At 39.1% G+C, this 52,245-nt stretch overlaps 1 protein-coding gene across 1 annotated transcript; it reads right to left on the bottom strand.

Annotated features, from left to right (window-relative positions):
• Window positions 1-34,947: 34,947 nt before the first annotated feature.
• Window positions 34,948-51,688, bottom strand: ANAPC4 (anaphase promoting complex subunit 4). Its single transcript, XM_010072498.1, has 27 exons — window positions 51,587-51,688; window positions 50,388-50,520; window positions 49,081-49,155; window positions 48,912-48,938; window positions 48,770-48,814; window positions 46,967-47,051; window positions 46,464-46,574; window positions 45,802-45,885; window positions 45,459-45,545; window positions 44,685-44,749; window positions 44,549-44,591; window positions 44,362-44,438; window positions 43,821-43,921; window positions 43,690-43,741; window positions 43,332-43,387; window positions 42,085-42,131; window positions 41,150-41,206; window positions 40,932-40,988; window positions 40,292-40,385; window positions 39,251-39,348; window positions 38,682-38,743; window positions 38,560-38,598; window positions 38,374-38,475; window positions 37,621-37,698; window positions 36,672-36,842; window positions 35,688-35,811; window positions 34,948-35,289 (listed from the first exon to the last, which is right to left on the bottom strand). Exons 2-27 carry the CDS (start codon window positions 50,417-50,419, stop codon window positions 35,074-35,076), a joined length of 2,085 nt encoding a protein of 694 aa, XP_010070800.1. The 5' UTR covers window positions 50,420-50,520; window positions 51,587-51,688; the 3' UTR covers window positions 34,948-35,073.
• Between the last annotated feature and the right edge of the window lie 557 nt (window positions 51,689-52,245).

Here is a 52,245-nt window from a genome sequence, read left to right as displayed (position 1 = left end):
TCAACCCACAAGTCTCCTTACCTTTACTCGTCCAATTCTCTCTGCCATCCCCTGGCATGTGGGAGGGTGAGTGAGCCGCCGTGTGATGTTTGACCACCGGCTGGGTCTGAATCATGATGCTCTTTTACTGGCTTACTGATATTTCCTCTGGAAAGTCACTGCTTCTTGGTGTATTAGCCCCACCACTTTCTGATAGCTGTAGTATTTACTATGTGGGCAGATTCGGCTACTGGTTTTGCACTTTCAAGATTAAAGCAAACCATAAATGGTATTAATGCAAAGCCAGCACGATCTTTTCAGGAGACATATAGAACAGTTTCCAGTACCTTCAATGTATTCTGTAAACAACATACATAAGGCTAATTATGTCTGATAATAGTATAAAAGGGGAAGTATATCCCCCATTTTTAAAAAGGGAACTAAGGAAGACCTGGGGAACTAAAGACCAGTCAGACTCACCTCTGTGCCTGGCAAGATCATGGAGCTGATCCTCCTGGAAACCATGCTAAGGAACACGGGAAATAAGGAGGTGATTGGTGACAGCCAGCATGGCTTCACCAAGGGCAAATAGTGCCTGACAAATTTGGTGACCTTCTACAATTAAGTTACAGTGTCAGTGGATAAGGGAAGAGCAACTGACATCATCTACCAGGACTCATGTAAAGCATTTGACACTGTCCTGCACAACATTCTTGTCTCTAAATTGGAGAGACATGGATTTGGTGGATGGACCACTCAGTGGATAAGGAATTGGCTGGATCATAGAATCATGGAATCTTTAAGGTTGGAAAAGACCTCAAGGATCATCAAGTACAACTGTCAACCCAACACCACCTAACTCATTAAACCATGTCGCCAGGCAAGGGAGTAAAAGGATACATTCCTTGAACCCCTCCAGGGAGGGTGACTCCACCACTTCCCTGGGCAGCCTGTTCCCATGTTTGATCACGCTTTCAATGACGAAATTTTTTCTAATATCCACCATTCAGTGGGTAAGGAACCGGCTGGATGGTCACACTCAAAGAGTTGTGGTCAACGGCTCAATGTCCAAGTGGAGACCAGTGACGAGTGGCACTTGTCAGGGGCTGGTATTGGGACCAGTGTTGTTTAACATCTTTGTTGGAGACATGGACAGTGGGATCGAGTGCACCCTCAGCAATGATGATGCAATGACACCAAGCTGTGCGGCATGGTTGACATGCTGGAGCAAAGGGACGCCATCCAGAGGGACCTTGACAGGCTCAAGAGGTGGGCCAATGCCAACCTCATGAAGTTCAACAAGCCCAAGTGCAAGGTCCTGCACGTGGGTCTGGGCAAGCCCAAGCACAAATACAGGCTGGGTGGAGAATGGATAGAGAGCAGCCCTGAGGAGAAAAGCTTGGGGGTATTGGTTGATGAGAAGGTCAACATGAGCTGACAGTGTGCGCTTGCAGCCGACAAAGCCAACCATGTCCTGGGCTGCATCAAAAGAAGCATTAGCAGCAGGTCAAAGGAGGTGATTCTCCCCCTCTACTCTGCTCTCACAAGACCCCATCTGGAGTACTGCAACCAGCTCTGCAGTCCTCAGCCCAGAAAAGGCATGGGCCTGTTGTAGTGGGTCCAGAGGAGGGCCATAAAGATGATTAGAGGGCTGGACCGTGTCCCATATGAGGACAGGCTGAGAGAGTTGGGGTTGTTCAGCCTGGAGAAGAGAAGGCTCCAAGGAGACCTTATAGCAGCCTTCCAGTACCTGAAGGGGGCTACAGGAGAGATGGGGATGAACTTTTTACAAGGGAATGTAGTGACAAGACGAGGGGCAATGGCTTTAAACTGAAAGAGGTAGATATGGATTAGACATTAGGAAGAAAATTTTCACTGTGAGGGTGGTGCGGCACTGGAACAGGTTGCCCGGTGAAGCTGTTGGGGTTCATAGCTGGGAGAAGAGGAAGAGCTGGCAGGGCTGGGAATGGCAGAGCAGTGCTGCTGAGCCCCATAAACTGCAGGTCTGACAGCTTGGTTGTGGTTTGCCAGGACAGGCATGCACAGAGGGAGAGAAGGGGGATGAGGGCAGAGGTGTTCTCTGCATGGTTGCACTTGTTAATGTGCGAGCTGGTCCTCGCTCTCAGCCACCAGCAAGTCCAACTGTGCTGTAATTTGTTGCCACATTGAAACCTTCACCAGCTCTAACTCACACAGGGTGAGATGGGCAGATCTCCTCCTCCCTGAAGAGTTTACAACCAGACAGAAGAAAAGAAAGTTCACACACCTGGAGTTTCAAGGCATAACACGCTGATGCTTTGACTGGTCCACAGATTCCAGTGATACAGTAGAACTGTTCACAGATAAGAAAATGCATAGGGTTTTGTGGGCTTGGGATTACAGGGATTTTAAGACATGTTTGCAAGATACAGGTCCACCTTTTCTTTATTTTTTCTGTTCTAAATTTGGGTGCTAATGTCATTTCTGCAACAATATTCACTCTGGCAGATGGAACAAGCCCCACTAAAGGAATTTTAGCCTTGACTTGAGATTCAAGAAGTTTAAATGTGATGTTAGAGCTACAGTGGAGTTTCTAGTGTTGGAAGATTCTTCAGTGCTACAGAAGAACAGGGAGCCAGAATTGGCTGGATAAGCTACCCTCCCTAGACTTATGCCTACAGCTAATGCAATCAACAGTTAACTGCTAATATTCATGCCATCCACCCATTTTGAATTTTACATATATTAGACTGATTTCTAGCATTGCAACTATATAACATTGCAACATTTAACAAATCCACTTACCTAAAGCCCATCATGGAGTAGATCCTCCCTGTGCTAGGTGTATAAGCAAACACAACTTACCTGCTATTTAAAGACAAAACACAGACCTGTCATTTCCACACCTAGAAAAATGTTCTATGGAGGATTTGTTCTGTTTTGCACTCGTGAGCCTTTCAAGGCTCTAGGCTTTTGAACGTAGTATCATTTATTAAAATTCTTTTTTTTTTTCAGGTGGATCTTGGAGGTGAGAACAGCCTCATAGAGCTTGTCATTGCCTCAGATGCTGTTACATCAAATAATAACATACAAGAGCACACTGTGTCTAGGACTGCATGTGCAGCATGGGAACTCACTGGAAACCCTTATTCATCAAACGCAATTGCATAGAAGCAGTGTGTCAAAAATGCCCCAGAAACAAAATGGGGGATGCTTTTAGTTATTACGGTAAATACTTTCCTACGAGACAGCAGAAAAAAATTTATTTAGTGCGTCATACAAAGCAGCTGGCATAGCCTTCATCTGGTGCAGCCTTCATCTGGTGCCAAGTCACACAGCTCATGCATCTGAAAGGTACCTGCTGAGTTCAAGACTACTGCTAACAGCCAAAGACACAACAAACAGAGCCAGCTCAGGATGGCTGCTAAACTTTCAGTGGTGGGTCTCCTATGCCCACCCAGAGATGAAAAGGCCAGGACAGAGGAAGGCTCTGGAGAGGAGGAAACCACTCCATAGCCCTTAAGTACAAACCCAGAAGGTGGAAAAGCTCACAGGAAATTCTTCCCACCTTCCCTGGGAACTTGGTCAGGCTTGCCAGCGCAATTTGAGCCTTGCCCAATACAGAAACCACTGAGCAGGAGAACCAGAACTGGTCTCAGGGACCCTGGAGAAGGAGGCCACTCTACCACCCTCCAGCTTTAAACTATTTCAATTACCTTTAGTTTTCTTACATTTGATTCAAAACTGTTTGTATAATTTATTACTTATATTTTGTAGAAGGACAGCACAATAAACATGGGCTTGCATTCAACAACAGTGCACAAAGGGGTAATCAGGAACTTGGAACTGAAGTTAGATAAATCAAGCCACTCCTTGCAGCTCGATGGAACAACATAATACTCCAGTGTGTCACTGGCTGTATATTCAGGTTTTTATCACTTGAGCGCTTCAAGCTGCCTTTCTGAAGCATTGCCTAAAACCGCAAGGAGTCAGGAAAGGTTAGATTGGTGGTGTTTGGGACCTTCCACCTCTGGGGAATGCTGAGTTGTCAAAACTCTTTGTGATTCATACATTTTTTAATGATAAAACCGCTGAAGGAAAGGTTTCTTGCACTGAGAACTGGACTGTTGTTCAAACAAGAGGAAAGGTTTGTGGGATGTGGGCCCAGAAAGTCTAGTTCATGAGTAACTCCCAGTAAGGCTTGACTGTACATCCTCTTCCAACCACAGGTATGCAAACACCTGTGGACAGGGTCATTTGAATAGCAATTCCTGGGGTCAAGAGCTACCTGAGCTCATTTTCACTTGAAAAGATTGGGAGTTGATAGCTGGAGCAACTCAGCAGAGCTGGCTTTGGAGCAGAGGCAGCCATCTGGCAGGGGCAGGAAGACACACCTCAGTAGCTAATGCAGTGGCCCTTCATACAATGAGAAGTTACCAAAATTTTCAATAGATATCCGCATATCAAATTTTGTATGTTTAACACCAAGTACCCGATGTCCGTTAAGTAAGACATAAGGAAACATAAGATTACAGATGTGTATCTTACATTACCTAGTGGTCAGAAAACAGAGAAAATAACCACCTTTTTGTTGTTGCTCATTGAATGCAAAAAGAATTCAGAGCCCATGCGTGGAAATAATTTTGCATCCTAATAATAGCAAGTCACAGCAAAGCTCAGAAAATTAAAAAAAAAAATTATAGGCAAAAAAACCCATAAAGATCATAATAAATTAAAGTTTAAATTTTAGAAGTTCAAAGAAGGGAAGGAAGAAAGAAATAAGATAATGGTCATAGACAATAATTACAGTACCATGTGAAGAATGCAGTTAAATACAAAACTGCACCAAAACGCTTTAAAAAAAACCAAACCAAACCAAAACAAACATATGTACAAAGCAGAGTTTACAGTTTTGGTCATTTCCTTAAACATGTCTCTTCTACTGACTCATAGGAGTAATTTGAGGACAACACTTTTAAGAGTTGCTCCCATGGAAACACCTCCCTCATGCTATTGCTTGACATATATTCCAGATATGTAGGCAAACTAAAAGATAATTCCACCTTTCTTTGATCATTAATTCATGTTAAAATTCCCTTTTCCCAACACTGATGCTTTTACATTTGATTCAGATGTTTAAATCTGATTAGATCTAACAGTGACTGTTTATAAGAATACCAAGGAACTGCCAAGAAGAGGTAAAAAGTACTTTCGGATGTGATGAGTATCATCAAAGAACTCAGAGAACTGCAGAGTTTAATGACATTATTACAAGCTGGCATTTCTAGTGACATAGACTAACAAGAAAGTACATGACCTTTCTAGTGCTGATTTTAACTTCCTCTGTATAGAAAAATGAAGCTTCTCTGTAAATCCTTTATTCCCACTGGAGTAGGAGAAAAAGGTCTTTCTAAGTCCAGTATTCATCCAAATGCTAGGCAATAAGTCATAGTAAAATCAGTTCTTGAAAATTTGAAAAATACTGAGCTGAAGAGAGAAAGAGGGCAAGCTTTCAGCCAGTCCTTTCAATACTGGAAATTGCCTTGCATTAGCTCTCACTCCATAGAATAGAAATAAAGGACATTGTTCATTTTACATGGAAACACATGTTGAATATACACTTTAAAACTAGGATTGTAATTGTAAGATGTATCTACTAATCTGTAGCTACTTCCATAATTTCAGCTTGCAGTCTTTGTTTGAAGAGGACCTAACTACAGAGGTTGTAAATTACATTCTTGTACTTCTCTTGAGCTGCTTCCCTGTTCTCATCCTTTCCCTCATCCTCCCAAATGTAAAGACCACCCGGCTACTGGAGCAACAGAAACATTGAGCTTCCTTTCCAGCCACTGGAAAAACACTGATACTTCCAAAAGCTGTTTCGTTCCCTTACATAATTCTTTACCTAAAACAGATTGATCTGCTTTCTGCTAATTGTAGGCAGCTTGGACTACCTCTGTTCTCTTCAGGGACTAAGGTCAGTGAAATGAATACTAGCATAGGAGTCACTGTCTTGTCATAGTCTAAAAAAAACATCCTTACAAACTCCTGACATCTGTATTTCACTAACTTCCACATGAGGCCTCTCCTTTTCAACCTATGAAAAGAAAGCTATAAAAGCACTAAGAAATACACAGAGACACTGGAAGCAGTTCATCTGCATCAGCCTGGCATCAGGCTGGGCCAGTCTACCTTCAGGTACTGGTATTAGGCCAGTTCTTTATACAGCTTTATGTTCAATGTGCTCAGGCCAAAACAATTACAGGTTTCTCATCGTGTAGAGTTTGTTCTGACAATGTATACCTTCACTGCAGAAAGTTTTGGGGGTAATTTGGAAGTTACAGCAGATAGAAAGGCACAGTAAGAATATTTGCCATCCAGAAAGAAGAGAGAAGCAACTAGAATTGCAGAAGAGCACACAGCTGCATGCTTGTGTTAAATGATTATCAGTCAAATGATGTAGAAAACCTGAGAACTGGTAACCAAGAAAGGCACTGAGATAGCTAGCTTTAGCCTAGCAAGCTTACTCTTGCTAGTTTCCAGTCAATCACAACCAATGGTGAGAGACTTGCTCTTCCAGAAGGTGTCCAGAAGGTAGCAACATACCACAGTATCCCTGCAAAAACAGCTTTTTTTCTCTGCTGGTTGAAGAGATAGCCTACAAACATTTACTCATTGGAATTATTTCTCTAAACTAATTTTCTGAACTAAATCAGTACACTGTGACCCCTGGTGACTGACGGGTTACATCAGAAGAATAACCTCCGTATCTTGAGCTCCCCGAAGGAGGTGATAAGCATCTTTCCTGTCCACTGGACTAGGCTGAAGGACTTGATGACTTTCGACATAGCAGCGGTGAGTCTTCTCCCTGGGAAGACGAGGCTTCCTGAGCAAAGGCAGTGGGGTAAGGCCAGAACACAGGAGAAGCAAAACACTATGAATATTAAGGGATGATCCCTCAAGAAGAAGAAAATGGCGGGGGGAATCCCACCATGTTTCCAGTTATGATGTAGGCTAGACTACAGTCTGAGCTTGGTATCTACCAATGACCTTTACAGAGGTCTGAAATATATTTATGTGCCCAAGGGAGTCAGTATTTAGGTTTGTTGACCTACTGCTAAACCAGCTCCAGCCCTGAAATAGTGTAGCAGCATCACCTAAGCAGTGCTGCAGAAACGACATTGTAATTAGTCTGGAGATAGTGCCATCCTACAGCCACCATACTCTTCAGGTGCCTTTACACGGCAGCCACGTTAATGCCTTGTACCGCAGTCATGGGTCTTGGAGAGTTCAGCTGGGACAATCCACCCCGCTCTGCAAACATCAGCAGTTATCACTGAGGTGAAGAAAGATTGGGTGCTGACTTTTGAATTACACAGTTCAGGAAATAAATATCATGGGATATTTAAACATACTAAATACTCAGTAACTCTAATTTATGTCCAGCTGACAAGAAGGAAGCAAGTAACAGTGCCCCAAACACAACATCATGCAAAGCATAACAAAGGAAACATTCCCCATTGTTCAACTGCTAAAGAAAAAAAAAAAGGATAAATTATATGTTTTCTATCAATGAAAAGATGCCACTCTCAGAAAAATCATAGAATCATAGAATCATTAAGGTTGGAAAAGACCTCAAGGATCATCAAGTCCAACCGTCAACACAACATCACCTAACTCACTAAACCATGTCCCTAAGCACCACATCTACATGTTTCTTGAACACTTCCAGGGATGGTGACTCCACCGCTTCCCTGGGCAGCCTGTTCCAATGCCTGATCACTCTTTCAGTGAAGAAATTTTTTCTAATATCCAGCCTAAACGTCCCCTGGTGCAACTTGAGGACATTTCCTCTTGTCCTACCCACTTGTTACTTTAGAGAAGAGGCCAGCACCCACCTCACTACAACCTCCTTTCAGGTAGATGTAGAGAGTGATAAGGTCTCCTCTCAGCCTCCTCTTCTCTAGACTAAACAACCCCAGCTCCCTCAGCCACTCCTCATAAGACCTGTGCTCCAGACCCTTCACCAGCTTCGTTGCCCTTCTCTGGACCTGCTCCAGCACCTCAGTGTCCTTCTTGTGGTGAGGGGCCCAAAACTGAACACAGGATTCAAGGTGTGGCCTCACCAGTACCGAGTACAGGAGCACAATCACTTTATGGCTAACACCCTAAAATATATGGTGCAGCAGAAGTATTTAAGAAGCTCTTATTTCCCTTTTAAGTAATTGGGGGACTACCTCTCTGTACAGTTAAGATCCAAAACCAAGACAAGCGTAAGCAACATTGCTTGGCTTCAAACAAGTGAGAGGAAGGCTAGGTTTAAAATAAAGACACCCTAAAATATGCATATCTTGTCTAACTCCATTGTTTTCACCTTTCCACAATAGTGGAACTTTTTAGGTTAAAAAAAAAAAAAGGCATAACAGACAAATAGTATAACAGGCTCCTGCTCAATATAAAGAGTAGTCCAGCTTCATGATCTCCATTAGCTCAAGTTTCTAGGTTGGATTTGCTGTAGTGCATTTCTGGTATTTCTAAAAGAACCTGGAAGAGGTTGCATCAGCTTTGTGCTCTAAGGAGCCATGCCTATTGCTCTGGATCTATGTGTATGTTGCAAACATTTTTATACTTATTTTAACCACTGTTAAAATTCAGCATGTATTCTAAAACATTTTCAGTTATTCCAGAAGTAGCATTAAGACTTAAAATAGATGCTTTTACCAACTTTGTACACCATAGTGATGATTAAGAAATACTAATATACGTAGGCTTAGATATGAGAATTTGTTGTCCCACTCGTAAGCCTATAAAAATGGATAGTCATGCAATATATGACACTCAACTCCAAATGTGTGTCTTTAGACTATTTACTCAAATTCAAAAAACTAATTATCGGTTTCTGTTAGACTTGTCCTACATTCATAACTATGCTGAATTTATACAATACATAACCACAATTGCCGAAACCAGAAAAAAACCATACAACTCTTTTCATTGATATCGACGGGAAGGGGTGCTCACAGCTTCTGGATGAGCAAGTGCTGACCAAGGTTTGATGGAAACTTCAGAGAATTTAATACAAACATAAGACTCATTTGCATCAACAAAATTGGGAAGAGAATTGGCAAGTGTTATATATCCATGTTCTTTTCGTGTTAATAATAATTAATGCCAGACCCCTTTTTTATCATCCAAGTTTATTCACTAAAAGCTTCATCCTGCTCAGACTTTTCAAATGGACTCCTTGACTTTCACAGAACTAGTCCGTTATCTAAAGCAGGTAGGACTGTTAGAAAAATTGCTTCATGAGATTACAGTGAAAGTGCCAAGGAGCACATCTTGTGGAACAGCAGTGTGTGTCTCAGGCTCACTGCCTGCTACCTCTGAGGGAGCAGAATTCAGAGGGATTAATTGGTGCTGCTACATCAGCGCTGAGCAGTGTCTGAACTACCAGCTCATACGTGACAGGCTGCAGCATTTCTCTAATGCAACTGCCTCGATTTTGGATCCAAGCACACAGTTCTGTGCAAAGGCAGCGTTTGAGATGAGCTTGCATTGGCACTGCTTCAGGCCTTTCTTGTGCCATCTTCCAGTGGCTGGAGCTGACCTGCCTTCAGTTAGTTAGAAGCCCAAATTCCACGGACATCTAACGAGACCCTTTTTGACATTACCAAGGGCTTCATTTTACTGTGCCAAAGACACCTCTTCTGGCCAAAACAGTCAAGTTACAGGCACACATGAGGAACCACAATATTCCATGTTTCAGGGTGCTTCTTCAGTGTCCCTTATCTCAAAGCTGTTCATATGGTTGCTCACCAACACTCTTCATGTCTCTGAGTATAATTAAAAATATAATATTATATAAACTTGTATAATAACAATAATATATATAGCATAATAAAAATAGTCCGATTTTTTTACAAGAATAAAAATAGATGCTAGCCTTGTAAGAGAAGAGGCATGGTGGGCCTGCAGGCTGTGAGGTACAGCAGGTCCAGGCTCACACCCTGCAGCTGTGCAGTTTCCAGAGCAACATAGAGGATGCTCATAATTAGGGGATGAGAGGCTTAACATTTGAGGCATTGATGGTGGTAAATACTAAAATCTAGGTTCGACACATTTGCTTGCACTTCAGCACAAAAACCCTGCAGAACCATCCCTCTCCTTTTCAGTGGCCCTATAGCCCTGCTCTTCACTTGTTATGCTTTTCACCAAACACAGGTAATACATTTGCTCCATCATTTGTAACACTCGTGTTCAGAGGGTTTTGCTATGAGCTACTTGTTTGCTCCTGTATTTTATCCTTCTGTGCTGATAGCCTCATAGCCAACAAAGCAGATGGAGCTGAAATACAGATGCAAATAAATAAGTAAAAAAGCAATGTTAATGGATTCCCCCATTTCACAGCACAGGAGAAGAACATTAAAAATGTCTGTCAGAATATTTTTTTTTACATCAGTTCAACTTTTTTTCTGTTTTGCAGTATCTGAAGGACCAAATGCCTCCATTTCAGGTGGCAATGAACCACAAAGATAGATAAGTAAGCTGAGAACCTAGATTTCTTTCTGGTCTCTGAAAATGTCAAATTCTGTGGGCTAAGGCTCTCTTGAACATGTAACATTGCTTCGTTCCTGAGAAGTGTCACAGAAGACAGCTTTATGATCCATTTTTTTTAAAAAGGGGGTTTGTTTGAAAAGCTTGTTAGCCTTTCAGATAAAGTCAGCTTAGCTGCAAACCTATCTATCAAAGTTTCATTTGATTACAAATAAAAAGGCCAAACAAACACCAGCCAAACCTGAAGACTTACATACTCAGGGTTCCCGGATTCTCTCTTCCTCTTCTTTGGCTTTGCAGTCATGATTATTTGTTACTATTTTTAGCACCAACATCATGCTTCCCTGAATATTAACAAAACAAGCAGAGTCACATTCCTACAAAGAAAGGAAAGTCAAACAGACAATAGAGCACCCCAGCCTAGCTCTACCAGACTATGCACTATGGAAGGAGTAAGTCCAAGTAAATGAATAACACCCCCTGTGAAGTCTGCAAGTACTGTGCCTTGACCAGACATGTGCAGGCACAAGCTGGCATATAATAGGACCCAACAATCTTGATTCCTGGGCTGATGCTCAAAAGGCGTGTTTCTCCATCGGCAATGCAGGCTCATCGCCCACTGACTTCTCAGGGATGAGATGAAGCTTCCACCTGTGCAACCAAAAAGAAAAGAATATCCACCGAGATGGTGCTGGATAAAACAGCCTTTGCAAGAAATGACTTAGGGAACAATGACAAATGAACATCAAGTTTTAAAGCTGCATAAGACCCAGAACTGCAGGTACCCGCAGTTCTGGCCAATTTAGCACCGCATGCTCGGGATGTCTAAAGAATAGGTCTTATTTGGAAAATTGAGAAAGTTGAGAGAGTACAAAACAGTGAGTGCTGGTTTGCATAACACACATTGCAGTAAGAGGGGCAAGCCAAGGGCTGCATTTTTGTGTCCTCACTCACAGGAAGCTGCAGCACCTTTCTCACTACAGGAGACCTATTTAAATCACCTGGCCTATAGAAAAGCTTTCTCAACATAAATATCAGAATCTAATGGATGTATTTTCCATTTCCAGACTTGGCCCTCCTCCAGAAAAAATGAGAAGAAAGACTCCCCTAATAACTCAAAAAGAGAGAACAAGCAAAGCATATTTAGATGATTTGTCCCTGGTAGAGAAAGACGCAATGACGCTGGCATTAGTTTATTAATAGGCTGAAGACTGCTATCCACTCTGCTTTCTCCTCCAAACCAGAGACTCCAGCTGCCATACCTTGGTGCTTAATTGTGATAATAATTTCAATTGTTTCAGTACCTGAGAATATGTACTATAGCCTTGAAATACATTCGAGAAAACTTTTTATAGATGTAAGAGGGAATGACTATTTATTATCACCTCTGATTTGCACAACTGCAGTTGCTGGATTTGACCAAATAACTTTGCATCAAACTCACAATTTTAGATTAAGTTGAAGCATCTATCTCACAGAAAATACTTAGTCTTTGTTTAAAGAGACCAGATGATGAGAAAGCCAATATGTCTCTGAATTAACTGTTTCCAGGGTAAATGACCCTCAGAGTTAAAAATGTGAACTCTGTTGCAAGCCTCTCTGTTCACCCTTAAGATCTTGAATATTTTTCTTGATTCAATGAGATTAAACGTCTGGTACTATTCAAGCACTAGCTTGAGCATACTTAAAATTGTGTCTGTCGACCTGCCAAACTGAAAAATTAGCATAGGAGCTTCAAAAAAAGGATTTTAAGGGCAGAGCAAGTAATTTTTCCAAGATATTTTTTTACTTCAGAACTGAATCCTATAGTCAAATCCATGCACAAATCCATTTTTCATTTTCTGTATTCATCCTAGCATGTTTATAATTAGAAGATAAATTTAAATGGATTAAAAATTGCAACTAGACATTCACTGATAAGAAATATAAATTATGCTATAATGTGGAAGAAAAAACACTGCAAAAATTAAAGACTAATTTCTATGACTGTTTGTTCTGTTCTGTGGTTTCTCCTCCATTATTTACCTTGCACATTCCTACTACCAGACCTTTCCCACGTCAAGTAAAATTTTAATTAATCTTGGTCATGTATTTACATTGAAGACTATGACAGCAGTCGTAACTGAAAATCAGTACATGTACTAACACACATTTTCCATAGCTGGTAAAATTTTAATTAATCTCCACCATGTATTTACATTTGAAACTGCACCACCTGTGACCAGCTGACACCAGCTCTGTTGCCTGTTGGTCAATGGTCTCATTTCCCAACAAGCAAACAGACAAATCACACAAACCTTGTTCACATTCAGCTCTGTTCACCATCCCTCAGTTATAATGTCACCAGAGATGTACAAAAGACTGCATTAATCCTTACAGAGGCAGCACATCAGGATTGTGGCCATGGTGACAGTGCAGTCAGTCCCTCTGCCTAACAATAGATTCCTGTAAATCCACAGATGACAACCAGGCATCTTTTTTTGGTACTGTATTTGCTTTTTTATTCTTTATTCTTCATTCTTTACAGAAAGTATTTACACAAACAAAAACAAGAGGAAGTTTAGTAATAACAAGTGCCAGGTTATACACAGATGCCCCAGAAGAGACAAAGGGTGTGAAAGCTCCCTCTCCTGCCCCACGCAGGAGGGTGGTGTGGCTGGAGACCCACGGGTGCTGCAACTCTGCACCGCCCCACCCAGCACAGCCACAGGCAGGTACCCAGGCTCCCCTGCCCAGCACCTGCCAAGGGCTGCAGTGGGAAAGACCAAAATATCCCCACCGGACACGGCGGAGCAGCCATCCACTTCCAACCCCTGTGACGGGTGAGCAGGCAAAGGATTTGTGAATGGGGTCCCCCACTGCCAGCCCAGGTTTGTGAAAGGTTGGCTGCCCTAGCAGCAGGATTTCTCAAACTTGTTGCTGTTATGTCTGTGCTTACTAAACAAAAGGTATTGGGTCACACCCTAGCTCATGTTAGGTGACATTCAGATATAATGCAATATTTAATTTCTTGAAGCCTGTCTTGCCAGTTTGCAATTACCTCAGCCTAGGCGCCGCATCCTCATCTTCCTTTGACACAGGCTCTTGCACTTTTCTGTTAGTATGTTGCTTTCCTTTTGCTTCATTGACAGCCTTTTGCTTTTTCTTTTAATTCTCTTACAGTTCTGACAAGAGCTGTTTGCCTTTACAAGTCCTCTGCCACTTTCTATTACTGTCCTATAGGTCTTTGACCTTGGTTTCTTTCTCTTCACCTTTAAAAAATTCCTAGAATCGTGAGTGCAAACAAATCATAGCTACCATTTCCATGTCACTGAATTGCTAAGTGTAGAGTAGATCTTACAAATTTTTTTAAAAAAAAGTTAGACTCATTAGCAAAGTAAAAATAACATCTTGTGTCAGAGAGCTTCTCAAATGTTTTAATGACTCTTTTTGTAACGTCCCTAAAACTTTCTATAGAGTATAAAAAAATGAATCAAGCCAGAGCTACTACAGAGCTGAATTAATTCATGTTCCGTCTTACAAGGTGCACTTCAGTTTGGGGAAAAAAACCACTGACCTGATAACATATTATTTGAGAAATGGTATATTGTATAACAAAGACGTAGAAGTAAACAAGAAACAGCAGATTTTACATGTGCAGGCTCACATGGTCTGTGTTTAGACTTCTGAGTACTTGCTACAGGCTTTTCATGTTTTCAGTTAATTTCTCGAGAAGCACACCCACAGGGTACCTACAGAGACAACTGCAGCATGTTGTGCTTTAAGTGTTATGAGCATGGGAATAAAACACCATGGCAGTTGTGAGACAAATGCTGTCCCTCCTGAAACAGGTGTCAAAATCTCTACTGACGGCTCCAGCTAGCCTTTCATCATCATGTTTAAAACCAATGATGCAGACTACTTCTGAAGGCAAAAAGGAAGCTTGACAGAACGTGTACAGTCTGCACTAGATGAGAGTACCGCTGTGCTCCCAGCAACCACAAGCACTGCCAAAGAGAGCAGAATGAGACAAAAGCTCTTTAAAATACCAACAATAAAAAGAAGTCATGGGTTTTAGACAGAAAGTCATCAAAGCTGGCTCCATCTGAGCACAGATCTGGACTCTGTGTGCTTCAGTGTTGCGAAGCACACATCAGCCCAAAGCGGCAAGAGCAATGGCAGAGGGGACCAGGGGACACCTGGTCTCCTATGCCTGTGCCTCCGGTGTCCTTGGTGACCCTGCCAGCCCCTGGAGCAGGGAGTGCCAGTTAGCCTGAACAAAGGTGTGTAGGAACAACAGGTTGGGAGAGTAAGCAGATCAGAGCCTGGCAGGAATTGATTATCTAATAGTGAGGAGTTGCAGTCACAGCTGGTCATCGGGGTTGGCTAGATAAGGAGATTGGGGTTTAGAAATTAATGAATTGCCAAGGATGAGCAAGAAGGGAGACAGATCTGAGGAGGAGTACTGGTAAGGCTGGTAAAGAATGCAAGGCTGAGCCAGGAAAGCTTTGAACGGAGGAGAAGACTGAGGAAAGAAATTATGCTTGAGAGGGAGAGAAAGAGTAGGAAAAAGGGCAGGTAGGTGCAAGAGGAACCAGATAAACAAGCAAAACAGGAAAAAGCCATAGGGCACTGATGGGGGACAGGACCAGGGCACCCCAGAAAGGAGAATGGTGTCTGGGGAGGGGGAGAGATTTGCAGGCAAGAAGCTCAGAGAGCTTGGCTAGTGTTTCCACAGTGAGCTCACGGGGACATCTGGGACTGGCTGGAGAAGGAGAGGGGTAGAAGACACCTAACGAAAGGAGAGGAGATGACCAAGCAGCCAGGATGCACAAGGGACAGAGCTAGGTCAGGCCCAGAATGGAGAGGGGGGAAAGACACGACCACCTTGGGGAGAGGGAGGAGATGAAGGAGCAATTGAGTCCGTGCCATCAAGTATGCACTTTTTGCCCTGGGATGCAATCCAGTCCTTAGGAGCCTCTTCAGCCTTTCCTCGTGTCCAAGCTACAGTGCTACTTTCTATTTGAAGCAGCAGCACACTTGCTTTGAACGGGAGTGCCTGCAGGAATTAGGAGTTCATGTCATGTTATGCCCAGAAGCAGTTACAGATCTGTTACAAAAAACTTGAGGTTTTTTGTACAACGCTTTCTGATTTTTTGAGTTTTGAGTGGTGGGTTTTAACCTAAGTATAATGTTATTTATTATACTAGTGCTTATTACAGCAAGTGAGAACAAAGAATTTGAAAACTTATAAAAAACAACCATCAACATTATCTAATGATTCATCTAGCCTAGTTAAGGAAGATGTATAACTCATTAATTATATTTCAGGAGTTGGTTTGTCATGAGAGATAATGCCAGACAGTTGACGTCTACAAGGAACATTTTTTCTTATTATTTTAATCTTAGAAAAATATTAGAATTACTGAAAAGTATAATCAATCAAATCTGTTTGTTAATTTCATTAGAGCAGTAATGAATTAAATACAGTTATCAGAGTAGGAAAGCACTTCTATATCACTGGTTATCAACAAAGATGAAGCTGAGTTCAGAAGAGATAATCTGAAACCAGACAATTAGACATTAGCTTGATGAAGTTGTTGATTGTCCTTCTGGTGTGGCCACCAGCAGCTATCAACATCTAGCTACTGGGTAAGAACATACAGCCAGTGCAGGGGGAGGAGGATGGGGCTGCACCTTGGTGACAACCTATTCTCAGATCGTTTTACATCAGCAATGAAGACTGACCGCTTTGGATCTATCAAACGACTGTAGACCTGTATTCCAATAACTCTTATTTGTGCTTGAGAGAGTGGGTATTAAATAAAGATGTTTCACTTGCAGAAGTAACCATTTCACTTGCATTTAGACCACACAATGACAATTTGAGGACCCAGTTTTCCTGTTGTTCTTGAGATATCTAACTTATTTAGGAACAGTGTTGACAACAAAGTGATTTATTTTTTTGGATATGAAGCAAATTCTTTTTGCTACGTATATGCTTACATATACAAGTGCAACCTGCAGCAACCATAAAGAAGTATTTGCTCACTAACCTGCACCGATATGTTTATGCCAAAACCAGATGAAGGTCATGCACTCCCCTCAAAGAAGGCATTCATTATTTCTGGATGCCCTGTAAAATTGCAAGTTGAATTTCCTACCTTATCTTCATGGACTTTCCTGTCCCTGACCTACTTACCCCAAAATTTAGAATGCTTTTCCTTGTGCTAAGCCCCTCCAGGTAGTAGTTTTTAAGGTTTCCCCCAGAGCAATGGGGAGTCACTCCCCTGTCTGTTCTTTGTAAGAGAGGCATTTGGTTTTCGTCTGTCCCAGTGTCGGCCTCTGTGGTGTGATCTAAAACTGCCTCAAGCCTTGCGTTCCCCACGCTCACCTGACCATGGCCCTCCCACACAGGTGTTTGAATACATCCTTCCTTCCTCCTCACCGCCAGTTTGTTCATATGACCCTGAGAGTCCTTGTCCCGTGTGGCGCCAAATGATCTCAAAGACAAAACAAAGAAAAGCGTATTTAGGAAGATTTCAGGTGAAGCCAGGAGACTGAAAACGGAAGTATCACAAGTGTAGAACACAACCCAGATGATATTTGGCTGGACACCTTCCAAGATGCTTTTGCCTCCCTTGCCTGAGAGTTCTCAGACAATATCCCATTAGCTGGAGCCAGGAACACAAGTTTTACAGCACCAATGGATCAGCCAAGTGTAGGTCAAGTTCTGAAATTTTCTAAGGCAAGTTAGAGGAGGAGGGAAGGTTTGGTCCCATCTTCTCCTCCCTGCACCAATTTTACAATTAGCATTATAATTTTCATTTAGTTCCTTCTTCTCAGTATAAATGGCCTCAATATTGATAAAGCTTCTTGACAATTAATTTTATATCAGATTTCGGTGTTCCCTTACTGTGTTTCAGGTTAACATCTTAAAAATAAGATAAACAAGTTGCCAGTTTTGCTTTGTGAGCAGGAAGAAACTCCCTAGTGACACCTTATCTCTACTTTATGACTGTTAACTAATGTCTACACCTAATCATCACACTGAATTACACGAAGACTGAACCCTGACCTCATGTAGAAGATATTATTTGACTTAGCTTCTCTTCTGAGGTTTAAGGTTTGCCATATAATGGCAAAAATTCTGATATCCTAGATACGTGGCTTCATCCTACACCATTTGCTCACCTCACAGTAGTTGCCAGTTCAAAACATCAGTGAAATTATACATGAATATTTCCATGTTTAAGTATCTTGTTCCGGTGATGAAGTTTTCAAGCTTTTATTTATTTATTAACTTAGGCAATTCAGTGAAAGTTTTCATAACAAATCATCAAAAAACCAACTTTCCTTCAAGGGAAACACCTGAGTTAGAATGCGTATATCCAGCAGCAGATTCCTCGTGACAGCAAACAAAACAAATAGAACTTCGTAGCACAAACTCCTAACTCAGCTTCCTTCCTGCAACATCCCTCACTCCAGTCAAGGTCCTTCAGACCGAGACCTCGAAGCATGGGATAACACATAGTGGCTTCCTGCCCCGAAGAGCGAGAAAACAGAAAAAAAAATTACTCTCATTTGTCCGTTCTCCTCATATTTGCAGCACCCTCTTCTTCAGAAACAAACTTCTTCCACCTTGTAGGTAGGGCCTTGCCATCATCCCTCCTACACACCTCAAGCCCCTACTCTTCCTCTGGTATTAGAGCTGCTGAAATCAAATCATGTGTGAGGAGAAGAACATGGAGCATTGGCCCAGACACAGGAATCTGAAAAAAGTTGTGTGTTTGGGCTGTCCATTTGACATATACCAGAAACTTGCTAAAACATCTTCAGAAAGGTTAGCCATTTCTATATGCATCACGGAATTTAGGGAACCAAGGACATGACTTCATGTTTTGAGTCTGCTCTATAGTTAATGGCAACTTCTTTTCAGGATGCACTTGCACCCCACATGTAGGTGGACTGCAATCCAAAACATTGTTGGCTTCAATTGTGAATTCACCACTGGCGCAACAGAGCTCAGCCAGCCCGGCAGATCACCCCTGGAGCAAATAATTCATAAAGCTTGTGGTGTTTGGGGCTCTGTATTCAAACGGACACTGATCACGTCTATCAGTTACAGGAGGGACTAGTGTACACACTTGTTGAAACACGCACAGTAAACTATACAAAACAGGCAGAAGGGATGCAAGCATTGTGCTGAAGATTTTGGGTTTACCTCTATAAAATTAATTAATTTTGGTCTACTTCTCCAATACAGCTAACATTACTTTCATGCACGTGCTATGTTTCTGCTCAGTCTCCTACCTTTTACTTCAGCAGCATTTGCCTCCATTGTGTCTGCATTTCAGGAACATTGTGGAGCTCAAGAACTCAGATATTAGCAGTTACATATTCTGAGGAAGTATCAGGAATCAAGGATACTCACCCAAGAAACATCACACATCTGTGAGGTCCACAGCCTCCTCTGGAGAACAGTCGTCCTCCACCTTTTCCTCTGGGACCACTAAGATGAATCAACTCATACCTTGACACGCCTAACTATTGCATGCTGCTAACAGTCAAGGTTGCTGTCAGATAAAGAAGAGGGTGTAGCCTCCATGTGAACATGCTTTCCTGCTCTTAAATCAAAGACCTTCCTTTAATTAATCTAATTAATTTAGGTCCAAAGGAAGCTTCACGGGCAAGGGAAAATCCAGATGAAGCATCATAAATAAGCAATACAAATGGCTCATTCATCCTATAATTATTAGATGTTTTCAAAACAAGCCTTACAAGGAGGCTGAGTTCCCCTATTTTTCTATCAGGAAAGGAAGAAAAAGCATCTTTAATCACCTTACTTTGAAATATATTTATATAGAAGATGACTAAATGAATAAATACAGTAACCGAAAAAGTTGAGAAAGCAATTAAGAAAGATTTTTAAATTATTTAAACGAGCTACACCTATTAGAACCACAGACAAATCCTTCTCCTTGAGATTGTTCTGGCAATTAGCCTGTATTTCTTGATTTCCTGATTATGGAAAAGGCTGTCGTATTTTTAATTTAGGATTTTCTAACAAAGGGAATAATTTATCCACCCCAAACATCACATTTCACCGCAGACAGAGATTTGTACTGGATGAGTTTACATATTAAGCCAAAAATTCAGTAGCATTCTGGTACCAAATGATGGGTCAGCTGTCTAACTAATATTTAGCTACCAGTTTCCCATTTGCTTTGGTCCAGACTATCTTTCAGTACATGCCATCCACTAATCCTGGCAGGAAAGAATGGCAGAATGAGTCCAACATTATTTTTCCAATCTTTCTTGGGGGCAGCTGAAGAGTGCTTTATTCTTCCAGCTACACCAGCAACATAAGGCAAATGAGATGAGGAGAAAGAGCACAGCGGGATTTCTGCAACAGGAAAACTGGCTTGTCTCTCTTTCCTTGCACCTTACCAGTGCTTGTCTCCAAGGTAGCACTGCTCACACAAAGCAACTGGAAAGAGAGCAATTGCTCTGGAAAAAAAAAGAGCAGACCTCATGCCATGGCTTTGAAGGCAAATCCCTGTACAAGTGAAAGAAATAAGGAGTAGGGTCTCTGTTATCATCTCTGGACTCCCACAGCTCACCAGCTCTAGTTTATCCCTGCTAGCACACAGTACACTACTTTTCTTCAAAGTTTCTTTACTATGTGAGTGAAGGAGTAGATTATAATGGCCTCAGAAGATGGTCATTAAGGTTTTCCTTCCTTGAAGCAACTCTGCTTTTTTCCAGATACATCTATTGGTCTGATAAAATATAGTAGCTTCTCCCCATAAATATTGCCTTTCAGAACATCACGGATGTAGCAAACTACCGCTGCAACAACCGACTGCGATAGGTTTGTATACTAAAGAGTCATTTTAGGATGAACTGTAAAGGAGGATTAAACCTGTATTTCTGAAGTGCCAATAATACAGCTACAGCATTTCAGACTGCACAAATGAAGACAGTGCAGATTTAAATAGGCCAAATTAAGTTATTAGTAAGCAAAGTACATTTCCTCAAAGCACTTTTAGGATGAATTCCAAATGGTCAAAGAATGGGACAAGATTACTGACCCTGGCTGACCTACACACCTTCATGTCAGAAGATTCCCAAACACAACAATTAGGTCAACAGAGAAAGCATAACAAAGCCTTTGGCAGGTCATTAAGCAGAAAACACCGGCATTTGAAGCACGCATCTGATATAAAGAAAAACATTGCTTGAAGGCTCCCGGAAATACATGTTTATTTAAGATGAAGACAAACAGGAATTCAATAGCAGATTTTACAGTTAGAGAACAATGAATCCTGTAAATGTTTTCCACTCATTTATTTAAAACCAAATCCACCTAATCTGTGTTCTCATTTTCTCAATTTGCTCTCAGTTCTTATTACTGCAAACAATTTGACTAAGTGGAATATTTTTAGAAACTGACTTTTAAGCAATTACTACAGAGATCACTTTGAACTTACAGTGCTAAATATATCACACCCAAGGCAGACTGGACAAGAGTAGCCTAAACAAGCAGGGGGAAAAGAAAAATCAAATCTGTGTAGTGAAAACACGCAAGTAATAAAAGTAATGGGTAGAGCTGGCTTCTTCAGGTCCATATTGACTCCAGCCACATGCTCCCTCAGCTACTACTCTCCCCAGCAGCATAGTGAACCCAAAGATTTCTGAAATCAAACTTCACAACATAATTTTTCCCCCTCCTGTTTCATACAACAGGGTGGATCTCATGGCTGCTTCTTAAACAGATTCACCTACTCAGAGAGAAAAATGCTTCTGTCTTCTCCAGTTGGGCTCTCACACCTTTACGCATCCCAGATCTGTTCCCAGCTGGGTCTCACAACTGAAGGACCAGCCAAGAAGGCATGGAGATATTCCTTTAGCATGGAGACAAGGATGTTGTGCAAGACAGAGTCAAATGCTTTGCACAAGTCCAGGTAGATGATGTCAGTTGCTTTTCCCTTATCCATCAGAACTGTAACTTTGTTGCAGAAGGCCACCAGATTTGTCAGGCATGCTTTGCCTGACAGTGCAGCTATTTTGGCTGTAACCCATCAGCCAGCATGTCTTCACTAAGGGCAAATCTCAACAGAAGGATATGACAAAATGACTACCTAAATGATTGCTGTAAGCTAAGGTAGGGTGTGGATTTATGGCACAACAGGCATTTCACAAAAACTGCCCATAAGCATGCCCTTATCACACAGTGCCAGCGAGCTGACTCCAGTGTCACTGCACAGTAGCTACCTCACATGTCCTACCAAACAAGAGTTGTGTGCGTAGGCATTCACTAGCCAGTAGCTCATTTTTTATAAATCCAAACACTTCCAGCACTATGCCTATCTTGTTTGTGGATCCATACACACTGGTCTAGATTTTTAAAGGAACTCAGGCATTTCACTTGGCTGTTGGGCATTTAATGGATGGGCACAAAGCAAGACTATGTTAAGTCACCACATATACTACAAGAAAGACAACTGTCTAGATTTTGTTTTTTAATTAACAGACGCAGCACAGCACTTTTCAAAGCCCAGTCCCACCTGCCTATGTGAACCTTTGGAGTTACCCAGAGCTAAGCTAACAACAGACAGCATTATTAGCATGCAGAAACAGTACTGGCGCAGGCATTGGGGGACACCAAAATGGTGTGCTCTGTTTTAATTCACATCTTTCCAGATAGGTAACAAATTTCAGTTATACTTTAAAAAAGAGGCATTACATATTTGGCATTGCATTAGGATTATCAGCATTTGCCTAAAACACTTTGAAAATAAACCTTTCATTATGTCCAGACATGATTTACAGATACACTCCTCCAAATAGAAACACCGTGTTAATTTTAAGACAAATCATTTCTTACATCCAGATCTGATTTACAGTTAATTTCCTTCAAATAAAAATGTATGACGCAGATTTCCATTTGCTTTCTGCCAGAAATTTCTATTTTTAGATGCAGAGAAACTTTATACTTCTTTAATAAGCCTACCACTCCTATATAGCAAAGGGTGCACCTTAGTAAGGGCTGACACATTCCATTAGAAAAGTAAATTCTGCAGATCTGCTGACAAAATTGTATCAACATTGACAAGAACAGCAATGTGTTTGGACCTCCTACTTGATGTAAGGCTGCTAAAGAAAAGAACAACTTCTTTTTTTTTCTTTCTTTTTTTTTCTTTTCTTTTTGTTTGTCATTTGTATGTGTGGAAATAAACCAGAAAAAAAAGTGGGTCTCTGGGTACACTCCATACTGGAGCCAAATTGCTCTGACACAAAGCGTCCTTCTGTATCTGTCAAGTTGGGGCTGCTCTAGAAGCCTTCACTGGTTCCCATTTTCAAGACACAAGGTCTCACATCATCAGCTTTGCCCAATATTGTCTCCACCTACGTCTCTCCCATTTCCTGCCACACTCACCTCCTACTCTCTTTGCTCTACCCAAATTAATCGTGACTGACCCTTTTGGGATTCTTTATCCACTCCCAACTGTGGACCTTCTTATATCCCACCCATGCTAGTAGAAACAAATTCTCAGCCAGCATCTATGAAATATTTTCCTCCACCAAGAGCACCCAGAAAGCTCCTGTTCTGAAAAACACTCCACTGTCAAAGATTATGGGGATATGTAGAAAACATATGATACGTACTGTACCTTATGTCTGACATATTGCCTGGCATATGTTTTGTAACATACAGGCAATATAGATAAATAATTTGTTAGCTAAAGGAAAGTACTGAAATAGTTCTCTTTTTTGCTTTTCTTTTTCCCCAAGTGTCAATGTTGAGTTTAGTTTTTCAATAACAGTGAAAATTCAGCACACATTTGATACACACATATGGCTTTTTCTTTTCCCTTCCCTATCCCAATATCAAGTCAAACTGAATTTTATTCATTAGAAAAACAGTTTTTCTATCTATCTTGTCTTTGTGATGGCCTATGTTTTATATTTTATGAAATGATGACAACTTCAAAAACATGTATTTGAATAGATAATGTGAGAGGAACATGCATTTACTGCTCTTTCTGAAACTAAACAGCTTATTATCCAAAGTGTGGAAACACAAACAAAAAGGACTTCGTTTACTCATTTCATTCTCCAGAAGACCTCTGCAACACAATTAATGTCAGAGTGCAGTGTCAAACTCAAATACTGTGTTTCAGGGATCTGTAACACTCCTTGATGCAAACTTCTGGGAAAGAATCAACTTCTGATAAGACGTTTTTCTTCTGTTAGCTAAATGATTTTGATTTATTTGAAACTATGAATATTTGTCCAAATGCTTACAATACTGAGCAAATGTCAGGTAAAGTCCACCCAAACAATGAAGCAACTTCCAGCAATGAGCAACAGAAATAGTACCTCCCTTACATATTTACTTCAGTAAATGTCTAAAAGCAATCCCATGATCAGGTATTGCAATGAGAAATGAAAGACACTGGGAGGATGGCAACATTTGGAACAAAAACTCTTTCACCATAATGTAGATAATGTCTGTGTAGGAAGAGAGACTTTGTACTCACTTTCATTTCTCATGGGTGTTCTCTCTTATCTATGCTTGTCAACACTTCCAAATTATTTCCTGCTTTGACAAAACAAAACTATTTTTAGAGCATTTCTCAACTCTGGAAACATGTTTTAAAATAACACTTGGAAAACCTACTAGAATGAAAAAAGACTTTTTCCCCCCTCTGATTAGTCTAACTGGTACTATCAAATATTTCCTATTTTATTTAAAACACTTTCATAAATTGAGAAAACAAGATCCTGGAAATAATTATACTTAAAATAACCTACAATTCTGGTTGAATAGGAAGTCCTTTGAAAACACAAATGCAGTCTCCCCCACACTGATGACCAGCTCCTTCAAAATAATCTATTACAGAACTGCAAGTGTTTAAAATTAAGCATTAATTTAAGAATTTTGTCAAGGATACAGTTATATAAGCATGTCCTTACTATTACATGGATTAAAATTGGAGAACATGAGTATGGTGTACGCAGAAAAAAAAAATCAGAACTGAGTTTTACCTGTAACTAAAAGTTTAAGTTAACTAAGAAACCTATTAGATTACAGAAATGCTGTTTACTTATTTGACATTTTCTCTGTTTTCTACAGAACTAGTGAACAAAGCTGAAACAAGACTGTCACCTATGCAGCTTACACAGCCATCTGCAACACTGAATATTTTTTCAAAGTCGGTGCCTGAAATTTTTGCTGGCTACCTATGACTAATACATTCCTGCACATCTCAAAACAGACCTCCAACTACCATGACCTTGTGTCAGCCCCACATTTTCAGAAGGCTTCTAGATAGGTAGGAGGAATACTGAGATTTTAAATGAATGAAAGGTCTTCTTTCTATAACAGACAAACAAACAAAAAAAAAAATCACAGGACATGAGCTAAAGCATTAATGATAACGATGTGTGGTGGAACATTACTGGAAATAATTATGAAGTTTGCACTAGGATTAAATAAGGTTATGACAGAAATAGTGGAAGCAGTCTCCAAAAATTAACCAGAAAACAGCAACCCAGTGCCCCAATTGCAGCAACCAGCAAAGGATTTCCACCAGTGCTGTTTCTCTACGGGCAAATCCCTTAGAGAAGGCAAATCCCCACCTCATATTAAGAGTTGGCTTGAGAAGGAGCTTCAGGAAACAATCTTGACTGACATCACTTCCCAGTGCTGACTCCTTAGTGACATAATACCATGATGAAGCTTTATTTTACTGCCAAGTCTGGTATCTTCTTGTGAATCTAAATTGAGCAAAGAGGTCATCTTCCCTGCATGCTTACTACTCTTCAAGCACAGGCAGCAGCAAAGGTCTTGTGGGCAAAGACACTCGGATCAGCTCATGCCGGATAGAAAGTGGTACAAGCAACACTGAGTTTGCACTAGATCAGTCAAGGAACAGTCCCGAAAACCATCCCAGAAGTGATGATAACAAACCAGAGAGCAATAATGAAGAGCTTAGAAAGCTAATATAGTTACACCAAGGGAAACATGCGTCCAGCCTTTAGTGAGGACTCAGGGGAAAATGCTATCCCCTTAAAACACCAGTGGTGTTCTGTATAGCACCCAAAAGTCTCCTGTTCAACTCCTGCCTCAGTCCCGTCATACTTCATTTCTGAGATAGTCACAGCAGTTTGCTTTAAGATGCCCCCCAAATCCCTTTTAAGGATTGTTAGAGCTTTGAACCTCCTTTATATTGGATTTGAAAATGAAGACATGAAGTTACCTGAGAAAACACATATGCTATAAATCCACAGACCTTGATCACAAATTAAACTATAATGGACAACAAAAATTATTTGAGTTTAATAAAAAAACAAAAACACACCAAAAAAAACCCCACATAAAACATTCACAGAATATGCCCATAAAGTCAAGTTGCTCTCATTCTGTACATGACATCCAGAGATAAGAAAAAATATTGTCATAACTGGTAAGACTCAAATCAGGGCATGAATCTGGACGTTGCAGAACACCCATCAAGTACTGATTTTGCAAATGTCAAGCTGATTTGGTCTGAATGTGCTTATCCTCCTTGAAGCCCCATGCAAGCAAGTGTGGAGGCAGTTATAGTTTCCAGGTTTAAACCTTTCTCTGATCACAACTCAACGGCCTGTTTTAAAATATCATAACTTGAATATAAACTTTGGCTACCTCCCCAAGGCACAAAACATGCAGAAAGAGAAGTATGTGTCCAGTCTCAAGTTGTGGAAGGATCCCAGCTTGAGAGAGAATTAAGAACAGCAAAGACAGGTTTCTGGTAAAAGCATTTGCAGATGCATGCAAGTGGGCTACTTCGTTCACTCAGACTGACCTGCAGATTCTCAGATGATAAAAATATTACAGTTAGGAATAGTCTGAGGATACAAAAGCTCCCCTGTGAGTTCAGGCTGTCGCTAGTATGACTTTAGAGCTGCAGGGCAGTTCAGCCACAGCTCCAGTGAAGTCCCACCCATGAACCCGAGGTTGGGACCACACTATATGGTGAACAAAAGATGAACAAGAGAAGCGCTGACTGAAAGATACAAGCTGTTCATTTAGAAGAGGCTTCACCTTGCACAACTTGGAACATAGTATCACCTAACGAGCAAGCAATGCCACCTCCAGCTGGATGACTGCACTGAGAACTATTCTTGCTATATACAATACTCCTCAAACATATTTTGCGTAGTAGAAAGGGGACAAAACCACAGCAAACTGAAATAGCCTTGCTGGTGTTTTACTGAAAATAGCTCACTACAGACTGGACATCCCCAGTCTAGGAAGTCAAGTTCAACTCAAATTACAAGTTCAACGCAGCAATAACCGAGTCGCATGTGCTGTTGTCATGAGTATGTGCATGTTAGCATGTCTGAGGGACATTATGGAACAAAAATTTTATATAATCTCTAGTGCATGCATAAAAACTAAAAGGGATGTTTAGGTCTGTTACAGAACGTTAAATCTGAAAGTCTCTACTTGTAACACAGGAAAAGAAAAAAAGTCAATAAACATTGTGGGGAAATGGAAGGTGTAAATTTCACCTACATTTTTGTTTGGAACTCCCCCCCATGTTATAACTTTTGATTTGAAGTTCTGCCTTGGTCGACTTTGAGATAACATCATTCCAATATGGCTAAAGGGACTCTGGCACAGCTTCACTTCAGTAAGAGACAGCTTTTGCAATCAGAGTTCCTGATGGATTTAGTTCTATGAAATATGTCATTGGTGCTTTTGCTAATGCACTTTATTTCAACAAATTGTAAAATTTTCCTTGTATTTGTTTACTACTCCTCTTTGACCCTCATTGACTGTAGACTTGCAGATTTCTGCTGATGTTAACGTTATGAAGTGAATCAGATGAGGATGTTTACTGACATCTTCTAAGCTTTGCTTTCGTAGCTGTTCAGTAATAGGCTAGGAAGGAAGAGAGGAAGGAAGCTCTCTCCGCTTGTTGGGAGATCTCCTTCCACCAGGACTTTGGAAGCAAAGGCTGACCCTGGATCAGCTTCGCTGGATTAAGGCCAGAGTGGCACAGGACTTTGGTTAGAGCTGAGCTCGTGCCAGTAAAATGTCAATATACTTGACCATGACAGATAAAGTTGTTCCTTCACTCAGTACTGAGCAATCAAGTTTCAGGTCAAGGAATTACCAGTAATCTAGAAAGATAAAATACACTGGGGAGACAGGAAAGAGGGGACAGCGTGTCTCCTCACTATCCTCCAGCTGCAATTTGTTTAAAATCCCTTACGCTTTGGTCACCTCAACCTATTGCCTCCCTGAAAATCAACTCAAACCAACATTCAGAGGGTCATTCTTCCTGAGTGAGCCATTAGATCTCTTGATTTAAATCAGATCCTACATTCTCTCAACCTTCAGTAACTTTAAACTTCTCTAAAACACAGACTACATCCTTATAAGAGGATATCACATCCGTTATTTGACATGTGATCATTTCAATACTTCTGCCAACTACAGTAATCCTTCACATTAAAAAAAATCATTCTGTTTTTTAAAGTATTTTAAAATTTAATAGATAGGAAAAGGGAAAAACCCAAGACACATTGTAATTAGCCATGCATTTATGGATCACCAGCATAAGTCCTTGAACATGAATCTCCCAGGTACAAACCATGTCTTCTTATTTGGGAGCACAGCACACCTAGGATTGTAGATAAAGCTGCAGTTGAAATAATACTCAAAATTTGTAAGTAAGAAAGTCATCCGGGTGTGAAGTAACTGAAAACTGAAAGCCAAGTCGTATGGACACTTCCGATTTCAGGTAAGTGGCTGCTTTTATTAGAAAGTAAGGATCAGCCCTGAGACTTATCTGCTAAGCAGGGAGCTTCAACTTAGAACACAGGCAGAAGTGAAATGTGCAGCTGGGAAAGTGAAAGCCTTGGTCATTTGTTACTTGTAGGGCACCATTTTAGGAACGTCAATGTCATTTTAAATTCATATGAAGCATGCAGTTCTGCTGGTTTATATCTTTTTTACTGTAGTTTAGCCATTGATAGCAAGTATGAGGAAATCTTTTTATCCATTTATTGTAAGTCATGATATCACTGACCCTCCACGACCACCAATCTCTGCTGTAAGTTCTGGTGAGAAACCAGACCAAGAAGTAGGTCTGATCTAACAGTTGCCATAAAAATAGTAGGAATTTAACAAAAAATTCTGCTTTTAATTGTGTCCAGGAGCCTCCAGTGACCTTGTACAGGGATAATCAAAAGTGGAATTTGGCCCAGAGCAATTTGCTTTTAAGTTGCATTCAATCATTAAGATAATTAATAGATATCACAGAGAAATTGACATAACCCTAAACTCTGGACTGGTATTTTAAGTCTTCCAAAATTATCTAATCTTACTCTCCACTTTCCCTTCACACTTGCTTTAGACTGGATCTATCCTTTTAAGAAATATTAGTTGTTTAGCTTAAATAAGTAAGTTCTAAATAGAACTAATCACTTGGACTTGTAAGGTTGTGAGATTTAGCATGCTATTTGCTTAGCTTTACTTACTTAGTCAGTAGCTAGATTTGCTGAAGCCTGAAGCCACAAGCTGTAAATTTCCTTTTAACAGCTAGTACAGAGTGCTATGTTTTGGGTTTTTTTTTAGTGTGAGAATAATGTAGATAACACACTGAAGTTGTGATTGTGGCTGAACATTTATCCTAAATCTGGAACTTTTTATCCTAAGTCTGGGACGTTCGCAGTTTCTCATATTCTGACAAAAAAAACACAGACAAGAAGATACAGAGGCTTGAACTCCCAAAAACAGGCGTAACTCAACAAGACAATTGACGACCTACCCTGAGACAGAGAAAGAATCCAACGAGGTATTAGAAGACCCCAAACCAAAGATCATAATTGGATCAAAAGTTGTGTGAGCAGCACATGACGTGCAGGTGAATAAGTCTGTAAGGGTATAATTGCCCCAGAATTTCTTGTCTCAGGGTCCGTCTCTGGAAGCACCCAGCTCGAGCTGACCCTGCTGCTATACCATTTAATAATTTATTTTTTTTTCAAACTTTGGTGTCTGAAACTCTGCTATGGGAAACATAGGGTTCAGACTATGGAGATCCAACACTGGATGCCTGGACGGTGCAGGCTTCCTTAAAACTTTCAGTCTTTACAAAACACCTGGCTACATCCATCCCTCCTCTTTGCCATTGTTTCTTATGCAATCAACACTGCATCAGCAACATAGCAAATCATAAAGCCAGGCAGTATAAGAAGGGAAGCTGATTCCATTTTGAAACAAAACTGATTTCATTCACTCACACCTTCATATCCACATATTCACAAGCACCTCGATGTGTGTGTCCAAGTAGTCTGTGTAAAATTCAGATGCCAAGACTCCTGAATCCAGGAGGTCTGTCTAGGACTCCTTATGACAACACAGAGGAAAAGGGACACCAGCTATGGAGTTCTTACCACTTTGGGCTGCTCTTAGACTGGCAACCATGCGCTGCTTTTGGATAGGCCTTTTTGTACCCCTTAGGAACTGCCAATAATCAGTCTGTCCATCTTGTCCTGCCTCCACAAGTCATCAGGATTTGCTCAGGTCCTTTGCCTCCTGACCACATGCACGTAGACACATGTTAGGATTTTGATGACCTGCTAATCTAAGTGACTTCAACACATGCCATTCTTATGGCCCTTCTGCTGCAGTTATTCCTTCTGGTACCTCTGCTCCCAGACATTCTCATTCATACCAGTCTTAATGTGTCTATTACAGTTCTCCAAAATTTCCGTGATCACCAACCACAGAAGAGAACTACAGAAATTTTAATCTTCTGCAGAACAAAGCAGATAAATTGTTTCAGTGCACAGCAGAACTGCACAGTATTTTAAGGCAAGAAGTGAACTAACCATAACTTGGCCATAGGTTGTTTATAAACAAGTTGCCTCCTGGTATTAGTTTCTTTAACAGTCTTCTAATAAGACCATATGCATTCCATGTTAACTCTGTCAAGAGACTACTGTACATTGAAAAACATTCTAGAAGAGATTTATTTCTAGGTACCATTAAAAAAACCAAAACACAACTCTCATCTGCTTTAATAACTAGTTCATCTTTCTGCCTTAATACTTTAAAAAAAATAATTAGAAATCAGGGCAAATAGTTTGTTGTTTTTTTTTCATGCAACTGATCAAAATTACACCACCTCAAAATTAATATACACTATCTGGAAACCACAGAGCCCGCTGATGCCTTCCTTTTCATTTTAGTACTCTGAACATTAGCGAAATAGTTGGATCATTGAGCCTGGTATAGATTAGCTGCAAGAGAGGGAAAATCACAAATACCTCACATTTCTAAAAGAGAAGGCAAAAAGCATTGTCCACTTGCTTCTAGTCCAGGAGGATTCCACTATGAATATGGTTAATTAAATTTATGGAAAGAAAGTTTATTGTTCTTCAGATTATTGCAACATTTGAAAGCACTGGTGTTTATGCTATCCTCTGGAAACCACAGGTTACCTCAACAGTCTAAAATAAATACGTGACCAGATGAACAAATTCCTTACCTTTGCCCCTGAGGGTCTTATCTGTAGTGGCTGTTTAAGAGATTTTTATCAGTGCACCTGAGGGCAAGTCTTCATCTTTCATTACAGAATCCATATATGAATTCTCTTGAGAATTACAAGAGGCAAAATAATCTCCAAAGACCTTACTTTTTTTAAGTAACTAATTTAAGAAATAAAATGTACAGGGAAAAATGACTGCACCTCCAAATCTGTTAAGAGAATCACTAGGGTGAGAAAAAGAAGGGTTTTTTCAAATCCCATTTCCTGGTCACTTTGGAAGAAGGCCTTGAACCTCACCTTCTCAGGTGGCTAGCACATACTCTGTGCTACCCTCCAGACTGTAAAATCAAACATTTTTCAGTCAAGTAAAGAAATAATTCTTTTGTTCAAAGCAGAACAGAGTCAAAGACATACTAAGAGAAATCCAACACCAGATCCAGCGGGCAAGAGCTCTACTGATGCGGGACTGAATTCCTTTTGTATTACAGTAACAGTACAGATTTGAAAACAGAGTTCTTTATTTCCTACACTAGGCCCTAAATGGTTCTTTCCTTTTTCTCTTAGTAAGAATAGGCTCACCTAGGATGTAGGGCTCCTGGTAAGAACTACACCTGAGAGGATTCTTCACTTTATCCTCTAGGTTAAGTGTGAGAACTGCATAAAACCACGCAAGGTCTTCTGATTCACAGAAAAGTGCATGACTACATAATTTGCAGAGCTGCCAGCAGAGCTGTTAAACAGCCAGCCAGCAGCTGCATAATACCCCCTGGGGGGAAGAATGCCAGAATACCCACACTACATTTATATCCCATTATAACTTACTTCAGTCCTGGACTTCGCTGGCACCTATGGTCTCCAGACTGATTTGCTAGCAGCTCTATTACTTAACCTAGAGGTATAGTTAAATGCATTTTATTCACTTACAAGTGGCATTTTTTCTCTTCCATTTCCAGAGCTGGTGTGGTTTCTTTCCTTAGAATTTACCTCCACAGTGGCATTCTCCATAGACATCCCCATGTCATTTTGCATCTCCCTCCTTGAAACTCACCCTGTGACAATTGCTTTCATCCTCTCTCCTCATTCATATGCATTCTCCTTACTGCTTATTATGAAGTAATCCATGGTGAAGTCTTCCTTCCGCTCTCCAAAATGTCCTTCTTAGACAGCTACCATTGCTCCATGGCACAAGGTAAGCCAGCTCTTCTCCGAAACCAGCTTTTGAAGCAAGAAGTTATATTAGAGTCACAACTCCAAGAGCAACAGCTAGCATAAGGTAGCAAGAGAGCTTCTCAGATATTATTGCAGTATGTAACAAGACATACAATCCAACTCTGATGACAGATATGAACACAGAAACTTACCAAAGAATTTAAGTACTTATGTAAATGGCTTTCCCATTCTGTCAAAGTTTACATATAGGCTTAAAGATTTTTTAAGTAGGTTTTCCAAAGCACTAGGACCAACTGTAGGTATTGTTACAAAAATACACATCTCTTCTCCCCTCTGCAAAAAGAAACAGTCAACTAAAGCAAGCTTTCGTTCACTATTTCTCTCTATCCACCTCCTGTCTTTCTGAGCAGCTGAAGTGATTGTTTATGGCAGATGCAAGTGTTCAATTAAATCCATATACGCAGGAGACAACAGTGCCACAGCTTGCCCGGATTGTGAAGCAAAACAGCACCAACTGGTGAAAGACTGAAGTAGAAACTCAGCAATGTGGCAAGTTTTCAAGCCATGAGGATCAGGCAGAAAAGGCACGGACAAAAGATCTAGAAAAGGGATTACAGAAGGTGAACATCAGAAAATAAAAGAAAAGCTGCCCAAGATCTTTAAAAAACTAGAAATGTCACGTACAAAACAGGTAGATATTTTAAAACAGGCAGCAGTAAATGATTCTTAGAGACCTAAAGATTAGTATTACAAAGAGAGGATTGTGTGCACACTTGCTAAGAATATAGAAGTTCTTTTGACTACAAAACTAACAAGAATGAGAACTCACTGCAGAAAAAGGTTGAATGAGTCTTCAATTAGCACAAAAAAAGGATGATGAAGAAGAAACCAAAGTGGCAAGTGAGGTCACTGCATCCAGACACCACCAAAATCCTGTAAAACTTCTAAATCAAGTATTTCCTATCACCCTTTTGAAAACAGAAACATAAGTACAGTACTAATACATTTATTATTACAGAAATCTGGTAGCAAAATAAAAATAAGTTTGACAGAAGGAATCAGCAATGCATTAAAAAGCAGTGACCTAAACTGGTGCATTCATATCACATCACTGTGAGATGCAGAAAGTGCACATGTACTTATCCAAGCAAGGAAAAAAAACTCCCATTGACTCAAGTATATCCAAGACTGGACTAGAAAGATGCACAGAATAACCTGCAGGAGATTTCTGACAGGCATATCCCTGCAGCATAGGACACACCTGCTATTAACACAAATTTAGAAACAATTATGGGTGGGACAGATCAAATTTCCATATGCCCATGGATTAAAACTACTTAGAAAGCAAGCAAAACAATTGTTACCAAGCACTCTAGCATGACAATTCCTAAAGTGAGATCAGAAGCAAGAGTTTCTGGGAAGAACACAAGGCCAGGCTTAAGCTGAGTGATTCTGTTGTAGCAGCAACTTCTCATCAAGACTGCTCTACACAGAAAATCCACAGACCTTTTGAATGGGCATTTCTGCCCCTCCCGTCCTATGGTTTCATTGTGCCTTCAATCACTAGCATCTGTTAGATGAGAATGCTGAACAGCAAGCAGCTTTCAAGAAGGTTGGTAAGGAAGGGAAAAAAATAAGAAGTCTCTCTCAAAACTGAAGAGCTTTTTTTACAGCCATCTCCCCCAAACAGTCCAAATACGTCAAAAGTCCACTTTAAAAACCATTACTTTAAAATGGCGTATTTCAAAACAAGAGGAAGAGGACAAGTCTAGCATTTTATTTTTGCAATGCTAAATAGCAATTTCAGAAGATGTATTTATTTTTGAAGTACAGAATGGAGCACATGCAAAAAACCTGGCCCTCTTCACAAACACAAGGTACACTCACTGTTCTGAAGGGAGATCATGTGTTTAGCAGCGCTGTTCTTTTAAACAGATGAGTTTTAAGTCAGTTAAGACTGGCAACTGGCATGGAAGACAAAAACACTTCCAATTTCTAAACACTGTTTCTAGCTTCTACTGCTTAGCACTACACTATTCCTGCAGCAGTATATAAATTAGCAAGAAACGTGATTATGCTGGAGCCCATGCACAATATACAATGCCACATCAGAATAAAAAAAAATATACTCTCTGCTGTAACTTTTCATTACAAAAATACCAGATGGAGACGACAGACTTTCAGGAACAGTCTCACAGAAACCAGGCATGCTGAGACATTCAAACATTTGACAAAACACACACACACACAAATGTTGCACTGAACACTGAAGAACTGCACAGATTGAATTAGTCTTACTGAGGACAGATGTTATCAAAAGAGGTTTTAGAAGTATGTATTTAAGTAACAATTGTTAAATTTTTTTGTCTAACTAGTTTTATGCTGATCTGCAAAAGCTTGTTCTTGGCCATACACACTCTTAAATTTCATCTCTACAGGAAGCTTCTCTACACATTATTAGAACATGAAGTCTGAGAAGAAAATAATTCCATCCTGAGTTTCGCTGTTTTCACATGCAAGTTCATTTTATCTTAATAACAGTATTCAAGACTGAACAGGCTAACTACAAAAACAGCAGCTGGTATTTCTTTTTCTCTTCACGTATAAAAAATTGCAAATGGAAAAGATCTCAAGGAAACTTAGTTCATACCACATCATGTGCCAGACAAAAAAAAAAAAAAAAAAAAAAAAGGTCAAATAATGTACTCTAGAACACTGACAGTGTTAGCTGAAAAGCAATACAGAATTCTGACACACAACATCCTACTACAATTGCTTGAGTAGATACAGGACACATCATTTAAGCAGCCTGAAGTTAGATTACAGTCTTGTCCCTTCACCAGTATAAAAGCCTATGTCAAGGATCCAGACTTGATTCATGTTCTTCAGTTTCATCAGGCAGTTCTTCAGCAGATGCACCACCCACATTGTCCTGGTTATCTGCAGACTGATTTAGCTCATCAGGTTCCCCAGCTGCAATCTGAGTTGTTTCTTCTTCCTCTTCTTCCTCAACTTCCCCATCATCCTCAATATCCATCTCAAACACCCTCACATGACGGAGATTTGAACTTAGCTATGGCGACATTAAGAAGTTTCCATTAATAAATCAATAAATAAAAGCACTAATACCATTTCAAGAGTCAGCCAATAGCTTTGAAAATAGCCTTTATCTTTGAAATGGAGGTATCAAGGAAATTAGCAACTTTTTTATCGCTCGGCAGGCTGAAAAGTAAAGCAAGTAGATCTACTATCTTCTGTTAAAAGTTTTTCCATGTTGGGTTACAAGAGAGGTATGACTGTATCTCAACACACTGATAACAGATTATGAGAGAATAACAGAATTATCTATTTCTTAAAAAAAAAAAGTTTTTATAAATCTCAATAAATTAGCAGAAACAGGTTATCACTCTCTCCAGTCATGGTATGTTTTCTTCAATAGTTTACAGGCTTGTTCACAGATACTGTACTCACCACACAGGAAACTTTTCTAATGCCATTTACAGCAACATACTGAGCTTTCATATTCTCCAGCACTCTCCACTGACTCTCCAAGAAGACAGTTCGTGTAGGTATTTCACCACTTTGCTCATCCAGCCTGCATATAGCAAGAAGAAAAGCAAAAAACTGGTACATAAGAAACAATTCCAGTACTAAGAAAAATCACAGCCAGTCGAGTTTTTTATGTCTAAGTTTTATTATATCATATGCAACAAACAGATAAGCATTTGAAACCATCACAATTCTGCTACAGATATTCTAGAGCAGGGAATCCAGCTGTGGAGACACAGCATGTTTCAGCTGAGATAAAAGATTACAGCAGGTGAGAGGAGAGTTGTAAAGCCTGATCTTCCCACAAGTAGCAGCTACAGCAGAAGGATGAAGATGGCATTCCTTCAAACCTCTCCCCTGCAAGAACAAGAGTATCTGAACAAAGTCCTGGAGGTGATGCCTCCACAGCCTTTCAAAGATGCATCACTCCAGTTCATCCCCACTCATCAAGATTGTATGAAGGAAATCCCTGCCTATTACAGTGGCCAGGATTAGTTTGAACTTGCTTTTAAATATTTTCTCTTCATTCTTCAATACACAATTTCTTTGTGGCATAAAAATTATTTACAGTTCAGTATGGCTCTTTATTTTGAGGTAAAAATAGATCTCAAGCAATCCACCAGAGAGGCAGGGAGAGAGAAAAAAGAAAAAGCAAGCGAGGCACAACAACTAAAAGACTGGATTCACTGCTTGAACAACATTGGCCGTGTGTGTGTGTGTGCGTGTCCCAAAAACAAACTGTTTAGGAAGCTTCCGTCTCCCCACCTCACTCTCCCTGGCACAAAAAAAGTTTTTGCCCTTAAAATATTTACACACACACAAAAAGCACACTCTACACAATTAGAATATTTGCTTAATCCGACTTTCAGTTCTGCATTTTCAGACTTGCTCACAATTTTTCAGTACCTTTTAGTAGAATCCCAGATGAATTCCCCATCTTGGTCCTCATCTGTGTATATTGAAGATAAAGGCAGCTGAGCCAAGACTCTTTCCTTCCCCTCTTGTTCCACATTCTCCTTCAGGACTACAGTTACAGTTTCATCGTCATAGAAGTGTGCATCTAAACAACTGTAGCATCTATAGAAAAATAATTTAGAAAGTATCAAGGAATAAAAGTGAATACCGAACTAAAATATTTTTTAAGTTGCACAGCATTCATGTTAAAAGGTATTCAGTAGTTAACAGTGAGCTTTACTGTAAACTATAAAAAGGTCAGTCCTGCAGCTCTGACACTGAAAGACAGCCGTAACCACGGCAGACTCTTGTATCATGCAGGAAAAAATATTCTTAAGGAAAAAAAACAAACAACTTACTAGCAATCTTATTTTTTCCCATTTCAGGTGTAAGAAAGAAACAATAAATGCAAACAACAAAGAAAATTCAGAAACACAGCTGAAGGTACTGAGGGATATCACATCTGGCCCTTCTACATGAAAAGGATGAGCTTAGTCTGCCATGCCTTCTAAGATGCCTTCATTCAGGAATATCAAGTCTCAGTCCATCTTACTTAAAGAACAGCACAGATATAAGCAAGAACTGTTTCCAGCTAACTTTGTGTCTTGTATGTCTGATAAAGCTCTAGTTTTCAACTAGAAAACTAAAATTTACTTGACCTTGAGATGAAGTACAAAATAAGACTCCAACAATCCTGCAGTTTCATGCAGGATTTCTTACATTTCTTACAGCCTGACTCACTCAGGGACTACAAGCTGGTCCAGCATCTGAAGTAGTAACTTGCAGGATAAAAGCAAAACTATAATGCCCGAGAAGCTAACTTAATGAAAAATAAACACTGGAAAACATGGTCTTCAATTTAGCAATCTGCAATTCTGAAAGAAAAATCAAATATACTAACCTGGAGTCTGAGCTCTCATTTATACTGTTATTCAAGAAGTTTCCAAACTCTACTGCAAGAATTCCATTACTGACAGACCTAGAAGGACAGTGTTCATTACCTCAGTGACAAATTTATTTTCCATTCACAGAAAATCCAAAATTTCTAATGGCAACTGTGGTAAGAGATGGTGTAAGCCTGCCTCAGCATAGCACAATGCACATCTATGTCCCAACATGATGTAATTGGTGAATGGGAACCTTTTGGTTACTGCCTCTCAGCAAAATGTTACTAGTGGAGTCAAATGGGAAACTGCAGCTGGCTTGTGGGATACAGTTCTTTGCTGAACTCTTGGCTCAACTGTCCCAGTCTCAGTTTCATTAAGTTACTTGTTATTGAAATCTACAGAAAATTAATTTAGACTGGTTTAGATATCAATGAGGGAGGAAATAGGATAGAAACTACGCCACAAGGCTGTAATTTTGTCATCAGCAGCTCTCAACTGGAAACTCAAAAGATAAGGGCGCCTAATTTTTTTCCTAAGCCTAAAACCATCTTGGGTCTTGTGATTAGATTTTCTGAGTCTAATACAACACAAACTCCTGCTGCAGCTTCCTACAGCACCTCCTTACATCCTCCTCATTTTCTCTAGTATCCAACAAAGTTTATATTAATGCTGCTCACTGCTTCTTTTTGCAAAATATTCAAGTTTTAATTGTCTCTGTGCACATGTGCCAAAGCTCACAAACCACTTTTTCCCCACTTTTGTCTTACCTGGAAGTATCGGTATGTCTCCTCAAAATGTATATTTTAGAAATAGAATTTTCTAATACGGTTAAGAGAACATAATGTATACTGGATGTTTTGTCATTCCACCTGTAATGGGGGGGAGGAAATGAAAATTTAGGTCGTGTTTTAATAATTGGTAAATGACAGAACAAGGAATAGCAGCATACTTACAGAAATGGTAGTTTAAATAACTGAGGTGTGGAATCTTCACTGAAAAGGAAAAATCCAACCAGTTTATAAAATGCTACTGTAATTTTGTGCAACTGAGCTTTAGAAATAATGTAAAGAAATACCTTTGAGAAGTTTTGTAAAGAGACATGCAGACTGCCTGATGCACTGACCTTCCAATTACATCCTAACAAATATAATGAAAATAGGACAAAAAATGCAGACAGATATTCATAATTATACACCTTTTTAAAACAAAAAAAACCCCAAACAGGAAAAAAACCTAGTACATCTGAAAGAAAAATCCACCAATATTTATGCTGGAATAAACACCTCTAATGCAAACACTACCATCACTTGATACACTTGTTTCATGTTTCTTCATAATATACAGACTAATGTATTGCCAACTAACTCAGTTATCTAATACATAACACATACACCAAGCTAATTAACACAATTAACACAATAGTGTGGAAACAGAAGACGTGAAACAAAAATTCCCCCATTACACTCTCCCCAGCCAAAGGCTCGAGACATCCCAGTGGTGGTGAAGCTGGGCTACATGCTTCCACCTAAGTTGTAGGCACTTTAAGGCAAAGATTAAAACTTCAAGCCTTACTAAGCATGGCTACCATCTTCAGTTGACTGCTACCCCTAAAAGAAAGTTACCATTTCTATAAATTGAACTTACCGCTGGCTTTTGTAAACACCGATCAATGATCCCTTCCATTTGCCTTTTGACAAAGTGCAGTGATTTCTCAGGATAGTAGGGAAACAAAAGTGGACTTTCTGTAAACAGATAAAGTTCATTTAAAAATGCTTATATCTCTATAAAAACATACTACACTGTTATTAAAGTGACACTTATTAAAGTACTAAACCTGTTTCTTTTCCAATGTTTAGCTGGAAAAACAATAAAAATTACATCAACTAAAAATGCAGTATAAAACACCAAAGAAGGGTAGGAAGTGTCAATGACAGAAGCATTACTTGTTCTATCAACCTTACCATCTTAGAGTGAGACAAACATCTCAATACTTGCAAAATTAATACCAATAAACACACTTACAAACCATCTCTACAAACAATCACAAATCTTGGGTAGTAACAGAAATGACCAGTCAAGTAGTCTACGTGTTTAAAGTATCAAAACGTATTTTCAAACTATGTCTAAAAATAAATTTTCTAAATACTTTTCCAAACAAAAATGCTACCATTTCCCCCTTTTTTACTGAATTAAATAGGCAGCAAAAGACAGCTATAGCAAATTCTATTACATGACAGTTTATGTTGTAGACATTTTACAGTCTATGGTTCCTAAAGTTAAACAAGAATAATTTTCACCATCAGCTTGTTATAACTTCTTACTGCTTTTTCACCACTAATTAACAAAATAGTCTCAGACTCCAGTCAAAAAGAACAAGTTAGAACACATCCCCCAGGTATGACCTAATCATAGATATTACTTCCTTGAACTGGAATTAACATCTCCTACGACAGACATCTCCTGGGATTCCTTTCAAGCCAACATTTATGAGACCGGTACACAAAAGCTAGGAAGCTCCTCATACCCAGAAAATGGTAATTTTATTTTACTCTTCTCAGATGGAGACTAATGACTAACACTAGAGAAATAACTCATAAGCATGAAAAAACAGATTACTCTTCTACATTTCTTACATTTTACGCATATCTTTGATTCCCTTTCACTTTTGACTAAAGCACACGTTACCTTTAAGTTGAGTACTATTTTTAAGAAAGTTAAACCACTGGTTTCCCTCTGTATTAGGTGGTGATACAAGGTCATCATCTTCATCTTTCAAGTACTAGAAGAGAAACAGACATTTGTAAGACTGCATTTTAAGAATAAAGGACATTAGAATTCACCTCCAACATCACCCCTCACAAGTCTGTTAACCATTTCTGCTTAATTTAACATACCCTAGTCTTAAATATTCCACACCTTCTAGAAACAAGAAAAATCAACTATTGTCTAAGATCATATAGTGATATTTCCATAAGAAACTGATTTTTAAACCAAGTTTGAGCCCAAATGTTTTGAAATCCAGTGATTAATGGCATAAAGATAACAGACACATTTCAAGTTTACATTATTATTACTAGTTGCGAAGGAGTTTCACCCTTTTCCTAAAAATACAGGATGTGTAAGGTAAAACTATAAGATATGTCTTTAAACACTTATTTTCCTAATAATAGGGGGAAAAGTAATCAAAAATGTTCTCCTTTACCACTACTGGAATGTGTAACACAGCGAAAAAGGGACAGAGAAGAGAAGTGGGCACAGCTTTAAAGCTTCTCCATCTAATGATTTTCTCATTTACTCTTTTTCTATTTATTCCCTACTTCTCTACCTGGCCAACTCTCTCCACATTGAAGTATTTTCCTTTACGATTGTAAAGTTCTGGTGCCTGAAAAAATAAAGCAAAGAAAACCATTACTTAAACCCAAAGTTAATGAGAAGTAGTGTACCAAAATATTACTGAATTATTTTATTATAAGATTTTTCAGATTCAGTTCTTGGCAGCAAAAATACAGTCAGATGCTGTACTTGGAAAACTATATAACCTACCTCATTGAAGTGTTCAGTCAGAAAATCAGCAACAAACGTGATATCTTTTTGAGTCATCTAAAAGGAAAAAAAATTGTGAGAAAAGCAAAGGGTAAGAAATACATTTCAATGAGCACAGCACACATGTTCTATAGGCTGAACGAGCACAGCTCTCTCAGCCTGTCCTCACAGGGCAAGTGCCCCAACCTGCCTGGGAGCCCTCTGCTGAACTCACTCCAGTTTGTTCACGTCTGTCTTGTACAGGAGGGCCCTGAACTGGAGCAACTATTTAGATACAATCTGATGAGTCTTAAATAAGGAGGGTAACTCCTGTTAATACAGCCCTGCTTACTCTTGACTGCCTCTGCTGCCAGGGCACACTGCTAGCTCGTGCCCAGCTTGCATCCACCAACATCCTCGAGTCCGTATCAGCAGAGCTGCTCCCCAGACAGTTGGGGCCCTGCTGTGCAATTGCAGGGGGTTATTCTTCCCCAGGACAGAACCTTCTATTTGTCCTTGTTGAACTTCCGGAGGTCCCCATCTGTCCATTCCTCCAGCCTATTTCTCTCTGGAAGGCACCTCAGCCCTCAAGCATATTAACCAGTTCAACCAGTGTGATGCAGGTGTATTCCATCTCCTCTACCAGGGCATTGGTAAAGATGTTAAAACCCCATTCCAGTTAACTTACTAATTTAGGGCATATACAGAGCTGCTATACACAGAGGTCTCACATTCACTTACAGAGTACTAAAAAGAGTAGTATTAACAAAGAGAAGAAAAGAAGTAATTCATAGGAGAGAACATATTAGTGTAAATCTGCAAGAATCAACTTTCTCACAGAAATGACACAGACACTATTCTTTAAGTTTTGGAATGACAATAAACTTTTAATCTTGCCCTCTAAGTCAAGCAGAATAGAGAGTATACCACCACTTATTAGAAAATGTTACTATTACCTTGTTTAGCTCTGGAAGCACATGATCTTCTGACATCCTCAACATGGCTGAGGGGAAAATTACATTTGTACTGCGTTAATATTAATATGTTTTTCTAACATTCTTAATTTTCCATGGCTATGTAATAAGCCACTGCTGATAAAATAGGAAAGATTAATTTGTCATAAACAAGAGAGTCCGGAATGAAGAATTATCAATTGGGACTGAAATTAAGCCTCACTTGCCCCACTAGGTTACAATACAAATCTTGGAGAATTTTTAGAATTTTTATCTTTAATCTTTTCCATGTGCATTGTACCCTGTACAAGACTGAGATAAGATTATTATAAAATGGGTTCATAATAATTTATTCATGTAAATACTAAGAGAAGTGAAATGGATATATGTAAAATACACGAATACTGTCATGCCCAGAATGTGTTTTAAAGAGAGCATTGCACATTAGTAATTTTAAATGAGCGAGGCTCAGATAAACAGTTCTGTTTAGTTTCAACACAAGCAAACACAGTGAACACTTAAATAATGAAAATTCTAACCTTATGACAGAGAACTCTGATAGTTCTGCTTTCTGCAATTTTTAAAATTATTCCTGCTGGTAAGTGCTAATGCTGCATTTCTGGTGCTTTTACAGTATCTGGTAAGACTACTTAGTTTTTTGCAAAGTAGTTCTAAAAAGATCAATTAATAACTATAAGCCTATTTATAAGCACTTTTTAAAAACAAGCAGACTAAAATACAGCACTCTGCACTTCCTTCCAACGTTTCACCTGCAGCTACCCAGCTACAATTGGAGATGGATATTAAGTGCATTCGGATATTCAGAGACTGTTTACATCTGTGCATAACCTTACAGTTAACTAGGTCTCCACAGGAGTGACAGAGTAAAGAAGAGTTAGACTACACATCAAATTTGGTGTAAACTAAATAGAGTCCTTTAATTTCTCCAATTCAAGACCGGCAAATTGCTTATGAAGCAGACAACCGTTTGGAGTAACGTTACAGGATAAGTATATACAATACCCACTGCACACACACTAAGTTTAATTGAGAACTACCAGATTTATGACCTACGTGTTTAATATTGTATTATTCTTGCCTCATCAACTGTAACCTTTTAGATGTCTAGAAATTTTCTATGATAGAAATAAGGAGATGGTTATAGCTAAGATTAGCTTAATTACTTGCCAGCATTTCAGTGCTTATAATACAAAACAGATACTGGATGTTTACTGTGACATCAAGCTTACCAACGTACAGCCATCGAAAAAATGCTTTGAAGTTTTTCATACTACTGTCGATAACTCTGAGCAAGAAACAAGAAAAGAAATTACAGGATCTAAATCTCACAAGCTGCTCCAGGCTTATCCCATCTTTGCTATGTAAAAGCCTGCAAGCACGATCAATTTTTTAAAAAAAATGACCAATGCAACCTTCCAAGACTGTTCTTGGGCTGTGAGTCTATTAGATGCAGTGAGACACAACAAAATCTCACCCCCAAGAGAGGAGCCTTGCTCTCCCTACTTTGTCTATTCCCAACCACATGCTTCCCCTTAGATAAAACACTCAAGAGGCGTGTTTTTTAAATTCTTCAGACTTTATACTTACTGAAGCAGCTCATTTGCTTTCAGGATGAAAGAACCAACAGCAGTAATAGCCTCTGCAAAAAGAACTAGTCATTATTATTAAGCTTTCAAAAGTGAAATCAGAGTGCATAAGTAGCACACACACTACTGTACCTTCAATTCCGGATGCATCTAATCCCAGAGACTCATACTTTTGTTTCCATAAAGCCATTCCTTTCAATTCACTCAGGTGGTATAACAGTGCCTCAGAGCCACTAGGAAGGCAGAGCAGAGACATACAATCTTTTAGTCATCCTTTGGAAATTCACTGCTTCACTGCTACATTTTTATCATTCAATGTGCAAAGTGGAGACCTTTATAAGGCGGTCTCGCGTATAAGAGTTAAAGTATCACTTCACAGAAAAGCAAATATTGTCCTAATGATTTTAACTACCACACAAAATTGGTGTGAATATTTTGCATATACCCTATAAATACACCGGATAGTGATATACAGGTGATGTGTCATGGAGATTGTTCAAAATACTTCAATAGCTCCCCATTACCCAAAAGTAAAGTAGTACACTTTGCCATGATCACAGTCTCCGCATCAGCACACCTACATACAAAGAACCACCAATAGAACATACTGTCTTCTAGCAAAGCACATAATATGCCATTTTATCTACAGTGCATCTGACAGTCTGTGACTTACCTCTGCAAATGACTTATGACCAGTTTTTGTATGCTGGAATAGGAAGACTCTATGGACTGACCGAGTTTTTTTAAGCCCTGTTAAAAAATAATTATAAACATATAATAATGTACTGCTATCTTAACAGAACACCAATTAAAAGGTATTGAAACTAATTATTTTAATATGTAAAAAAATATTAATATACCTTTACTGTCAGTTGGTTCATTAGTAATGCCTGAAGTTCCAGACTAAAGGGGGTGGGAGAAAGAACCAAATATGTGCTCATTTTGTATTTGAATATTAAATGCAAATGCATACTCAGATAAAACAATAGTAACTACCTTGCTTTGCCCCATAACAACAGCTGCATAAACTCGTCCTGCACAGAAGTGGTTGTATTCTTTTCCTGTCAGTCAAAATGATCGGAATATATTTTGGTGAAGAGATTAAATCTGGGCTACCAAATAATGTCAAACACTTCAATTAAAGTATATCAGAAAACCCATCCATATCCCTGAATGCTGAAATCATACTACTGATCACTGTAAATTTTCTAGTATTTTAAGTTATTTTCCATCGTATTGCCCAGTAAAAATTCTAAGCTGTTTGCCATCACCAGGAATCTATTTAAAAAAAAAATAAATACATTATTTGATTCCATTAACTTCTAGCCATGGTCAGTGAGCACAAAATTTAAGCAAATCCAAGAGCATCTTAATCATGGCTCTTATACACACTCTACTGAACTAAGCTGTAAGTGCTGGTGGGCTGTTACTCAACATTTACAGTATTTAAGTTATCAATGACTAAAGCACAAAAAGCACAACCTTAAATAGAAAGCAGCTATGAACCTTAAACAGACAGCAGCTATGCTAGCTGAAAACTATCGCTTTTGAATAACTTAGAATAAATAAAACAAAGAAGTATCACAATACAATTGCACATGATTGTACTCTGATATCTTCAGCACGAGAGCATTTGACACACAATAGCTTCCAGGTTGCCTATGAACTTAGATATTCTTATCTGGAGGCACGATGCTTAAACAACATTAAGATACGCAGTATGTTAACTGCAAAGGATGTTTTCCCAAAAAAAGGTTAACACTACAGTACCTGTACAAACTTTGTTAGTTGTGAGTCCATCTGCATCAATATTTCTTCCCACGCTTCACACATGCACGTCAATGACAACTTTATGTACTGTAATACAGATACAGACATTAGCATTATTCCCTTTTCCCCCCCTCGAAACACATGCAAGAACTGCATGTTACAATACAAAGGGAAGATAAACTGTAGATATTAGATAAAATTTATTACCAAATTCCAAGTTAGAGCTCTACATTTACTTAAAACCAACTTAAGCTTCCTACTAGAAAGCATTTCTTTTACTTGCATTAAGAATATTGAAGCCTGTAAGAACTGTGATGTTAAAAGGATGTCATAACAACTGTACCTGTAACAGAGTTGAAATGTGAGTAAACTTCCGGGCCATTCGAGTTACCTCAGGTAAGTAACTTGATAATAGACTAGTGTCCAGCTATAACAAATGAAACAAGCAACAGTTGTGACAGATTGTCTTTTAAGAAATTTGAGATTATGGAAATGAAAAGATAGATTTGGACGACACATAGAGAAACTGTCATGTCTCATTTCTTTAAAATTGATTTTAAGAGGGAAATACATTTAATTCAAAGGGGCAATAAATATTTTTAACACTTCTATAAAAACCTCCTGATAAAGTTCCTCATTTTGGAGGTTTACCTGTAATAGGATGACCATTCTGAATAGACTAGATAATCAACAGCATTGCTCCTATACCTTTGTATGCAGAATGAAGAAAATCTGAATAACAGTAACAGTAATTGAACAAATGAATGTTATATTTAAAGTTATATTTTAAAAGAATGCCTCAGATCAATATCATTATCCATCTCATCAGTGAAACTGCATGTTTACATGATAAATCCAAAAGCTAAATTGAGGTGAATTTCAGAAAGGCCGGAAATACTAGTTTGTGTTTCTTTCTGCAAATAATGGGAAAGCAATAAAGCTACCAGAAACTAAATTAAAAAGCAGTTTTACTTCTAAAGACCATTTCAAAATTACTTTACTTGCCTGAAAATAAGTTATCTCTGCTTCTCTGTCCGAAGAGTCTTGTATCTCTGTAATAACTGATAGTGATTTCAAATCACTAGACAAACACAGTCCACGGCAAGAACCTGCCACCTGAAGGATTCCAGTTTAAAAGTTAATGAAACATTGCATTTCTTCTACGATGTATTTACTGCTCTAACACATTCGCATACAAAGAAGGTTGTGGTCAATGACATGTAAAAACAAAGTGGAATTTTCAGCTACTGTTCAGGATAAAAGCACTCTTTTCACTGTGGATTAGTGTTGAACTTCTTTCATTTGAAACAAGATGTTAAAATCGCCAGAGTTAGAACATCTTCCTAGCAATAACCACACAACTCAATTAAGAGAAATAACTATTTCTTTCTTTAAACTTTAACAACCCAGTTCCACTTATGTGTAAGCATACATATGTATTTTTTCATTCAATTCAGCTGTAATTTGGTATATTGTGAAGAGAAAACATGGAAAGGATTGGAACATACCCCAGCTACTGTGGCAATCTTGAACATTCCATAAGCATAAATCTCAATAAATCCTGAGCTGCCACCAAGGACAAGAGCATTAAGCCTATAAAAACAGAATATGTGTTGAAGAGCATACTGAGACAAATTCTAATGCATAAAAATACAATTCTTAATACTTAAATTCTGTCCCTTTACTAAAGATCCTCTAAAGAATCACTGAACAAAAAGAAACACTGCTACTGTCTACAATCCAAGAAATGTAAAAACAAGAAAGTATTAACTTGGATTTCATTGATAAGATCTGCCTCTAACATTTACAGAAAGAGTATCAATTACTATATTAACTGAGAGAAAAGGGAAGAAATAACACAATTTAGACACAGAAGCCCTTCTTCACTAACTTTATACCATCTAGAAGAAAAAGTAAGTTTCTAGCAACAGCCCACCTACCAATGTAGGATGCAGATCATTCTTACAAAGTTACTTCTACATTCCCCTGAGTTTATCCCAACTACATGCAGAATAAGTTTGTTGCAGTCACCTAGTGGCACTCCTCAGCGAAACCTCAAAGGCAATAAACATTTGAAATTGTACAGCAGCAAAGAACTGCCACAAGTGACAACTGCATCAGAAAGAGAAACCCATTTCAAAGAATAGGGTCTGGGACAGACAGGCCTGTGTTTTGCTCACTTACTAAAACCAACTCGCTACAACGATTTAGGAAAAAGCTTCTCTCTGACCCCTCCCTTTTTGTCTACATTTATAACATTAAACTTTTGGACAGGGAGGTTGTCTATTGCTGTCATACACCTGTACATCTTCAACTATGCACATCTGCTTACATTACAGTGCAAAGTAATGCTCTACAACATAAAAACTGAGAATGTTTCACAGATCCCCTTATTTATAAGAGAAAATTAACTGCAACTTCTGCCTGTTACACACCTAAATGAGAGGAGAATGTTTCTGTTAAAAACAAAACAGACCTTAATAAAATAGTATCTGAAAAACTTTTAGTTTTATTAATTGAATGGATGAAGCAGCACAGAATCCAGAAAGTTTCTACACCACCAACAGCCACCACATCTCTCTTTCTAGCAAGGAAATCTTATTGTAAGAAGAGATATCAAGTCTTAAAAAGGAGTAAGTGGTGACAGACAGAGATCCAAACTGATGATCCAAATGATTCTCAGTGTGAGACTGTAAGGAACAGAGAACGCAAATCGAAAAACAAGGCACAGAGGTTAAGTGCCCTCCTCAAAGATGCACCACAAGCACTCCACAAAGCCAGTCTCAGTCTCCTAAACTACACTTCCTCCAGCTGCTCCCCATGTGTTTCCTAATATGAGATGTTTATTTTAAAGTAACCATAATACAGCTGACTTCAGAGCTAGTTTTAAGCTTAGTCACACTCACGCAAACCCACAGAAATTCCCTGTCTGTAACAAGCACTCACAAACGTCTCCAAGACCACCTTAAGTAACACGTACAACGTAGCCTTCAAATACCTCCCAAGAAATCTTCTTCTAAGGAAAAGAAGATACAGCACCAACAGCAGTTGCTGACAAAGTGTCTTATAATCCCTCTAAATTGAGGAGAAAAGCTGTAAACTGGTGACAACTTTTTAAAAAAATATATTCTTTGAACTTTATCTTTGTATGTGAAAAAAAAGAGACATTCCATATCCTTCCTCCAGGACCCTTAAAAACAGATTATTAACAGCTTAAAAGTAAACCCACTTATCCATTATTTTACAGCTTAAAAAACCCCCGAAAAACCACCAAAAAACCAGCCCCACAACAACCCACATATGGAATTTACCTTACATCACCCAGAAGCTTCATAATCTCATCTGACTTTTCTTCACTGAAAACACAACACATATGATTGGAGTTTATGGACCTTGTCTTAACACCAGAAACCAAAATAAAACAAAAAATGGAGAGATATGACTACTTCTTACCTGAAAATTTTTGCAGTGGTACTGTAACTGAAAACAAAATCATTATTCTCAATAACAATGAGCAGATATCTAAACCAAAGCTTCTGTAGAGTATTAAAGATAAATAACTAAAACAATGACAACAAATGACAAATTTTATCTTCTAAAGCTTACCAGTATAATGGCTTACTTTTTTGGTAGGGCGGGTAATTTAGGCAAAAGGAGATTTGATACATCCTCAGCACTGTAAAAGGAAGTGAGAACACTGAAAAAGAAAGACTGTCTTTACCACTCAAGTTGTAAAGACGGAGGGGAAGAGAACTTATTTCTAAATTCAAAGTTATAGCATACACTCAACACATCATGTATGATAGAGAGTTACAATTATCAGAAAGCAATCCCTTATTGGGCCTTTAATAACTTGTCAAATTAACAAAACAAGTCCGTTAATTTTTTTTTTATTTCCAGCAAAGGAGAATATAAAGTTCGTATCTGCTGTCTCAGTAGCTTGCCACCAAATCCCTCATGACCTGTAATGCAGGTTTCTGAGGCTTTCTGTTTAAACCCAGTACAACCCCGCAGTACAACCTATCTACACCTCAAAAAACCTTCATTCTAAAGACACATAACAATAAGAGGAAAACTAAAGCGCAACACTTAATACCACACTTTAGACATGCCAGAAGGATGAGATTCCCTATCAGGAGAAGAAAGCTAGAGTGAATAAAGATGTAGTTATTTTCTTGCTATTTTAAGGTTGTCGTTTCCTGGAGGCGGTGGGGGAAATCCCCAAGTCAGGCTTGCACCCCATCCCTTTTTCAAATAAATCTTTTATTCAATTATTGTCTTGCACTGTAATAAGGTGCATATCAGAGGTTTTTATAAGACCATAGAAACAGGGACCATGATGTCCTCCAGATCACAAGTGCTGCTGAGAATTGTCTAATGCCACAGAGCTCGTGGTCACTAGGGGCAATCTGACTTCCTGAAGCAAGTACACCCACAACAGAATTGCCAGTAGGGTTGGATGTAATACCAAAGGTACATTGTGAAAGATGTAATCACCAAGAAAAGCTCTTGAAAGCACAAGTGAAGAAATATTTAAATATAATACTTATTTTGACTAACAAAACAGATTAACATAATAACATTATTATAATTAGTTTAATAAATTAATTGGTATTGAAGTAAACTGGATCATAAGAAAGGCTGTACAAGCTAACACTAGGTTAAACAGCTCTAAAGAGGTGAGCACTTAAGATCATACTGAATTTTTTGCATATAACCTAACGTACCACAAGACTAAGATATCAGCACTAAAAATAAGCATATGAAAAGTGTCTATTCTAATAAAAAGGAAAATTTTAGCCAAGTGGTAAAAAAAGCTACGTAACATGATATTATTTTATATGACTGCTTGTAACAAACTAAATATAAATTATTAGTAAGGTGGCACTACATAGCCCATAATTTACTTCTAGAGTTTTTTGGACTCACCTGCTTTCCTCAGTTACTTCCATCCAATGCATGTATGTAACAGACAAGTCCACAGAAAAGGAGTGCAAGCTTTCAGGCTTTTCTACATCACACAGAATTATCCTCTTGGTATCAGTAAGGCCAAAAGCCAAAACTAGAGAAAGATAGTAAAATCTATGAGTAAAACATATAAATAACCAATGTGTAAAACTTTGTACTGAACTAGAAAATAATGTGTCTTCAAAGCCAGCTACTGGACAGAATTTTCTCTTTCTCTATTCATAGTCCTTCCAAATTCTAATTTGAAATCTCCTCATTAAAATAAAGGTTTGAATTCCTATCATAATTTAGGTGATGAATATAAGTCAAAGGCATGATCCCACAACTATTTATCTACATGTTGAACTGAACGTGTTCCTAACAGTCCTAGCAACAGTCCTGAGAAAAGCAGATGCCAAAACTATGAATAAAGACTGTCTGCCAGGAAGGTCTAGGTTTTATTATAACAAAATACAATTTAAGACTTGTAGAGCAACTTTTGCATCACTTTCTTCTTAACTTTATTAATCCATAAAAGCATACGGCAAGCAAACTTTTGATGCTTACTTCCTTGTCATCACAGGTAACCAGCTTAAGAAGAACTTTCTTAAACTCCTCTGACTCCATCATAAAACTATATGTTTTACCCACACGTCATGGAAGAAGATTGTTCCCATTCTCCCACCTCTAATGAATCAAAAAATTTACTACTTTCCATTTTAAGTTTATTAAGCTACTCATTTCCATATTTCTGTTGATAAGAAAAAAGCTTTTTTTTTTCTTCTCTAGTGTATTAGTAGAGCAATTTTAAGCCTCTAAAGTTCAGCTTATGCTAAATAAGCTAAGCTCTTCAGTCAACCCTGATCAGACAGCCTGTCTCTCCTCGCATCATAAATTTTGTCATTCATGTAAAAATACTCTGCTTAGTTAGGAAGCGGAAGTTTTGCTGTACCTTGAAAAGAGGTACTTTGGACATAAATTCACCTTGTAAATCGTTCTTGCAATTGCTTTCAACAGGGTAAATCTCTATTACTTTGAACAAACCTATGTAAAATAAAGCCACCCTTCTCTTCAAAGTTTCCTTGAAAACTTCCTTCACAGGCAAGAGGTATCATCACAACTTCAACTGATTTCCAGTGGGATTTTTATTGCACCGTATCACCCCACACACTTGACATTACTTTTGCCATCTGGTCTCCAAGCAAGAGCAGTCACTTCTTTCCCTGTATTTTCATTTGGAGGCAAACTCCACACTCGTTGAAAGTTTGCAAGCCGATGAAGTAAAACCTACAAAGCAAACACATTGAAGACAAAAATAAACCACATTCTCCCATTAATACTTGTCTGCAAATCAGCTTGAGATGCAATTCACCATTTTTTATAACTCCTGCGTCTTAAATGTCACCTGCTCCTCCAGCAGATGACGCACACCTGTTTTAGAGGACAGTATGCAGTTCACTCTGCAGCAACACAGAGAAACAAGCTGTGCCTTGTGTAAGCCTACAAGCCTGTAACCAGCAGGGGTTCCACACAGCAAAGCCAGCCTGAAAGCACAACAGTCTGCCTTCATGCATGATCGCATACGGCAGATCCAGGAAAAAAAATACCTGAAAAGAGATTTCATTTAAATAGGAAATGTCACGTACTTTAAAACCCCACATATGCGGGCACTGGGAGCACTATCAGCGAACTTGCTTGGAAATTAGAAGGTAAAAAGGGAAGGGGCATTGAGAAGCTTGATAAAAAAATTGCTATTTCTAAATGCTTGGCTAAGCTGATAAGAATGATGCCACAGACAACAGCAGAGGCAGCCCAGCGGCTGCACAGGACAGGCGGCGTT

Source organism: Pterocles gutturalis, unplaced genomic scaffold (assembly GCF_000699245.1).
Source record: "Pterocles gutturalis isolate BGI_N339 unplaced genomic scaffold, ASM69924v1 scaffold12297, whole genome shotgun sequence".
Taxonomy (NCBI): domain Eukaryota; kingdom Metazoa; phylum Chordata; class Aves; order Pterocliformes; family Pteroclidae; genus Pterocles; species Pterocles gutturalis.
Note: the sequence above shows the minus strand (reverse complement) of the source record. Positions and strands in the feature narration are given on the sequence as shown.

Bases quoted from the DNA above. Each gene is read 5' to 3' on its own strand.
- ANAPC4 (XM_010072498.1), bottom strand. From the start codon at position 50,419: ATGCATTGGATGGAAGTAACTGAGGAAAGCAG. The intron at 49,156-50,387 runs GTGAGTCCAAAA...TTTCTTTTTCAG, and splicing joins GAAGTAACTGAGGAAAGCAG to TGTTCTCACTTCCTTTTACA. The intron at 35,812-36,671 runs GTACTGAAAAAT...TGCTATATGCAG, and splicing joins ATCTGGGATTCTACTAAAAG to GCTGGATGAGCAAAGTGGTG.